The 71,493-nt window shown below is 40.5% G+C and overlaps 5 protein-coding genes across 5 annotated transcripts in view; all 5 read left to right on the top strand.

Annotated features, from left to right (window-relative positions):
• LOC147528626 (alpha-1-antiproteinase F-like) overlaps positions 1 to 2,598 on the top strand; it is an 8,532-nt gene extending 5,934 nt beyond the window's left edge. The window contains exons 3-4 of the mRNA XM_086613770.1: positions 1,074 to 1,221; positions 2,410 to 2,598. Of these exons, the coding sequence (XP_086469896.1) occupies positions 1,074 to 1,221; positions 2,410 to 2,598 (337 nt within the window). The remainder of the gene's footprint in view (positions 1 to 1,073; positions 1,222 to 2,409) is intronic.
• A 14,869-nt stretch (positions 2,599 to 17,467) lies between these two features.
• On the top strand, positions 17,468 to 21,083 carry LOC104382438 (serine protease inhibitor A3M). Its single transcript, XM_086613664.1, has 4 exons — positions 17,468 to 18,113; positions 18,997 to 19,267; positions 19,910 to 20,057; positions 20,889 to 21,083. Exons 1-4 carry the CDS (start codon positions 17,468 to 17,470, stop codon positions 21,081 to 21,083), a joined length of 1,260 nt encoding a protein of 419 aa, XP_086469790.1.
• A 14,735-nt stretch (positions 21,084 to 35,818) lies between these two features.
• LOC104382437 (alpha-1-antitrypsin-like) lies at positions 35,819 to 39,057 on the top strand. The gene is made up of 4 exons (XM_086613398.1): positions 35,819 to 36,491; positions 36,985 to 37,255; positions 37,985 to 38,132; positions 38,851 to 39,057. The coding sequence occupies exons 1-4, from the start codon at positions 35,819 to 35,821 to the stop codon at positions 39,055 to 39,057; spliced, it is 1,299 nt and encodes a 432-aa protein (XP_086469524.1).
• Positions 39,058 to 55,386: 16,329 nt separating this feature from the next.
• LOC104377765 (alpha-1-antitrypsin) lies at positions 55,387 to 59,793 on the top strand. Its single transcript, XM_009984629.2, has 4 exons — positions 55,387 to 56,041; positions 57,530 to 57,800; positions 58,467 to 58,614; positions 59,602 to 59,793. The coding sequence occupies exons 1-4, from the start codon at positions 55,387 to 55,389 to the stop codon at positions 59,791 to 59,793; spliced, it is 1,266 nt and encodes a 421-aa protein (XP_009982931.2).
• Positions 59,794 to 70,273: 10,480 nt separating this feature from the next.
• Positions 70,274 to 71,493, top strand: part of LOC104377764 (alpha-1-antitrypsin) — a 4,146-nt gene continuing 2,926 nt past the window's right edge. Inside the window, exon 1 of the mRNA XM_009984628.2 lies at positions 70,274 to 70,928. Within this exon, the coding sequence (XP_009982930.2) occupies positions 70,274 to 70,928 (655 nt within the window). The remainder of the gene's footprint in view (positions 70,929 to 71,493) is intronic.

Below are 71,493 nucleotides of genomic sequence, written 5' to 3'. Positions count from 1 at the left end.
ACTCGCATTTTTGGGTACCGGCCAGACTTGGCATTATATGCTGTGCTACACTGGAAGTATGGGCCCTTTCCTTCCCACTTATCCACTGGATGACTTGCTCTTTGGCCAGCTTCAGTAAGTGCTCCGCATATCTCTGACCTGGAACCCTGGACAGTTGTCCTGATTTCTCAGCAGAAAACAGTATCTACTGTCAGTGTTCTCACTAATCTGTGACTCATTATTTGGCTTCCAGCTATAAATGTTGGTTTTAACCTTTGAATTCTTAGATTCTTACTAAAAGAGCAAAGAAGAAATAAGTCAGAAATATGGAGCTTTGATTAATTTATGGAAAGCAGCGAACTAGTCACTTTCCAAAAAATTAATAAAATAAATAAATCAGACATCAGACTTGACATAGAAAAAGAATTATTTGTTCGCTAACTATATCCTGTCAGTGTACTTTTGTTTTTTACTTTGTCGCCCATATAATCACCACCACATATTGTCTGCTCCTTTGGTATATCTTTTTGTCTTCTCTGTCCTGATTTATATGATAAACACACAAGACCAACATTTTGTTTGGTTTTTTTTTTTTTCCAAAAGTAACTGGTGAACTTGGATGTGTTGGATTTTTTTTGTGTCCAGCCTAAGAGACAGCTAAAAGAATCACTTTTTCACAAGGTGAACCCTCTGCGTCCCTAGTAATGGGGCATGATTAAGGTGATTCCAGCAGAATGCATAAAACACTTCTAACTTCAGAAAATGTCAGATGGAGATCCTTAGGGAGGTAACTTTGTGCTATTGTGCTGAATGCTCTCTAGATTAATCTCACTGTTCATGTGCTGGCTCACTGCAGACTGTGAGCCAGCAACCTACAGCCCTAGCCTACCAAACAGCCTTCCAGCGTGGTTGTAAACCTTCTTTTCTTCTCCCCAGATTAGTGTCACTGTACATCTCCCATGTAGGCTAGAGAGAGCCTGCAAGCAAAATGTCTTTGGGGAGAAAGCAAAATCAGTTTGTCTCTCAGGAGTCTGTATTATACTGTGATATCTCATCAAAAGTTTCACCATATTCTTGCACTTCTTTTCTGGCAGCTCAGCAAATTTGTATATTCCAAAATTCACTCTTTATGGGACATACAACCTAAAAGATATATTATATAAAATGGGCATCATGGATGTATTCACTGATAAGGCTGACCTGTCTGGGATCACTGGGCAGCCGCAGCACAGAGTTTCCCAGGTAAGTCATACTACTTTTTGGTTTATAGGCCCATGATTACTGATACTCACATCACTTTCTTTACAACTATTCATGATGCGAAACTCATGTAAGAGGCTTTGCTTCACATGAAAAGACAGCTGTTGGCATACGGAGTATTTCACCCATGTTACTTGCCCTGCCAGTGCAATTGGGTTGGAGCACATTACGAGTCTGTAATTTTTTAATCTAGGAGGCCTTTTTGATCTGTGTGGAACAACCTTATAAAAAATACATGACCAAATTATTGTTTCTCCACACCTCGATACCTTCCTGTGGTGTGTTACAGTCATTACCTTGCTGCTTCTGTTTGTGTCTACCTTCTTTAGCCTGCCTATGGGCAAGTAGGGAGCTGTCGGATGTATCATTGCTTGTGTTTTATGGAGGAGAGAGGAAAAACACTGCTTGCTTTTAAACTGTTTGGGAGAAAGGAAAATGCAGTTATTAAAAACATTTGGCTTCAAGCCGATAAGCAATGAGTCTCATTAGTGCCAGGTCCAGGCAAAAGCTACAGATAAGTCATACTTCAATAAACCTAGAGTTTAAAGCTGACAATCAGTGCAAATTTCATCGTCTAATACGAACAAAACAACTGCCCCCCCGACCTCAGGTGGAAGTTGGTGAATTAGGGTCTGTGAATGTCTTGATTTTGCAAGCTAAAGCTTACATGTTTCTCTGCTCTAGCTCTCCACTTCTGTCCCTTTTCCTTTGCTCCCATTTTTTTCCAAGACATTAAGGAACATGGGAAACAGAATTTCAGGATGCTATTGGTTGTGCTAATCTGCATGTTAATTCTTCAACTATATGAACTTGTAATAGACAGTTATATATGAACTTGCTCTCTTAGCCTTTAGTCTAGCTCCAAAGATCTGCACAACTGGGTGCAAGGAATAAGGGAATAAGAAAAGAAACAAAACAAATGTTTTCACTAGCAGGAACATGCCCCTACACTGCGGATGGGCTTTTCCTCTCTGGGGCTAAGCAAGCTATACTGCATGTAGCTTGCTGATTTTTTTTTTTGACTTTGCTGTCTTTGTGCGGTGGACTCACATAGGTCCATCTGATGTTTCTTTCTTACCAATACCTTCTTCAGGCACTTTAGGCTCAAGTTCTTATTTAGGTGACTACTTTTGTAGCCTCTTGACTTGTGATGTGTCTGTTTCTTCACAGGCTATTCATAAGGCTGTGGTAAAGGTGGATGAGACTGGCACCGAAGCAGCAGCTGCTACAGGCATGGAAATAGTGCCTATGTCCGTTCCAGTTACCATTACATTCAACAGGCCCTTCCTAATGGTCATAACTATGGATAATACTATGCTCTTCATGGGAAAAATTGTCAACCCTCTGAAAAATAATTAAGTTGATGTACATATTAGGTATGCAGTGATCACCACTATTAAATCAAGTGTTTGACCTGATGAGGATGGCATGGCTACAGAGGGCTCTCCACCTCTTAATTGATGTTATTCACTGTTTTTTGTAGATGAGACTCTTCATCAGTTTAAATTGTCATAGTTGCATGTTTGTTTGGGCCTTGGTTTTTTAATATATTTTTTTTTCAAAGAAGGTTGCATTCAGGCAGAACTGTCATTAGATCTAGGACAAAACAGGCCTGTGTGATTCTGACAGCACAGATACATCTTCCAGCAGGGAAGATGAGGAGCATGTGGGTGGAGAGGGTTGTGAAAGCCTGCTTCTTCCCTCACAGCTGCCTTGTCACCTTTTTTTTTTTTTGCATTGACTGATAAATGGGCACAAGTTATGGCACTTTACTACTTGTGCCCATTTTCCTACCAACATAAAATTCCTATCTAACATAGATCTTAACATGCATGATGCTTACTACCTTGCATAGTACCATTGTTGTCCAGTGAGTCTATTACACCCTTGCCTTTCAGCTATTGTCCCAGCTAGGCTGCTGCAAAGGTTTCAGAAAGAAGGTGTGTTTTTTTCCCTGCAGATACATACTGGTCTGCATACTGTCTCTGTGAGAGTTTACAATCCAGACTCATTCCAGGGCAAATGTCAGAGGGTCTAAGAATTTGGTCTAAGAAAAGAAGAGGTAGATCAGAACTCTGCAGTTCAGTGCCCTGGAGCTGACCTTTGTGAATCAGATATACAGCTCAGAGCAGCCAGAACACTACTTCTAGCCTATGCCTGCACCTAAACCAGCTTCTACATGTCCCCAAGCAGCAGGAAACACAAGCCATCTCCTCTTGGTGCCAGTGCCTGTACCATTACCATCTGGTCCTGGGAGATTATCCTTGGTAGTAAGCACCATTCCAGTATTGTTTGTAGGATCAAGCACCCTGCTGGTAACACCTATACCCCATTGGTGACACTTACTGTGTCTCTTGACATAACCCCTTCTGTTCCCAGACTGTCCAGTAATACAACATTGGTACTCTATTTCTCATCTGCTTCACAGTTAGTATAGCCACAATATTATAAAGATCTGTTTTCACTGTTAAGATACATGATACTAAAAGTCACATTCATAATGCACATGCTTATTTATTTCTTATTTACTTTCCTATCTATTTTTTCTTCTGTTTTTCACAGCATCTATCATTATTTTATTTCTATGTTCATGGTATATATCTGATCTCTGGTTGCAGGAGGGGTAAATTATTGACTAAAATGGGTTAGTCTGTTAATAGATATTAAGCATTAACACCAGTCTTTGTACAGCCTTGAAATATGCAGACGAATGTACTACGGTAGAAGAATAACAATGAATAAACATGACATTTAAAAGTTTCTAATTTTGCAATTTTATTTCTGTAATTCAGAGTTAAGACTTAAATATTATTCAAGCAGTTTTTTTTGACCAGTGCCAACAAACAGTTATTAAAGTACTGATCATATACATTAGATCAGCATGATAATGCCAGTAATGAGCTCCAGAAAGCCCTCTGAGCAATAAATCTCTGTTCAGCACATAGTAAGTTAACTCTGTGAGGATAACTTTTTGGGAAGGTTGGACATTTCTTTGATGCAGAGATGTGTATTTCAAAGGTTATAGGCAGCATGCTGCTTCTACTCTGTATCAAGTGTGCAGCTTTGTGTGTGTGTTTCTCATCTCTATTCTAAAAAGCTCTCTCTTGACTGCCTCTAATAGCTGGGTTACCAGTCTTTGCATGTGTTTTGAGCTGTGGTTGGTGTTATTCTGTAAACAAAACATGGGCCATCTAGGTCATACGTTTTTTGATAGATTATGACAGGAAAACAAGAAAAATGCTTAGAAGTTATTAGCTTTTTGTAGAGGAACCCACTTCCCAATTAAAATCATGGTGAAGAAAATTCATCTGTGTGGCATTCAAATTGAGTAATAAGGAATAATAAATTCAGTATTTCCCAAACTGAAACCTAAATGTAATCAATTTGTTTTCATTTGTCTTTGACAACATCACTGGATCTGTAGCAAACCTTGACAGAGGGTACTTGTCTACAGGTTCTTACAGATCTTTGTAATTTGTACTGATGTGGAGGCACTGCGGATCTTGCTAGGCACAAACAGTTTTCTGACATAACAAGATCTTGCAGCTTGCTTTTCTGCAAAAATGTATAGCAATGCATTTGGATGCAAGTCCAAAAAGCCTAACTTATATAGAAAAAAATATTTGGCATGTTTACACAGCAAAGAAAATTAAAATTATGAGGAAAACTTCAGAAAATGGAAGACATGATCAAATCAAGGAATGCCCTGTGCCAAAAAGAACAACCCTACAACATTAAATCTAATAGGGTAATAAGAAAGGACAAGGACAACTTTGAGAAAAAAACTTGCAGAAGTCATAGTGTATAATAATCTTTTTCAAAGGCATAAGAATCCTGCCAGAGAGCCCAAGGGGCCAGTAGATGTTCAAAGTGTAAAAGAATTGCTCAAGGCGGATATTGGCAGAACAAAAAAGCTCAATCCATTGGGTACTTCCTTTGCAGTGGTTGAGCCTGAGCAACTATTTCAAGTTGAACTAACGATAGAAGAGTTTTCAGAAAAAAAATCAAAGAGCAAGTAACAACGAATTGCCAGGACTGCTTAGTATGCATGCAAGAGCTCTTAGCTGTCTCGAGAAGAAAAATATCAAGCTTTCCACTGTGATGCATCAGTTAGACTGGTCTCTGTACCACAGTAATAAGAAGTGACGAATGTGACATGAGTTTTTAAAAAAAGACACGAATGAGCATACAGTGAATTGCAGAACAGTTAGTCCAACTTCGGTATTTTGGAAACTGTACAATTTGTAGTTGTACGGATAAGTATGTCAAAATGTTGAAGAATTTATGTGACTTTATCAAGAGGTTCTTTGAAGGAGTTGATATGTCTGTGGATTACAATGCTTTGATTGATACATGTTACGTGGTTCAGAAAAAAAACAAGATTCCTCAACAAAGAATCTCAAAAAAAACCCAAGCTAGTAAAGTTCAGGCATGTGTTATTCAGGAAAGTCAGAGATCATGTGGGACTTCTATGAATTGTGAGGTGACACCTTTTGCTGATGGTCCATGGATAAGGATCTCACAGTACTCAGCGACTGGCTGATAAAATGGCAGAGGAAAATTACCGTCAATAAATACAAAGCAAAGAATACACAGAAAGAACCCTTGTTTTATGTATGGTGTGGTGGTCTTTTAAGTTAGGCATTGCCACTCAGGGTAGAGATTTTGCAGTGATGCTGGGTAGGCCACTGAGTATGACATCTCCATGCTCAGTGCTGGTGAAAACGAAACCAAGCAGTGGGAGATACAAAGAAAGGAAGAGAGAGCAAGGAAACATCAGTGTGCCCCTGTGCCATGGTATGCCCACACTGTGTATATGCTGAGTGCAGCACTGGATATTGAACTAGATGAACATTTAGTCTAAGCTAAGGGTGGCAATTTTATATGGCTTATAGGATAATGTTATCTGTACATATACTGTGTATCTATGGATTCAACTCAGACCCAAAGCCTAAGTGTTTATTTCCTTTTGCTATGCCCAAGAGTGTGTAAGACAACAGCACGGGGCTGGAGTTAAGAGCGTTTTTATTTCCTCAATTAACAGCAATGCTTCTATCAGCTCAGCGGTTTAGTAGGAAATAACTAAAAATCAAAGCCGACTAACATGACTCAGTAGTTTAGAAGCATTCATTATCAAAAAAGAAGTGTGGTTTTTTAGGTAGTTTACAAGTCTTTTTATCGCTTCTTTGAATGGCTGAAGTAGGTGAATTTACATCTGTATGCTTACTTTCAGTTTTGATCTTTTTACAATCACTAATCATACTTTTTGCAATCACATGAATGCCTTGCTATTTACCAGTGAACCTTCACAAAGACCCTAAGCAGATCTCTCATATCTCTTATTCAATGTATCTGGGTTTTGTTCTTTTATTTTTCTGTCAAATATATATATATATGTTTTTTAAATTAGAATACCTCATTACTAGCCTGTTTTTCTCATCAGATTCATACCAAACTTTGCTGTTCAAAATTTATTTTTTTAATGTGAATTACCTCAGTATACTAGTTCTAAACTATTTTTTCTCTACATCTATGACCTTACAATATATGACAAATATACTTTTAGTCCATGAAAAAAGGTAAATGAGAGTAAACTTGGAGTGGCAAAATAATGACTTCCTCATTGTTTAGGTCCTCTATAACTGATGCAGAAGTTTTTTCCATCCTGACTTGAAGAAATAAGTGCTTGATCTAAACTTTATTGTAAACAATTACTTTCTTTCAGTCAGTCTTTTTCTACAATAGCCTTTAGATAATGCCCATAGTTCCATATTGGTATTATCTTCACATTCAGTAAATTACTTTCGAAATGTTCAATTTTCCAAAGTTGTGACAAAAATCTAAAATCTCAACAATTTTCCTGAAAATGGTTTTGAAATTTTCTTCTGTTTTATTGGTAAATGGTAGAAAAGTTTATCACTTGATAGCATCTTATAAAACAGAAGTTTATGTGGAACATTTTTATAATTTCTGTTTTAAAATATTGACAAAGACAAAGCGTTCCTGAAAATGGTCTGACTTCTCTGACTCTTACATGGAAATTGCTCTCCCAGACAACTTCCAAGAAGTTTTTCTAAGAAAAGATTATTAAGGGGGACAATAAGGGCCACAGAAAGAATCTGGGTACTTGCACAGTCTATGAAAGTTTCTCAGATGTGGGAAAAGTTGAAGTGCACATTCGTTAAGTAGTTTGTAAGTAATACAACGCTGAAGTTGTGGCTCAGTTATAAGCCTGTTATCATCAAAGATAAGTTAGGGACTTCCAGTTCAAAGGATTTATGGACTTCGGAGCTTTGGCTGTGCATTGAGTGCCCATGGAACAGTAGTAGAAGTAACTGGTTTTACAGTAAACTAGGAAGTCAAATGCGTTTAGAAGGTGCTGGTAAAAAATGCCTCCTTTGGAGACAGTGAATCCTCTTAGGCTTAGTCCTGGCTTGCAGGATTCTGTTTCTGGTGAAGAGATCCTAGTCATTGTGCTCTACAAATTACCTCAGGAGGGATCTCAATGGTTCAGAGATCTCTGAAGAGCAGGGGATGCTAAGTGTTGTCTGTGCCGTAATATTTAGGTGTTGGGTTTGGAGTTATAGTAATTATGAGTGTGGAGGCGAATTAGAAAAACAAACGTGTTTGTTAAGAGATTAATTCAATCATCATTAGTATGAGAGCTGGAGCATTCACAAAGACTGGAGACCAGTTTAAACTGGTTTTCATAATCTCCACCCACCTAAGTTCTACCAAAGGCATTAATTTAAAAGCATTGCATCATCAAAGAAAAAAAAATACTCTCACTGGCTGATCAGTGAACCTGAGAACAGGACATTGTCACCTAGAAGTTCTTGTGACCTGATTAACCTTTTTGCTCTCTATGGCTGAGCCCCATTCTTGCTGACCCCAGCCCTATAAGTGCCATAATGCTCTGCTGCTCTATGGAAGAAGACACCTGGGTATTCTGTGAAAATCTGTCTGGGCTTTCCCTGCTCCCCAAAGGTTTACTTTTCATGAAGGATCTTGCTGTGACTCTTTTGGGAATGCCTTCCTCCATGATTCTTCAACATGCTCTATTGACCGTTGGTTTCCAAGCCTGAGGGAACAGGGGGTAGAGGCATGGTGTGCCATGGAGACAGGAGTGGACTGCGAGTCACTGTGGGTGACGGGAAGAAGGGCAGGAAAAAAATGTCAGAGTAGATAACAGTACATAGGACCCAACACTAGACAGAGTATTGACTAGTTTGGGGTAAGGAAGTTTTGATCTGTACTGAAATAGTCACAATTCCAACAGTTTTCTGTTAAAACTAACAAATTTGAGATGCTTGTTTAATAGCCGATTACATGGAAAAATGGCTTTTTTTACCTGTCTGCATCTTGATCTACAGTAGGATTTTCAAAAGTGATGTGGTATTGGCCTAAATCTTCTCCCCATACAGTTAAAAGCAGTGGCCAGAACGAAGCTTAATCTACTCTATATACATTAAAAAAAACCCTGAAACCTGCCTCCCTTCTGCGTTTGTGCGCAGGGTCTCCTGTGTTTGTACTCTCATTTTCAACAGAGCTGTTCTGTATGAGTAGAGAGACTGACAAGGAGTAGCCTCTGTGGCTTGCAAGACCACTTTCTGGGTCCTTTCTTTGAACACTAGCCAAAATCCATATTGTGTGCTTGGGCAGCTGAGCTTCTGAGTCACAGAAAAATGTCATTACTGTTTACTTCAATCCACTTTGATCAGCCTTACCTGATCAGCTGCATGATTAAAGGTAGGCACTCGATTCGGTATCACTCAGGAGTACAGAGGAGGTAAAGGAAGCAATTCAGATGAGATGGTCCCAGATAGCAGGGTCAGTGGACCAAATGGGAAGGTGAAGAAGAACTTTTTAATGAAGGCTTTCAAAATAATGTTAGTTGCTTAAGTCTTGAATTACTCATTGGGATGGTTCTTGTTAACTATATTTTCATGTTGTATTCACACACATTTATTACAATTTTAAGTACTATATTGCTGTCGGAAACCTATAATTAATTGATTAATTTCTTTCTTTCTTTAACGCAAGAACATTATTAGGAAAGAAGGATGGGCCAGTAGTTACACAGCATTGGGCTGGGACTTGGGAGTTTCTGCTTCCCTTCCCAGCTCAGTCATAGGTTCGCTTTGTATAAACTTAGCTTCCTGTCTGCTTATAGCTATCCAGCAAGGATGATCATCCTTCCTTTCTTTGTTTCAACAGTCAGAACAGGATTCAGGGGCCTTACCACAAGTAAATAGTATGATTTTTAAAAGCACAACACTAGACTGGCAGTAGATGAAGAGGTTCCTGTGAAATTATCCCTGCTGGGATGGTGTTTGGGTCAGAGTGGAACGTGAAAAAAAACTGTTTAGTGAGTACAATGATCTTATCCTCTATTTTCTTGTACAAATTCTTGTGCTGTAGGTACTGGCAATAGATATTTTCATTTTCTAGTCATGAAAGAAAAACAATCTGCTAAAAGGGTTGGCTTGGGCAGTGTCATGTGGCACAGGCAGATTACTAATACTTGCAATTTATGTGTGCTTAATCACCTCTCCCCATAGAATCATAGAATGGTTAGGGTTGGAATGTACCTAGGTACTAAACACACCAGGAAAGAAGACACTTTCTGTAAAGTCCAGAGGACTTTTTATGGAAGCTTGCAGCTGAGTAACATTTCCAGTTTCACTTTGAGGCTGTATAAAGCTGCATCCTGCAGACCACAGATTTTCAAACCTGTGTATCACTGTTACCGAGGGAGGTGCCATGACATCAAACTGATAAAAAATAATCCTGTCTTCATTAAACTCAGTAAGGAACTGAAATGATGCTCAAGGCCATTGAAAGTAACTTTTTATATTGTCGTCATCTTATCTCAATGAGGATCTTAAGACGTGTCTTTTTTATCTTACAGACAAGAAAACTGAAGCCCATCAGACAGTGTTAGCGGTGTTCCCAAAGTCAAAGCTGAGCTGCTCAACACAGCTAGCAATATATCCTGAGTTTTCAACCCAATGGTTCTCTCACCAGGTAGTCCATCCCACGCTGAAGTCATTCCAGTATCCTGAACATTATTTGGTCAATGGAAAATACTGTTGGAAATCTTTGTAGACTATAAGATTGCAACATGGTTATTTCATCAACTATTTTGAAGGTTAGAAGAAAAAAGAAACAGAATGCATACTATTCTTTCACAAGACCTCTATTGGAAATCATTCAGATATGAAAATCTCAAAAAGCTATTTTGTTACTAATATTAGTATTACAGAAACACTCAAGTCTGAGAAAAAACTCCATGGTGAAGCAGTTACATGAGGAAATGAAAAACAGACCATCTTTGAAAGATTCTGGGGTCTAAATAAAGGTTTCTAATGTTAGAGCAACCTGTCTACTCTCCTGCTTCTTTTTCAGGAGGCCTCAAGTTTATTATAGGTCCTGTGTCATATCTGCCGACTAGCACATTTCTGGAGTAGAAATAGGAGGTTTAGTTGTGGTTGGTGCACCATACATGTGACACACTTGCTCTATTTTAGTAGGTAATTTGTAACTGGCATTGGTTTCCCAAATGAAAAATGGTGATCAGTGTTAACTATTGGTCATTGCCATTGGTATGTTTTATGTTTTTGTGGTTTTTTTTTAATTCTAGTCCCTGCTTTCTGCTTAGTTCCTACATATTATTAGATATACTAATTCAAATTGAAAACAATTCTGTGACCAGAACTTCCTCCTCCTAATGAATATATATTCTCACCACAATATACAGACCGTATTTCATTCTCATTTCATGCTCGCTTTCTAAGCTAATGAATTTTGCCTTCCTGGCAGGACAGTGGAGGAGTTTCTCCAACAAGTATTGAAAGCACGACATGACCGCTGTGTGGAGATTGGGCCTTTTTTCTTCATTATATACCTCATCCAGTCTAGAAGAACCATAGTTCACCAGACATGCATGCATCTTCAATCTTAACAATTTTCTCTGCACTCTGACTGCCTGATCCTTCGCAAAGACTATTAAACAACTCAAAACTATCGAGGGGGAATGGAAGGGAAGGCAATATTCATAGAATCATAGAATCATAGAATGGTTAGGGCTGGAAGGGACCTTAAAGACCATGTAGTTCCAACCCCCTGCCATGGGCAGAGAAATCCTCCACTACACCAGGTTGCCCAAAGCCTCATCTAACCTGGCCTTGAACACTTCCAGGGATGGGCCATCTGCAACTTCTCTGGCTAATCTGTTCCACTGCCTCACCACCCTCAATGTAAAAAATTTCTTCCTTATATCTGATCGAAATCTCCCCTCTTTCAGTTTGAATCCATTGCCCCTTGTCCTATCACTACATGCCCTTTTAAAAAGTCCCTCTCCAGCTTTCCTGTAGGCCCCCTTCAGGTACTGGAAAGCTGCTATAAGATCACCCTGGAGCCTTCTCTTCTCCAGGCTGGACAGCCCCAACTCTCTCAGCCTGTCTTCATAGCAGAGGTGCTCCAGCCCTTGGATCATCTTCGTGGCCCTCCTCTGGACTTGCTCCAGTAGCTCCACGTCCTTCTTGTGTTGGGGACTCCAGAGCTGAACACAGTAAAGATGGGCGCTATGTTTCCCCTTTTCCAGTCAGTGGGAACTTCACCAGATTGCCATGACTTCTGAAATATGATGTATAGTGGCTTAGCAACTTCATCTGCCAGTTCCCTCAGGACCCGCGGATGCACCTCGTCTGGTCCCATAGACTTGTCCACCTTCAGGTTCCTAAGATGGTCTCAGACCTGATCTTCTCCTACAGTGGGCAGTTCTTCATTCTCCCAGTCCCTGCCTTTGCCTTCTGTGACTTGGGCTGTGCTGCTGGAGCTCTTGCCAGTGAAGACTGAGGCAAAGATGTCATTGAGAATCTCAGCCTTCTCCATATCCCGGGTAACCAGGTCCCCCGTTTCCTTCCGGAGAGGGCCTACATTTTCCCTAGATCTCTTTTTATCACTGACATCTCTATAGAAGTTTTTCTTGTTGCCCTTGATGTCCCTGGCCAGATTTAACTCTATCAGGGCTTTCCTAACCTGATTTCTGGTTGCTCGGACAATCACTCTGTATTCTTCCCAGGCTACCTGTCCTTGCTTCCACCTCCTATAGGCCTTCTTTTTGTGTCCAAGTTGGTCCAGGAGCTCCTTGTTCATCCATGCAGGCCTCCTGGTGTTCCTACCTGACTTTCTCTTTGTTGGGATGCACCGCTCCTGAGCTTGGAGGAGGTGATCCTTGAATATTAACCAGCTTTCTTGTGCCCCTCTTCCCTCCAGGGCCTCGTCCACTCTAGCAAGGAGATCACTGAAGAGGCCAAAGTCTGCTCTCCTGAAATTATTCATTTCCTTCATAATTCCACACTCCCTTTCCTTCATACTGTTGCTATCGAAATACACTTGTGATCTGTGTACTTTACACTTACAAATCTTTGTGTTACTTACTATATAACAGACCTATAGAGATAAAGATTTTTGATATTTGAAGTAACCAGTATGTCTGTGAGCCATAATCCTAGAACAGCTATTATTGTTGCTAAGTTGACGTGAAAACTATAATTTCCTGACCTAAGGTGTAGAAGCATAACAAAAACACCGGACAAGTTGAATGGTTCTGTTGACATCAAATATACCAGCCATTGGTTAATTAAGTTCTCTTTAAACCTCTATCAAAATGGTTTGTTCAAAATGAAGCAAACTGGCAGGAGGCTGTTTGCAAGATGTTGGTAAAGGTGTGAAATACCCTATGGATCTATTTCTTCTAAAGAAATCAAAATGAGAGTTGGAGTGTGATATAGATACTGGCCTACATGCGGTACGCAGCACTAACGTAGACTTGGGCAATGTAGACTTAGTCCTGGTTTTACTTATCAGAAGGAATAAACCACATCTGTCTGGTTATTTCAGTATTCTGGACTTTTATTCCTATTAAATAGGAAGCAAGATCTAGTTCAGTAGGTGAATAATCAGTATGGATCTGGTTAACACGGTTTCATGACATAATTTTGGAGTTGAAATTGTGGTCAGTAGAGATGTGGGACTGCAAATAACTTGTGGCAGTGCATGGTACATCTGCCGCTTGTGCATCTGTTCATCATTTTAGTTTAAAGCTGATGTAGCACCTTATTGCTGCTGCTATAATGAAATGCTAGGGAAATGCCTTGTTAAAGAGTAGCTTAACATTATTAAAACAAAACAGTAATTACAAGGCCTCACAAATGAAAAAGAAAACAAGAGGCTTAAAAGCATTTTGTAACACAAGTCAGCCTTGACCACCATGACCTGTCATTCACTGAAACTTTGATGAGTAAAATAATCTCTGTGTTTGTGACCTTTCACAGCCAGAATTAGAAGGAACAAATAGAAAGGAAAGGGGAAAAAGATACAAAGAGGGAAACAAAGAAGGGGAATGTCAAGACAAGTTTTATCTATATTCCGTCTCTGTGTTTATCTATGTTTGTAATGACAAAATTACACGTGAGTGAACAAACACAAAGTAAAAGAGTTGTCACAAGTGGGGAAACTTGTCGTGTCACTGCTCAATCACGATCTTTGCTGTTAGCGGGAAAAATTCAGTCAGCTTGATCCACTAGTATTTTGTTCCTATTGGAAAAAGTTAATACAAACAAGCAGTACTTTCTTTCATTCCAACAATTTAAATTTGTGCAAGAGGGACAAGGAGAAGAAGAAGTGGGTATATACATGCAGTGTGGTCATGTGTGGGAGTAGAGAAAACAGCTTGCTACTTGTATTCCCTCCACATGCCCAAGGCAGTAACTACCAGAACAGTAACAGACAGAACTGAGCTATATGAAGGGACCACATCAGTCAGAGTAGGAAACCCATCATGGAAACATGTCTATCTCATATTCTCTCAATGGTATGCAATTACAGACAGATTGAGAAGGTACAGGCAATTAGTTCAGCGTTCATATTCAGGCTCAGGATCAGGAGGAAGATTTGGCTCTGGTCAGACTTAGGAAGAGTGCCCAAGCTGCTGTGATGTGTGGCTGTCAGCTCCATATGTGCTTCATCACGGCACAGAAAGTCTGACTTCTGGAACCAAGAGTTCTCATCTGTTTCCAGCGGTTCCAGGCACAACCTCCTGGTTTCCAGTAGGGCCCTAATTACCCAATGTTTGCCCTAAGCTCCTCTGCATGGTCAGAGGCAACAGACAGAAAGTCACAGCTGCTATTCAAATGGATGAAGATTGTCAGCTCCATTGGCTGAATTGCAGAGATGATCCTCAGAAACCCTATTTCATCAATATTTGCTCTGTTCCCTCCTTTTTTTGTTTGATTGGCTCTAACTTCTATCAAGTCTGTTTAATGTTTAACACTGGAAATTAAGCAGATTACATAGCAGTACAAATAAGAGTGTGGACAACAGCATAGTCAACTGAATGCAGCAGGGCTTCTGATTTTGTAAGTACTGCACATGCGTTTTTCTTAGAGACTTGCAAATGATACTTTCTGTGGTCAGCGGAATTTTCATGTTAGGTTAATGTCATTTGTCTGCTTGTGACTTGGTTGTGTGCAGATGTTGCCATGAAATACTAATGAAGCACACATGCAAGGGACCAGTGGGACTTGCTGTGCTGGGGGAATATGCTTAGCCTGAAATTAGAATAAAATAATCTCTGAAGTCATGGGGACTTATTAAGTTGTTGTTAAAGCAGAATACTGATGAAATCACCATTTGGGTTGGAAATAGCTTTTACAGTGACTTGAAATTAGCATAATCCCACTAGTGACTGAAAAAACGGGTCCAATTTATAAACTCTTCTGGTGACTTAATGTATAAAACAACCACTGAACTTCTAAAGCCAGGCTCTCTAATTAGGACTGGGATGAGTGTAGGGGGTGGGTGGAAGGCCACAATTTAAATTTAATTAGTCCTTTTATTCCCATAGATAAACTAATCTGTGGTTTGGCAGAGAATTATTTTCTGAATTTCCAATTTGCATATGAAAAATACAGCCCAGATTTAATAAAGCCTTTCCAGTTTCTTCAGCTTTGAAATGGTAACATTTCAAATGTTTGTGGCTGAAATTTTCTAATTTCAAAATGTTGAAATTAATGTGTTTAACATCTCTAAAGGGAAAGGTATGTGGGGAAAATTTGATGACAATATTCAGTGTGTTCCAGCTTCTTGTAGAAGTGCTTCTTTAATATTTCTGTAGAGAGCTGTGATACTGAGATGTTTTTTAACCAATCTGTTGTAGTAGAAGTTAAAACCAGAGTCATGCCTAATAAAAGTTTGCTGCAGAAAAAAACATACTCTTTACTTCAGAAATTATTTGAAATTTAGGCTAAGCTCTGTTTGGACAGAGAAGGTGGTCATAGACAGACAAAAATTATCGTCTTTTTCACTTAAGTGTGCAATATCTCAAATAACTAGAGAAAAGCAGTCTATAAAACGTTAAACAGCGAGTACTTTTGAAACACCCTCTGTACTACAGGATTGCTTCATTTATCTGCAGTACATAAGGGTTTGGGTTTTTTCAGCTAGGAGGAAGAGGGAGAGTTCTGCTTAAAAGAGATGCAAATAGTTGAATCATATTCCCATCTAGGGCCGTACTCCATCTTTTTGTTTGAGGAAATTAAAATTTATTGTTACCACTTCTTACCATTGGTACTGCAGTGGTCACTGTCTGCTCTCAGACATACTCAGCATACTCAGATCCTAGCAAATATGAGAACACATAGCTTTGTATACATTTGCCATAAAAACAAGACCACCATACTAAAAAAAAGAATAAAGCAACTGGTTAATCACCAAGAATCTTGGAACTTAGGCTGCCCTCAGAAAATCTATCTAAATCTTGTTTAATTACTAGATAAACAGTTGTCTTTCACATCTGGGAATGAATGTGGGACCAAGAGAACTTCACCTTGGAGGAACATGGGAAAATGCATTCCTGGAAGAGAAGGATACAAACAGCCTGTGTTGGCTGGAAACCAGAAGAAGCCATGACAGTAGAAAAGTTTAGAAATGTTTTCACATAGAAGCTGCAAGGGCAAAAAGCTTATTTTCATAGATAGCTTGTTATGTTTCTGAAGAGAGTTTAAAAGAGATGCTTCTCCAGAACAGCAGGGAACTCAATACGGTAAACTAGAGACTTGCTCCAGCTCCAATGGAGGCTCATGTGCAGGAGGCACCAGGCTCAGCAGGAAGCTCATGTGAATTATATCATGTCAGCATTAGGAGAACAACCATAATGAAGAAACTTGTAATCTCCAAGGCGATTAATTTGAGTGTCCTTTGATTTCCAAATGGGATCTGTGCTCCTCTTTTCCTCTTGCACCCAGATCCTTCCTGTGTCTCTAGAGGGAGCCACACATTCCACGCAGGTTAACCCATATGATGATGGGTGAACCACCATTTAGCAAGTTACAAACACTTGTTGCAGCCCCTGAAAGTAGAGTCCCTTCATTCCAAACATGCACCTCATTATCCAGTACAAAACCTCCTGCTTCCCACATGTCTTTATGTCCACTCCTAAGTGCCTTGCTACCATAGAACAGGTTGCTCCAGGCATGCTTGAATTTTGCCTTGAAGTTTATGTAGATGACTTTCATCCATCACTTGTCAGCTGTGGCCAATGACTGGCCATGTGTGTTAAGTAACCATGAAGTAAACAGGGGTGTGAATTTAACAACCACAAAGTCGTCCATGATAGCTGTCTGGCTGTGTGCTGCTGCCCTGCTGAAAGTGAGGGAATTTATCCCACTGGCAGTGAGAGGTGACCTACCTAACATTTCCTCACATCTACCAAACTGCATTTTGGTAGGTGCTGTGGAGTATTTGATGTCTTTGAAACCTACACCCTGTCTTGCCTCATGGTAACTTGTTTGTTTAGATGTACCCTATAGGAGACAATGATCCAGGGAAGATAATGTCATTGTTAATAGAGATTATTATGGATTTTGGCTCTATAATTTCATTGCCAATGAGGAAGACAATTGCCTTTTCAGGGCAGTTACAATGGAACATTATGGTTTTATTATGTCTCACATTTTAATTTATAATTTGGTGGAATTTATTAATGACATGTGACATTATGTCCACGGACACTTTAAATATCCTATGTATGTTAGATCTTTACAGTTGCACTATATAATATTTATGCTAACAAACTCTTCGTTATTTCTTACTACGAAGTTCATCATTACCATCTGCTCATCTAATGACTGTTTATTTTGTGACAGAATAATTTGAAAAGAAGATGAAGTATCTCCTGTGCCTGTGTTTACACCTTGCTCTTCTTTATGCCGTAATCCATTCCCACCATGAAGGTGTTTGCCATGAAGTCAGTAATACCAAATTGCACGATGGAACAGAAAATTTATTAACACATCACTGTGACAAGCAAGGCTCTAACTATGCAGATTTTGTATTTAGATTTTACAAGCAGGCTGTATCAAAAGAAGCTGATAAAAATGTTTTCTTTTCTCCCATGAGCATCTCCACTGCCTTTGCCATGCTGGCTGTTGGTGCCAAGTCAACCACACTGTCTCAGATTTTTGAAGGACTGGGCTTTGACGGTCTGACTGAGACTCATATACATGATATACATGAAAGTTTTCGTAAAGTTTTAGGAGTACTGAACTGTACTGATGTTAACATCACATTAAATATAGGGAATGTCCTTTTTACAGCTATTGGGTATGAACCACAGGAGACATTTTTACAAAATACCAAACAATTTTATGATGCAGAATTTTTTTCTAGCGATTTCCATAAACCAAAAGAAGCTGAGAAGCAAATCAATAAATATGTAGAGAAGAAAACCAAGGGGAAAATTCCTGAATTAATTGGTCATCTTGATCCAAGTACTGTATTGGTTCTAGTTAACTACATTTATTTTAAAGGTAAGATATTTAACATAATATTCCAATAGATTATTTTGATGCAAATCAAAAACTTTAGGGAACTCTTGATGATTTATTAGCAGAATGACTATTTAGGAAAGAGCTAAACTGTGGAGGACCTTCAAAGTAAAGATTAGATTTGGCCAAAAGCAGGGTATCTGACTGTTTGCTTGATTTTGCCCAGTTTGCCTGAAAGCTGTAGACAGAGAAGTCCCACTCTAGGGACTGCCTCATAGACAGGGATCCACTGCACACAGTCTCGCTGGTCTGAGGGCATAATGACTAAAGATGTTTCCAAGATCTCTATACTGACTGTATGTGCCAGTCAAACAGTAGACGGATACCTTTGCGCTACCGGGATCCCTACTATTATGATAGATCTACTAGGTATGCCACATGAAAACTTGGAACAGCATTTTGAGGCCTGTGCTTCCGGAGCCCTGCTTGAATATTGGGATCCTTTATTTGCTGATGAATTCCACATCATGCTGAGTGCAGTCAGCTTGCATTGGGTATGGCCTAACAGGAAAGGCGTAACAAGATCCCGCGACTGAATGTTGAAGTGGTTGAATTCAAATGACATAAAAGGCACCGGTGATGGGAACATACAGCTACAATAGAAGCAGGACTCTCTCAATTGGTCCTCATCAACCTTTGGTTGTTTATAAGCATGATAGGACTTACTCACACTAACTATGCTGAACTTATTGCACAGCTAAAATGCTTTACTGTGTGTTATGCAGGAGGTTGAAGTGGTTTAGTGATCCTCTTATCCATAAATAGCGCTGCAGCATCCTAACATTCAAGTTGGTCTGATTTATGTCAGCCATTTTTTATGATCTTCACATGTTTGAGTGCAACATCTTCTCTTTTTCACCATTAGCTGCCTGGGAAAAGTCTTTTGATCCTTTGCGTACGTATGAGGATGATTTTTTTGTTAACAAAAATGCATCTGTTAGAGTCAACATGATGCAGCGTGACAGTAACTATGGCAGTTACTACGACAAGGATCTCTCCTGTGAGGTGATAGAGCTGCCTTACCAGGGCACTGCAAGAGCATTGCTCATTCTACCTGATGATGGAAAGATGAAGCAAGTGGAAGAGGCTCTCTCCAAGGAAACTGTTTGTAAATGGGATAACAAACTTGTGACCAGGTAACCGTAGGTAGATGGATTACTATATTTGAGGACACATAATTATTTTTATGAGAAAATGTTAATTTGAGATCACCCTCTCCTGGGTATTACATCCTGATTTCGTAAAGTGAGGTTTCAAGTGATTCTCAAGACGAGCCACAGCAAAGCGCAATCAATAAATGACTGCAGGCTCTCTGACCTGACAAAAGAGGACACAGCATTGTAACAACTGCCTCAAGACTTGGCTACCTTTTGGCAACCACACCTCTTCTCTCATGGTGCTAACGTAATTCATTTTCTTCACTGTGTCTTAGATTTTATCCTCCTTTTCCCTTCTTTTAGCCTTTCCACAGTTGGTCTGCTTACTCGCTGTAGCCCTCTAGCCACAAAACTCTGCTAGCTGTGTATGTGGCACGGGGATGAAAGAGTGGCAATGAAGAAATTTGTTTCTTTTTCCAAAATCAAAGAGAGAGTGTAGGTACAAGGAGATGGTGCATCTCTCTGGATGCCAAAATTGCTCAGGGAATACAAGTGCTACCATCAAGCAAATTAGCAATCAAAAGAATGCTTCCAAGTGCCACTGAATTGCATATGATCCAGCCTGCTAGCTGAAACAAGGCTGTAATGCTTCTCTGTTGTTTCATTTTCTTTGTTCAACAGGAGGTTAGATCTGCAGTTACCAAAGATTTCTATTAGTGCGTCTTATGATGTAAAAAAGCTGTTCAAGGAAATGGGTGTTACTGAAGTATTCTCTAGTAATGCTGATCTGTCTGGAATTAGTGGCAGTCGTAATCTTCAGGTTTCACAAGTAAGTGAACAGACAGAGCTGGTGATGGAGTGGTGGTTGGTTGCTCTGATCAGTTATATCTGGGGTTTTTAAAGACTTGATTCCCCTCTTCATCCTACTAAAGTTAGAGGTAAAACTCACACTGATATGTAGGGGATTCCTTAGTAATTGTGTTTTTCTACAGAGAGAATCTGCTGTCCCACCTTTGTATTATTTTAATATTGCTATTAAAAGGCTGGATATTAAGTACATGGAAAAGTTGGACAAGATTTTAAAATGATTTCTTGGCATTGGAATATGATTGTTTTCATGTGATTGTATCAAGTAAATTATAAATGAGTATATTATGATATTTGTGTTGATTAGTACTTAATTTTTTAATATTTTCAAAGTTTCCAGGAAACTTTCAGTCACAGTAGTAGAATTTCATCATGCCAGTTTAAATTGGGATTTAATGTGGCAAAGATGCCAAATACTGCCCCCCCATATTAACATTTAAATAGCAGTCTTCCACTAACCTTAGAATAACAGAGGAAGTGTTGCTAGTGGAAGTCCAAACCATCTAAGAAAATAAACTAGCTAGTGCATGGACTGTTACTATCCCCCTCTACTCAGCACTGATGAGGCTGGATCTACGGTGTATCCATTTTTATTTTTGTCCGTCCTCGTTAGTCTTGACATGGAAAATGCTCCTGTTGCAGGCTGTTGGAGATTTATCATATAGGAAAGCTTGGTCCACTGGGTTTTATCACTCCTTTCTTCTCCTCAACATTTCATAAGAAGAGTGTGTATCTTCACTCCCTGTTTGCTGTACCGTGCATAAACCACAGTGTTTTCTCCTTTTCGCTGCAGGCAATTCACAAGGCCCTGCTGGAGGTTGATGAGGCTGGAACTGAGGCTGCAGGAGCCACAGCCATAATCCTTACCAGGGTTCTCCGCCCTTCTGATACCATCAAATTCAACAGGCCCTTCATTATATTGATTTCTGACAAAGCAACTGGCACCACGCTTTTCATGGGGAAAATTGTTGATCCTACTAAGAAGTAATTGCTGAGTTATTGGGCATGCTGGTTTTCAGCACGAGTTATAATGGCTACAGCATTCACACATGGGGCCTAGTTAGTGCTACTAACTACTTTCTGATTGAGCAACATTCAGAAGTAAATGATGAATTTCCTTATCAAACTAATAAGCAAAAACTTGTAACAAGCCCCCAAGCAATTGACGGTTTTAAAATGTAATGTTTTCCCCAGGTAATAATTCAAGTATTAACACATTTTCCAAATTTTCCTTGGAAGACTGTTTTTTGTAAAGTCTGCTGTTGTTTTTACAAGTGTATTCTCTCTGCTAAGTGGTTTTGTCCAGACCGCTTTCAGTTCTGGCTTACTCACCAAAAACTTTATCCCAACAGGTGACAAGTTCCCTGAAACTCTAGTATGTCTTATTTGGGACTTGCTGATGATCAGTGTTCACCTGAGCCAGTCCCTATGTAGTCCTTTCTTCATTACATAGCTCTTTGCTTCCTAGGTCACTGTTGTTTACCCTCAATCAACCCATTTTTTCTCACATGCTCCAACTCTTTGCCTAGGACGTATTAATAAACACATTGACGAAAAAGAGAAAATCCCTGAGACAATAGAATTATTCTGCTGTTGCACTCACTCTAAGTGTCTTTTTGCTGTCCACAGGGTCAGCAAAAAACTTTGAAGGCAGTGACATTCGGCACAAACTGTCAAAGAATTGTCCTGCTACAATGTCATCCATAAATTATTGCTATGGCTGATGAATAAAATAAGCACTGTCATTTAAATCCATCACTTAAGGACTGACTCTTAATGTCTCTAGTTTCTTCCTATGCTGTTATAAAACTTTTAAAATCAATCAGGTCACCCACTCTTCCTGCAGTGAAGCACTAGGGCCTAATGCTCAGCCTTGCTGAAGACTACAGCGAACCGTTTATCACGCAGCTGCTGCCTGGAGGAGACACTGACTCCTGCTTTGACAGCTGCTCTGCTACTGCGCTGCTTTGACTTGTGCCATTGTACATTGACTCTGGATATTTTTTTTTGCAAATGTAGCTTAGTCCCTGTCGCTGAGAAGATGATGCTCCTGAATGTACATTGCTTGTTTCTACAGTGGTCCTGGCAATGTGCTCTGAGCACTGCGAGGGTGATGCAAGCCCCAGGTCAACAACCAAGCTCCCTACCTCGACATCTCTCTGGTCTTCTGACCTATTCTCCCAAACTTGGTCCACCCTGTACAAAGGTGCTTTAGTGACACTCATCAGTGCTTGTAGCATGGGTGTGATGTATGGGGTAGCTATGCTTCCAACTCAGGGAGGCTTGGAGACTGCTGCCTTGTCTGAGTCCCTTTGCTCCAAGCAGCAAGAACTCAGTGGAAGCCCTGAGCTATTGCTTCTGCTGGGGCAAGATACCATCACTCAGTGGACTGGGAGATACCATGCCTCTGTGAGAAGCAGCGGCTTTTAAGAAGTTGAGATCAATGATACCTTGCTGTGGTGTGAGGCAGCCTGCTCTGAGGTGTCTATATGAGCTCAACAAGAGCTGGGAGCAGCTCCAGTGAGATCCCAACCTGATAAATGAGTGCACCAGTACTGAACAGAAGGTAGGATGGTGAGATTTCTATCAGAGTGGGGTGGCAGAAAAACAGGTTCTTAGCTTATTGCTAAAGGGAAAGAGGTTAGGAAAAATCTCATGGTTGCTAGTACAGAGCAGAGGATTCAGGAAATAACACATGGAGCAACCTCCTGCCCTATCCATCTCCCAGGACTTTGCTTTTGAGAGTAGAGGCATGGAACTGCAGGAGGAGAGCTGCACTGGGAGTTTTCACGCCGGAGTGTGAGGAGTGACTGCTCCCAGCAAAAGTATCAAACAAGTCACCTTTGAGTCCTGGATGGCCTTGGGAGGTGTCTACCAGGATGTGGAGCATCACCACGATTGTCCTCCAGTTGAGGAACAAAAACTTAGTCTTGTGCCATACCTACATGGAAGGCACAAAAATGCCTATAGTTCACAGTATGGAGATCCATAAAGCAGGGGACTAAATATACCTGGCTGATGCTACTCTCAGCATAGTCCTAAAAATGTTCTTTAAGAACTGGAAAATTCTGCAAAGTTTTTGTGGAAATAGAGGGCATTCTGTCCTAATTCCAGGAAAATTGTGTTGGATTCCCTTTCATCATTTGTCTGTGTTGCTTTTGTCTTAGTGTGTGATAGGGCATGTTCCTCTTCAAGCTATCTAGTTGTATTAATGGTAGAGAGGGAAAAGAAGGATTCTGACAGATATAAGCTAAAAATTTCATTTGCATACTGTGCATTCATTTTGTATGTGGTAAACACATGTATTTTATGGTGTCTCTCATTCATCTGTAGGTGATTTTATTAACACCCTTCAATCTTCCAGTACAACAAAACCACATCTGATTAGGATAGGTTAATCCCACACATACATTTTCTCAGTCTACGGGACAGCTGGATCCAAACTAAGCCCTGAATGAGAACTAAAGCTTCTTTATATCCTGTGGAGTATTGTCCACTTGACTTCCTGCAGCAACAGTCAGCAGAAGGGGACAATACAGCTTACAGTGGTGTGTGTGACCCCCTATCATAACCATCCAAGATAAATGACCTGCTGTGGGTTTGTTAGCCCTGACCTGACATTCTTACAAGATGCTCTGAAGAAAAGGACTTACCTTAAGAGAGTGTATCTCAGCTGAGTACATCTACAAGGGAAGATGGACCCACTGGGATGAGTCTCTGAAGGGCAGCCTCGATGTGCCCCAGAAGATCTGGGTGCCAGTCTTCTCTTGGCAGCCCCTGAGCCATGTGATAGACAGTAAGTTTGTTCTGTCTGACCTTGTTTATGGTTCACTGGGACTCTGTTTGCTGATGGGATATCTTCTCTCAGTTTGCTTTGCCCCATGGCAGAGCCCATGCAGTATGTTGTCACAAATCATGAAGCAGTGGGATATCAGGGCTAATCCAGTATGTGTTCAATGCATTTTACCTTTCATCAGTAAGGAAAGGAGTTGACTCAATGCCAAAAGGCACAAAGTAATCACATAATCATGGAAACACGAGTTGCTACCAGTACTTTGGACTTTCCTTTCTTACGCCCAGCTGTGCTATTTGAGCCTCAACCCTGGTATCTGGAGAACTTGTCCTTGAATGGGCACACCAGCCGTCTCTCCACAGCTATGTAAGCCAATCCTATTCTAATTGTTTCAGTAGATTCAGCACAACAAAAGCAGCAGGCTTTTTCCCTGTACTCACACTCATTTCAAGCAGAGAATCACTAAGCTCTCAAAAAACAAGTGATTATGACAGTTCCTGGGCAGAGTGGTTTTTGAGTGTGGATTCTGAGAACCAGGAGTACCTGTACAGCAGCTACAAGGCAGTCTCAGGGCCTCACAACCCAGCTTGTCTTTGACATGACTCTAAGTAGCTTTTGGAGGTATTAAAAAAAAAAAAAAGCTTATAGCAGCTACTACTCCCTAATCCAGCATTCAAATCTTTCCCCAAAGTACAGAGGCACTAGAGTTTCCCAGCAGAAAAAAAAAAATGAGAGAAATATGACCATTTTTAAATGCAAATATTTTAATGAAAACTAAATATTCACTGCAGTGGGAGCTAGGATGAGTGCAAATCCTCAGGAGGGAAAGGACCACAATGGGTTATGTATCTCTGAGTCCTGTGACACATCCTTTTAATCATATCCATCTGTCCAACATTCCCTGCTGAGTAGTACACCTCTGCCTTTACCCACATGGAACTGCTTTCATTAGATTTGAACTGAGCACATGTATGCAATGGTGATATCACCCATTCCCTGTAAACTGTTAGTCATCGAAGTCTGATCTGGAAATATCCTTTGTGAGTTCCCAGTCTTAGGTTTAACAGAGAATCCATTTTTAAATAATTTGGTAATTATACTTTCCTCAAACTAACAGTTTTAAAGAAAACAATATCGTTCATTCATTTCATGTCAATGTCCTTGAGTATGATTAATACCCTGGTTACACAAACTCAGCTCAGCACTGATGTTGCTGGAAATGACTTTGCTGGCTTCTTGCGAAAGAGAATTTCTATGACGAAAGTAGCTTTTCAATTCAATCCTGCCCCTTGAGATGAATTTATTACAAGTGAATTAGCCTGATTTATACAAATGAGTCTTTATTTCTCTTATATTTGATTGCATTCAGTTTCTTTTCCATAAGCCATTTGGAAACAAAATACGATTTATTACTGTACTAAACAAGAATGTATCCTTTGTGGTTGGAAAAATTCTGTTAACATCAATGTGATGTTCATATGGAAGGTCTGAAGGCAGCTTTGCTTGACTTGTGCAAGTATCTTATTAAGGAAAAGTTACAACGTTGTTTACTGTGTCTCATGTGGGAAACGCAGACCACATAGAAGATGCTTTGGTGAAGGAAAATATTAGAAAGGAAAAAACAACTTAGAATAAGGTAATTCACTAAGTGTTGTAGTCGTCATAAGAACTTTGGTTGCAGCAGGAAAACCTCAGAGCAAGAGAAAACATCTGTGCACAGAGGAGATGAAAGATGCAATGAAAAGTAAGTCCTAAAGTGCAAATGAATACAAAAGAAAGCATATGCCTAGACCTCATTTAGATTTACTGTTCACACAGATGCAGATTCTTTCGCCATCAAAAAAGCCGTACTATATCTTGCATATTCAAGGAACAGGTACTGTAATGTACAACTTGAATTTATTTTCCGTTCCTGTATCTTCTGTCTTTCAAGTCTGAGCTCTATCCCTCTGGTAAATCTTACAGACGAAATTTTAAGACATCTTGGGCCCCGGTTGCACGAACCAGAGACTACTACCTCGTGCTCACGTCTGTCATTGTGCTGTGTGTCACCGTCTTGACGTATTCACAATTGTGTCAAGGGTGACTGAGAAGAGGCATAAACAGAGGCAAGTATGTGCCGACCCTTCTAGCCTCTTCTAGGTTGGCAGGGTGGGAAAGATGGTGCAGCAATCATGACAGAAAGCCTGTGTAGGTACAGCCTGAATACCAAAGTGTCTTGTGGAATTGTGTTAATGTAAGCCATTGATGGAAATGGGATTGTGTTAACCTGCCACAATGTGAGCTGCAGAGGTTAAGGGCAACCATATAGCCTCTTCTTTTGCCTCCGCTGAAACAGAGAACTGTTGCATTAAACCATCTCGGTGACCTGTCAGAATCCTCAATATTCCAAAAGCTTACAGTGTCAAAGGCTGGTTTAGAAAAGGCATATGAGCAATGGAATCATATAGTAAACTTCATTTTATTGACTATATTAATTCACTTAGCTGATCTGCCTTCTGCTTCTTCACTATAGCCAACAATATAAATCTATTAAATAATAACAAATGATAATGCTTTGCAAATTTTAGCCCTAATACTTTCTATCTGGCTCTGGGTGCAAAAAACGTCAATATAATTCCAAAATACCTACGTAAGAGATTTTCTTAGTGCATTTTTAAGGCCATATCTGCAACAGAAAGATAAATAACGTAAGGCATAAACTTAAATTCAAATAGGAATGCCAAGAGGTTTCTCTGAGTAGATAACTTCATTCCAAAACGACACCTTTTATTCTCTGGCAAACTCTTCACGCTAAAAGTTGTTTGCATAAGAAAGGTTCCTTCACACCAAGAGAAGAAGATCTGTAGGGCAAGTAGTGCTAGCGAAATGCTATCATTTCAATATACCTCTTATGAGTAGTAAGATCCTTGCGAGAAGCCAAGCTTTTAGTGTGATTCTGCTACACTGCTTTCTGCAGGTAGAACTGTAAGTATGAAGCCTTGAGTTCTGGGGACGATAGGAAAAGGAGACCTGTGCCACCATCTTCTGGTAAAATCAAGGAATGGACATGACAAATTCTGTCTGATTTAGAAACCAGAAGGAAAATAAACTTTCTGGCTTGCAATTGCTGTGTCAGTGGGGATTTTGATTTTCTTGTTATGTTTTAGCTGTAGCATCGGTGAAATGCTGTACGTGAACTAACTGCTGTCACTCAGGAGTAAGGGTTTGGTGTTATGGTAGGTAGTTCATGTACAGATCAGATCAGTAGTGCAGAATGAAGCAAATTAAATACTAGAAATTTTCAGGAAAAAAAAAAGAGAGTGAATCAGGTAGGAACATTGTGCCACTGTCTAAATCTCTGGATCACCCACACCTGGATTAGAGCATGTATTTCTGGTCCTGTAATAGTAGAAAGGATAAACTGAGCTGGAAAATCTTTGGAAAAGAATGGTAAAGTTAATTAAAGTTCTGGAAAAGACCCTATTTGAGGTGAAAGATCTTCAGCCTGGAAAAATGACCACTTAGCATAAGGAAGGCTAAAACTATTTGTGGTACAGATTGGGTTAATAAAGACTGAATGTTTACTAGCCTTCTAACACCAAAGCTACAGACCATCACTCAAAGCATGTAGGAGCCAGGTTCAAAGCCAATAAAAGGAGGTGGTTCTGCACACGGCAGATCCTGCAACCGCAAAGGTGGACCAGCCCAGTACTTGTTCCTTGTGAATCTCCTCCTAGTGCTACCCTGTACAACAGACCTGGGCTGGGAGCACTTTCTGGGGAGAGTGTTCAGCCCCAGCCCAAGGAGACTGAATAAAAGTTCTTGAGCTCTCAACCATCCTTTGCACTGCCAAACTCAGGCTTTTCTTATTGAGGGACGATGTGAGCTAATATAGTAGGAAAGGTTGGAAAAAAAACTGTGTTTACCCAAGAGCAACAGACAGAGTCCCTATTATGGGCTGCAGAAAGCAAATGTGTTGTGTCCTTCTCCAGTTATACAGGCACTAGCCCAAGATAAATCTAACCTACCAACAGGTGCTTTGTATCTTAGAAATGTATCTCTGCATGGGCAAAGTGAATGCTTAGTGTTATCTACCCATAACTATAGCTTTTGTACGGAGTGTAACGCAGTGAAAACTTAGGTCAGCTGCATTTCTTTAGTAAGCAAACCACTTTCAGTCCAAAGCATACAATGAACAGTAGGTCAAAGATACATCATTTCATCATTTTCCAGTTCTGTAATTCATTGCCCATACTTAGAAAAGCCTTTCTAAAGTGCTTCTGCAGGACTCTAGTTTAAGGCTTAAAGTGTCTCACTTAGATTCAGACAATAATTTAAGTTTGAATGACTGCTGGGCTGCTCTGGTCCAGATTGATTATATACGGAGATATAGCATGTCTGCTTTACCATGGTGGATTCTAGATTATGATGCTTCCTAGTCGCTTTTACTTTATCTAATCAAATGTGGTTTATATCTCATGCTTTTACATAGACTTGCTGGATTTGCTAACTGAATATTCACTGAAACCAATTTTATCACAGTTCCTCAGTGGGTTTTAACAGGTAACTAGAGTAAATTTTAGATTCAGGAGCGTTATGCTTTTAAGAAATTGATTTTTAAAGTTCTCTCCTGCAATGGTGCTTATTAATGGATGATATAGAATCTCGGTTGAAATATATGGTGATCTGGAATATCTAGTCTGGTTATCAAATTTTATAAAACAGTTTTAGTGTTTACTGAATCTACTCTTCATCCATCTTGTACTGTTAAAAAACTCCAAGTGTTGGACTGTCTACAGGCTCTTCCTGGAGAGGACACAAAGGAAAGCTAATGATGATAAAAATGGAATATATTGTTACTAAAAGGTAATATAGAATAAATTGAGGTCTTTTCATAAGTAAATGTAAGGATGATGAAAATATTCATGATAACTTGTGAGAAATGGAGTCACATGTACTGTGAAAACTGAGAAAGTGTGACTCATATAACCTCAAACGCAAAGAAAATAAAATAACCAGCATGGTTTCCAAAGGGAACAGCATCAAATTTTCACGTTTGTAGCCACTTGCCTTCTCTTAGCTACCCTCCATAATACTGCAGCTTATCGGCAAATTTCAGTCTGGCTTAACAGAGAGGTAGGAGATTGAAAAACCATTATCCTACTCTGTGAACATCAGTGAAATGCAGGTTTGTGCCTGCTGTGGAGAAGGAAGACAGGACTCAGCTGCTTTTAATTCTGCTGTTTGCAGCAGGCAACGAGCACGTGGCATGGAGCCCCAGCCCTAGTCCCAGACCTGCTCTTCTGCCTGACAGGAGTCGTCCTGGAGGCTGTGGAGTAAAGCTGTGGTTATTGTGGTGAGGAAAACCATAAATCTTTAGTAAACTAGGCTTTATTAACTCCACTGCTTACAGAACAGTTTGTTAAATATTCTGCTTCGTCTTGTCTCTATCAGAGCATAATGAGTGCCACCACGTTTCCTCTGAGTCAGCTTTAGGGTTTTTTTCTTTTTCTCTAGAAGTGCAGTTTGGGAAAAAAAAAAAAAAAAAAGGTCATGAATGTTCATACTATGGAAATTTCATGTTTGATATGAATCAGTACCATGCATTGACATTGTGCTCTTAATCTGCATTAGATCGAAACAGAGGGATAGGCTCAGGTTTTTAATCTCGTTAATTTCTTCAGGTCGGTTTATTAGTTGGACGCCACTGAAGTTGAGGATAGCATAGTTTGCCTGTAGAGGTGTTGGATACTAAACCATCATAATATTTCAAGGTCAGGTAAAGACAGGAGTTTCTACCTCACCACAGCTTGCTAGAAGGAATCTATATCTAACTAAAATAAAATAATAAAAGTGATAACTAATAGCATATTCTGTTCTGATGACAGATTCTCTGAAAGAGTTAATGTCTTTCAGCCTGAGTATTTACAGCTTAATCAACCAATTTCATTGCCTTATTTTTAATATACTATGGGTTTTTTTCCTTTCATTTACACTTGATAGGGGATTTCAGGTTTTTCAATAAAATCTTGGTAAATAAAACATTGTGGGAATTTCTGCATATAAAATCTAGTAAATGTGCAATTCTTCAAAGCTCTTTAACAGGGTTTTGAAGTTATTGTTATGTTATCAAAACACCACAATTAATTTGAGATAGTATTTTTTCAGGTTTGTTTTTTTTTCAATGCAAATCATAATATATTAATTATTGCCACGGGTTCTGATTTAGCAAAGATAATTATTATCTTTAGTGGAATTACTCACACACTACTCATATTACTAGAATTAATAACACTTGCACATCTTGTGCAATCAGATATCACATTCAAAAACAATTCCTAGGGCCTTTGTTTCTTCTTCTACTTGAATAACTCGTGGAGGGAATCCTAAGTTTCCTATCTCCCAGGCTTGTGCTTGCATTATTAGGTTAACACATTATCCTAGTTGATCTTTCTCCAATACTCTGAATACCTATAGGTGTGTGTGTATTTACGTACATAAATATTATATGTCTTTCACAGGCAGATGAAAACACACATAATTATCTACACATCTTACATAAGTAGGTTTTATATTTTATTTAAGCAGAAGACCCTCAGAAGTAAGGCTGAGAATTTTGTTTCTCTTCCTCATCAGCCTCTTGCAGCCTGAAGACGAGCTATTCCTCTGCCAAGCGGACGACTTGGGTCTGATTATCTCAAGTTGAACCATTTGTAAGACTTGAGGGTCTTTTATCCAGATCAAGCGATCAAGTGCTCCAGTCATTAGATCAGTAAACAAAAGATTAGTACTTCTGAGTTCAAAAAGAAAATGGTGTGCCTTGCTCTGTTTTGTTGCTTTACTATGAAGCCATTTGAGACAACCACAGGATAAGAGCCTTGGTTTGAAACTGAGGGGAAGAAGGTGCAGTTCCCTTTTCAGTATTGCCTTCATCTATACTAATGCTCTTTTCTGAGAAGATGGTGAAATTCTTCAGCAATACAATTTAAAAATAATTATCTTCATCATTTATGCTGTATTCCTTTTGAAGTTTCTATTTGATGAGAACATCTGCCAGATGACATTCTCCTGTGCATGGTTCAGCAGTAAGTAACAAAGCAAACATGTAAACAGGCCATATCTGCATGACAAAATCCTTTTGGATTACAATACACCTTGTGCTCACTTTTCCCCAACTTTTATATTTAAAAGTCAATTATCAAGATTTGTACTTGAATTAATTTCTTGAAAACAGCTGAAGCAAACCTGCATGAAGGAAGGAGTGCATTTGAGTTCCCTGATGGAGAAATGCTGGTTAAAATGGAGGATAGAGTTAATGGAAAATGAGAAGCATCTTCTAGGTCGGTCCTTGTGCTGGTTTTGGCTGGGACAGAATTTTCTTCATAGTCGTTAGTATGGGGTTATGTTTTGGATTTGTGGTGAAAACAGAGTTGATAACACAGGGATGTTTTTGTTATTGCTGAGCGAATAACAAAAGTTTTTTTCTGCTTCTCACACCACCTCGCCAGTGAGCAAGCTGGGGATACACAAGAAGTTGGGAGGGGAAACAGCTGGGACAGCTGACCCCATTGACCGAAGAGGTATTCCATACCATATGATGTCATGCTCAGCAATACAAAAATCTAGGGAAAGAAGAAGGAAGGGGAGGACATGCGGAGTCATGGCATTTGTCTTCCCAAGTAACCATTACACGTGATGGAGCCCTGCTTTCCTGGAGACGGCTGAACACCTGCCTGCTTATGGGAAGCAGTGAATGAATTCCTTGTTTTGCTTTGCTTGCATGTGTGGCTTTTGTGTTACCTATTAAACTGTCTTCATCTCAATCCATGAGTTTTCACAGTTTTACCCTTCCAGTTCTCTCCTCCATCCCACTTGGGGAGGTGTGAGTGAGCAGCTGGGTGGTGCTTAGTTGCCAGTTGGAGTTAAACCACGACAGTCCTTTAGGAGAACTTACTGTCAATATGACCAGTTAGTGTCATTCTAGGAAACTGTACACAAGTTTTCAGTATTAAAACCCCAAGGTTTAAAATTGCCAAGAAAATATGCTCCTTTTTCCCAACACATTGAAATTTTTAATCAGTGGGGGATTTTTATTTTTTTTTATTCTCTCCCTCTAATCTTGGCAAGGTAGAAAACTATAAAACAAAAGGAAATAAAATGTAAAACTATAAAAGCAAGAAACCCCAGAAAATAGAAAAGAATAAGCATTGGCTCTCTTGGAGGGTAAGGAAGGAATTACGTGCATTATCTTTTATATATCTAGTTTTTTGGCATAGTGGAACCTGGAAAAGGAAGTCCCCAGAATGGATTAGCCACTTGCTAGGTAACATGGCATCACTGAATTGCTATCCCCTGATGTAGTCAAGCTGTAATTCATAGTCCCATGATGCTTTCCAAGATATAGACCACAATAAATGTGGTTTTGCTATTGCAAGCAACATAAACATTTCCTGCTTTATGTGGTTTTAAATAGCATCAGAAGGTAGCTTGAAACAGACCCAGCTTCCAGAATATCTGAGGGTCATAAATATACCTTTGGTTAGAAAGTGAAGAAAATAGCAAGGAATAATGAGCAAAGTAGAAAGAACTTTGATTCTCAGCAGAGGTTATGTATATCTATGTTTTTCTTTGAAGGTAATACATACTACAGCATTTCATTGCAAGTGTGATGTTCCAGTAACAGACTGAGACTGAGGGCACAATATTGTCTGTTATGTCCCAAAGAAGGACATTAGTGGAGCATTGTGGTTGTAAGCCAAACATTCAGTCTTTAGGAAATACCAGAATCAATACTGTTCAGCCTTGATGTAATAAAAAAGACTATAATAATAGGAATAGGCATGACATGTTTTGCCAGCGATTTAGTGACACAGCTGTAGACACACTCAGAAGTCCTGGTCTCGTCTTACTTCTAGGACTAGATATATTCTAATGGCTCATTTGTCTGTCCTCTACTAACTCCTGCCCCCTCTTTCCTCCTCATTGCCTTCTCCAGGTACTTACTCACCAGCTCCCATCCCCACCTACCCTTCCTCCACTTTGAGAGATCATAGAATCATAGAATGGTATAGGCTGGAAGGGACCTTAGAGATCATCTAATTCAGCCTCCCTGTCGTGGGCAGGGATGCCTCTCAACTAGATCAGGCTACTCAAGAGATGGTGGCTTAATCCTCAGAGCTGCAACCGTTTCTTCCCTGCACCCTTGGTTATGGCAGGGGAGCATTTCCAGCAGGCCTTGCATCCTCCCTCTCAGCCGTGGTGCCTTGCCAATAGCTTTCCCTTTGTCGGAAATTCAGGTATGGGTAAGTGTTATCAACTACATAGGAGAGTTTATAGACCCTCCTTGAACTGCATACCAGCAACGTTCAGTAACACACATACAGGAAACAGCTTTGTTTTGGTGCTCCAAGGATGAATGGTGGGAGGAATGAATCCAAGGGGACACATGCTGGCTTGTGTTTCTTGTTTGCCTTTCAGAGTTCCCTTACAGGTCCTGAACTTGGACCACAGGTTGAAAATCTCTACGTCATTGCAGTGCCAGTATGAGCTAAGACAATCTGTATTGGTATTTGTGTCCTTGCATGGATCCCTAGTCAAAAAGGCGTCATCCTTCAGTCCACCCCTCAATTTATCTTCTTTCTGGCTCACTGCTAATAAAAAAGATGATCTCTGTTAATGAAGATTCAGGATTATTGGCATGAGTTTACAGAGCTTGCTGGACTGGAAATACTCAAGTTCCTATTTTCCATCTTGTAAATCTTATGCACTGTTTTATCAGCTGTAATAGGCCAGTGACCACATGCATTGTTCGTTATTGTTTGGCAGTTCATAATTCACTTGTGTTTCCTGGGCAATGGTTCAGTGATTTATGGTTTATGCATATTACCCTCACTTCAAAATCTGATGGTTGCCATCAACCTCTCGGGGTGTTCTGGCAATGTTGAATCAACAGGATGCAGATTGCAAATTTCACTTCTACGTTATCAGAATGACACTAGAACTGCTAAGTGAAATGATACTACCATCCTACACAATGGAGAGAAGTCCCACAGGGTCAATAAGATTTGTTAAAAAATTCATTTCCTGCCTAAGTTTGTCCTCAAGTGATCCATCCACATAGGATATTCAAGCCTGAATACCATGCAGTGTTACCAGCATGTCTTCTTTAGCACTGACTGAAAGGTGGACTGGCCGCCTGTTTTGTGTGCTGCTGGGGTCCATTTCAGTTGCATGTGATACAGAAGACTAACCTGAGGAAACAAGATATTAATTGGCCACATGTCTCTGTACAGTCAGTCTCTGGAGCTGTCCAATGTTAAGTGTTGTTTCTTAGTGGTGGTGTTTTTGTTGTGTATTTTCTAAAAAGCCAGGGGAAAACTCTTCACCAACTTAGCAAATACTCAGTCATAGGCAACAGCCAGCAGCAATGGGTAAACAGCTGTATTGACTGGAAATGTCTCGCCAGAGTCATTTGTCATATGATTTGATGTCATATGACGGTAAAGTCACATGTTATTCTCCAAAGAAATCTAGAGACCATTCAATCACATGCAGTCTTCTCCCCTTAGGAAAAGACACAAAACCATTAAATGTGGTGTCTAAAGTTGTGACTGAGGTATATACTGAGGCAGAAGGACTTTCTAAATCTGAAGGTGGCTTTCCCTATGTTGAAATCCTGACAGAGAGGATATGACTCTGGCAGCATCCTCGTCCCATTTATCAGTCCCCCAGGACCAAGCTGAGGGACAGTCTGGCAGGGAGGCTGTGCTCTGTGGCAAGCTGTACTGGTAGCTTCATCCCCCGCAGCCGGACCCAGGCAAGAGGTGGCCTTCACGTGAAGTCACAGCTTTTGGCTCCAGCCACAAAGGGTATGGCTCTCCTGCCAGGCACCTACAGCAGCAGGCTTCTCATGTCAATCCAAAATCATGGAAGCAACAGGAGACATAATCCCTGCTCTGCTCCCTCTTGTCCACACCCAGCACTGTTGTCTTGTGTCTGGGTTGGACAAACTGTCCAGAATATCTAGCGTCATTACTGCTTGCTGTGCATCCTCGCTGGCAATTTTTCTTTGAACTAATTAATGATTAACAGGAGTGCTCTGCTTAATCCTGTTCAACAGTACTGAAGAGAAGAAGAAATGCACAAGACCAGATGGTTGAAGCAGGATCCTTTGTGTAGCACTGTAAGTATCCTTTTAGTTTTCCCTTGGATCATTTTGACATTTCATTTTGGGGGATTATGTTGTTGTCTGAGAAGAGGATCTTTTTACATGTAAACCAAGTGGTATACTTGTTATGCAAAAAAATCAAAACATGCCAAGAGCCAGCAAGAATTGGCTGCTAGTGAAGAAGAAACTTTGCATAATTAAAAAAAAAATTGTTTTGGAAACAATAGAGATGCCTATAGAGACTTTGCTGCCATAGTGATGCAATATTTTATCTTAGAAGAAACTGTAAAAGTATTTTGCAATTTTGGTCCTAGACAATATGATCTGTGTTTATAAATACATTTTTGTTTAACACAGATTTAATTCTCTAATTATTTGATGAATTGAGGAAAACTAACAGAGCTGCAGTAGCCATCCTGCAATACTGAGTACAAAAACAACTTCCACCAGTTACTCTGGGGAAAAAGTAACATTTTTTTGCAAAAACCCTTCCAGTTATTTCCAACTTAAAAAAAAAAAAATCAGTCCTACCCTTTTGTTTGCAAATCAATACAATCAAAATGACCTCTTCTGAGAGAGTAGTTGGTTTATCAGGAGGCATATTCTTTCTGGAGTTCACTGACATGAATCAGAAAGTGAAATAGCGAAGTGTGGGATTTTGGAGAAGAGGTGTGTGCTTAGAGCCTCATTTTGCTTGGCTGGAGCACACAGACATGAAGAAATTAATTTCCACGCCATATTTTGTATGTTTCTCTCTTTTCAGAAACAAGTTAACAGGAAAATGAAGCCCACCTCCTCCTTGTGTTTGTTGCTGGCTTGTTTATATACTGTTGTCCAATGTCATCAGCATCCTCATTATCACAATAAGCAGAATCACCCTAAAGGGACATATTACCCAGGACACAGTTCTCACGGGGAAGGAGTTTATCCAGTTAAGAACAAAACCTTTGTCAAACTAGTTCCCAGCAATGCTGACTTTGCATTTTCACTTTACAAGCTGGTCGCATCTGAAGCGACTGATCAAAATATTTTCTTTTCACCCATAAGCATCTCTGCTTCCTTTGCAATGCTGGCACTCGGTGCCAAGTCAGAGACGCTGACTCAGATTCTGGAAGGGCTTGCCTTTAACCTGGAGAAGATTCAGGAGCAGGAAATACATGAAGGTTTTTGCCAGCTCCTCAACATGCTGAACCGTTCAGACAGTGAGCTCCAGCTGAGCCTGGGCAATGCCCTTTTTATAGAAGAGAAACTAAAACCACTACAGAAGTTCTTGGATGATGTCAAAAGCTTTTATGAATCTGAAGTTTTTTCTGCTGACTTCAACAACTCCTCTGGCGCTGAGAATCAGATCAACAGTTACATTGAAGAAAAGACAAACGGGAAGATTGTTAAACTAGTGGAAAATCTTGATCCTCTCACTGCAATGGTTCTTCTTAACTTTGTCTTCTTTAAAGGTAAGAAATATCGAAGGGTGCAAAGGTTGTAACTCAGATGGTTACTGCTTATTACAGGGAATGAACACTTAAGAGAAAGAAACAGTAGTTTAAATATTTTAAATGGAGGAAACTATGTTCACTATCTGGAAAATATTGCTATAAAATCATGTTTATTTGTAGTCATTATAAATGCTTGTGTCCTCACCTGGTTGAGTTAAAGACTGAGTTTTTTAACAAGTATCTCTGTTGAGTTTGGTAAATTCTTCAATGTGATTATAGAGTCATGCTCTAGTGAAAGATGATGTTTTCAGTATTATCAGCCTGTAATTGTCTTTAAGCAACTGAAACAAAACAAAAAAAAAGAGCTGCAATGCTGTGACACCTGAAGGTGAAGCAACTTTAAAAAGATATTTGCTCTAATCAAAGGAACGCTGTGGGACTAGATCTTGTTTCACTCACCGTGATCATTCCTTTTTGTATTTTACTGAAGTATATTTCTTTTTATTGTAAGCCCATTGGGAGAAACCCTTCAGTCCTTCCTATACAAAACAGGAGGATTTTTTTGTGGATCAGAAAACATCTGTAAAAGTTGACATGATGTATCGAAAGGGTTACTACAGACATTATTTTGACAAAGAGCTATCCTGTTGGCTGGTTCAGATACATTACAATGGAAATGCTGCAGCGTTATTTGTTCTGCCTGACAAAGGGAAGATGAAGCAGGTGGAAGATGCTCTCTTGAAAAGAACTGTGTCTAAATGGGAGAAGTTCCTCCAAGACAGGTAAGTGTTTTTGTAAGGTGAGAGGTGACCATGTTATAGATTAGTAGTGTGTATCTCACAAAACATTAGAGGTTATTTTACTGAACTCTGTTCACTTAATGTTCCCTCTCTCTGCAGGATTTCCCTTTTCTTAGTTGGAAAATGAAAAGAAGCTGTGGGTAGTGAACAAATAGGGCATTGAACTTGGAATTCATCTTGGGTTAAGTTTCTGGTTCAACCACAAGTTGCTTAGCACGATTATGAAGTTAACAGACCCTTTTTTCATATAGGTGTCGTGAAAATAGAATGGAGTAGCTATTTCTGAAGTATTGGGTGTTAGGATGTTGAGGTTCAGGTGTGATCTGCAGCATTGTATGTAAAAGAGGAAACTTTTTCCCTTTACCATTACTGCAGCTATTTCTGTGGTGGCCTAGGCCCTACTGTATATTCAAACAGCCCTAGGACAGCCAGCTATGATCATTTGAAAAAAAAAAAAGTAGCTTTGTTTGCCACAGTGTTGGTATAGTTGTGTCTTCCACCGCACTCCTTGAACCTTCCTGTGGCAGCACAGGGTAACATGGGCTCATTCTGCTCCAGCCCTCCACATTAGATAAATAATCTGGTCAGAAGTGCTATTTGAATCCTGGAATCAGACTTTTGTACTAATAAATGTGAAGTGTAACTATACTGAAGCCACTGAGGAATGTTACCTAGATGACAATTTGTCCCTGTTCATGTTATTTGTTACAGAAAAATACATCTGCACATTCCAAAATTTTCTATTTCTGGTACCTATGATGTGAAAAGGATAGTCAAACAAGTGGGTATAACTGATCTATTCACTGAACAAGCTGATCTGTCAGGAATTACTGAGGAGTCTGGACTGATGGTTTCAAAAGTAAGTCAGCACATGAAACACAACAACCACAGGTTTTGCCAAAGAATCTGACAATATCCCATGAAAACCTTGTCCCAGTTTCTCTGAAGCATAACTCAATCATCAACAGCTGCCAATATGGAGACAAAGGAAGCCCCAAAACTGAAGCCAAACATGCTTACAAGGGGTTACACATACATGGTTCCAAGATGAGGAAGAAGACGTACATATAATTAAAAGTTTTTTTGGCTACTAAACAAAATTATCCAAAGAGAGCACATTAGCTTTGGTAAAATATCCTCTAATTCCCCCTACAGAGGGCAAAAGGCTGTTATTCCTGCCCGTCTAGTGCTCTCAAAAAGTTCTTTTTTTCAGCTAGATGATAGAGTAAATTCACAATAATACATGAAGCTGCCAAAGGCAAAACTAAATCTGGGCTAAATTGCCAGGTTTATTTGCTTCTAAAGTTTCTTGCCATTAGTCATCTTGAGCGCTCTTTGGCTGTCTGCTGTTCGAGGGTTACTCTCTGCATACGCAGTGGAGGAGGCTAGCAGGAGCGGTCTGACGGCTGATCGCACTGCGGTGGGCAGGGGAGCGGCTGGTGATGACCTTCCCAAGGCTGGTGCTCTGGGGTCTGGCCCCAGGCAGGGCTCCCTTTGGCAAGAGTGAGGAGGGTGGCAGGCTGCTTTCTTTTTGCCAGGTTGTCAGCTGGAGGTTGTTCAGCTTTGTGTCATTGCAGGTGATCCACAGCGCCGTGCTGAATGTTCATGAGAACGGCACCGAAGCGGCAGGGGTCATGGTGAAGGAGGTTACCTGGAGATCTGGCGATTTTCCTCGTCCACCTCGAATCAGATTCAATAGACCCTTTCTTCTGGTGATTCTGGATAAATACACTCGCACCGTCCTCTTCATAGGGAAAATTGTAAACCCTCTGAAAAACAACTGACTGACCAGAGGACACGCACTTACATACATCATTGCCTAAATTCCTGTGATCTAGCAAAACATTTCTGTGTACATATCACTACGTACTGGTACTCGTCTTTCAACCATCATCCTTACATACATTATTAATCCCTTAAAATCCCAAAACTGTTCTTACTTGTCCAAAAGTCACCAGTATTTCCATCTCCCCCTCCCAACTGCAGCCTACAGCTAGATATAGCTTGTAGTGTTAATGAAACATAAGTTGCTTTTCACCTGTATTGTAAGAAGCCCTTCCTGACACGCTCCTATAGGGTGTTTGAGATTGTTTAAAGTCTCCGGATGAAGTAGCTATTGTACACTCACAGTGTGTATATGGGACAGCAGGAGAAGGGAAACAGAGAAAAAGAGGTGGGAAGTACAAGTCCTGTCTGTTTAATCCGCTGACCTTCAATGGCTAGACTTAAAAACAGATTCCCTTAATATTGGAGTGAATTTCTATTAATTTCTTTGGGTTTTAACCAAGTAAGGCATGAAGCTGCAGGATCAGTGACTGGGGCACTGGAGGACACACCAGCGTAAAGGGCTCATGAGTGCAGCTGTTTTAGCTTGCCTCCCTCTGTCTCCTCAGAAAAAGCTGTCCTCATGAAGACAAGAAGGTTGCTTTTGCTTTACAAATAATGTTTATTGTGCTAAGAAAGGAAGTCATACCAGCAAAAAGACTTTCTTTTTTATCTTGCTAATATAGCTATTATTGCCAATGCCCTGAGATAAAAGTGTGGTGGAAGAGTCCGTAGCATCAGTTGGTTCAGTAGCATCAGTTGGAAGAGTCCATAGCATCAGTTTGGTTTTTATGGATGTGTTGCCACTGTTTTCTCCTACTGATGCCACCTTCACTATCACACTTTTCAGACAGACTTGTCTGACTGTGGGAAGAAAGAGAAGGAATGAAAAATTGTAACACCAGACAGTTTGTGTTTCCTCAGTAGGAACAGCAGAGCTTTCCTAGGGACTGTTAACCTGCTTTAAAGTATCATAGACACGCGTACAAAATGCAGGTTATATTTGAAAAGTCACCTTTGTAGATATTAACAGTGGATTACTGTTATACAGTGAAAACATACTGTGACTTGACATTTGTACTTTTTCACTTAAGGTTTCTTGAGTCTAACTTATTGCTATTGTGTTGTTTTATAGTGACTCAATAGGATTTTAACATACCAGTTACACTAAATAGTTCTATGGTTATGAAAGGAAAGAAACACAAATCAGTAAATATTTAAATTATTTTATGATCTTTTCTTTAATTTTTCAAATCAATAAGCATATCTTATTAAAATATATAAAGCCAGTAAAAGCACTTAAATTACAGATTAATCAAATCTTTTGCTATAGAATATCTCAAACTACTAGAAAAAAAGTAAAATATAAATGGCAACTTTTCAGACTTTAGTCTTTTAAAATGTCTGTGAAAAATATAACTCAAAAATTATGGTGAATATTTCCAAAATATAATTATCTTGATTGCTTTGGGAATATTTATTTTCTTTTACATTAAACTGATGCTATCAATATTAGTAAATTGTAGCTGTAAGTATACCAATAAGGCATATAAGAACCTTCCCATGTCTATCTGCCAGTCACATACACTTGACATTCACTATTAAAGCCCTCCTCAAAATCACATGAACCAACGACAAAAATTCCTTATTCATAACAATATTTAATCTTTCCAATGTTTAGTAACAAACAGTTGGCTTCGTACGTCTAAACATATAAGGACTTGGTCTTGGTATAATACAGATAAACTGATTCTACAGAAAATCACTTAAAAGCTCTTGGCAAATCTCAGGGCTAATTCAGGACAGAATGCGAAGTCCAGCTTTGCAATGACAACTGACTTTGTAGGTTAATACCAAGAGACCTCATGTTTGTTGTTCCTCATGGACCTCAGATCAATAGTCTCTGCTAGTAGGAAAAAAATATCTAAACAATATTTTGCCAATCAAATCTCAGTTTGAGAGGTAAGCTTGTTGCTTAACTTATTTGAAAGTGGGTGGAGAAAAATCGAGCTGAATTAAGAGCTGGATAACCTCAAATATCAAGAAACCATAGTCGGTAGAGAAACATCTTCAAATGGGAGTAGGGACCGTATACGTATGTCTTGCCTTCCTCTCACTAGAAATGTGCAGCAGACAGCAAATTTGTGTGGTAAATAATGAGCACAGAAGGATTGCACACCTCCCGAACTGTCAGCCTTAAGGCTGTCACAAATCCAGTGCAGTCATGTTTTGTTCAGGAGAGTGGTTTTTCTTTCAATCTGACAGTTTTTTCCTTCTTCTTTACTGGATTTTTGTTTCTTGGTTATTTTGCTGACTGTAAATTTCATGACTAAGATCCTCAGTGCATCAGAGGAAGGACTTTACTCCTAGCTAGTGGCGTTTCTGCTGCACGTGCAAGTACTGTGGTGTGCCACTTCAATGCAGTGACGTTGCTGCAGGATGGAGCTGGCCTGATGAATCACCTGAGGGACAAAGTGCAAAGGACATCTTCTAACCCACTCTACACTGAAGCCTACACCCAAATCTGATGTGGGAGTGCATGCAGCCACGCTCGAGTAGGAGCTGCAGCCTCAGCACTGCCTATGTGGACCCTAAGAGAAATCTGTGGTAGCATGGCTGAAAGCAGTCTTCTGTAAAGGTTGTTTTAGGTTAACAGCCATATAAGAAGAATTGCCAACACAGCAGAATCATTGAAGAGCATGCACTAAGCAGCTCTCTGAAATAAGAAGAAAAGGAAAACAAGCATTGTGAGAATAGCGGTAAATTGTGTATTTGTTGTCATAACTAGGAACGAGTTATCTACAGAAGTGAAACAAAGTCTAAAAGCATAAGTAAGAAGCTCAGAAACTAGGATTAATCCATGGTGGAGATAGATTTAACCCTTACCTACAAACCACGTGAAGTTCAAAAGACCTTGGAAGAAAACTAGCAGCGATTTTGAGTAGTGCTAAAGATCATAAAAAAAAAAAAAAAAACAGGACAAACAAAAAGAAGTAAAGTGTGTACGAGTGTGAGGAAGAGAGGGAAATAGTATGCCTGAAGTAAATCAAGGAAAATAACATATTTCAAACAGCCAGTGGTTAGCACCAACGCGCAGGTCTGTCATTGTTCCCAGTGCTTCGCAGCATCTGCTATGAAGAAACTAAATGCACATAACATAAACAACAGCCTTAAAGGTCATAGGCTGAAAACCAAATTTCATATTCTGCTGAAAAGACCTACTAGCACCTTGGTAAATGTAAGCACAAATAAGAACCTATATTTTGACAATGGTAGAAGGCACAGGCTGCTTAATGAGAGAAATTCCTGAAAAAGCTGAGGCGCATGGTTATGATACCAGTGTAGCCTCATCCAATGAGAGATATCATAGAATCATACCATAATTTAGGTCCTTGTCAAAGTAATCATCTTTTAATGTGTTTTCTACTATATAACAACTAAATAGTCACATCTTAACATTTTCTTGATACTGAATATGTTCTTGTGCTGTATGATACTGTTCTTTCTGCATGTCACTCTTGGAACATAATGACAAAGAAAAATTGCAGCAAGGTCTATAAAGTTCTGGTAGGGATTGACCCTATAATACTTCAAGGATGGTGGGATAAGAGTCTCCCCTTAATGAAAGCATGCCTTTCCTGGTGCTCATCATTGATCAGCGCACCCACATCATTATCTTATTGGGAAAATAGTTATCTCTGCAAGAGTATAGTGTCATTTATGTCACAGACCCATCACCTGGGGGTGTCTGATTTCTCAAAATCAGATGTCATGTATTTCATTATGTATTCAGAGAGTCTAACAATTGTCACACCATTATTAATTAATTGTCACCCAGATATTGCTGGGCAATATTATGTTAATTTCTCAGTTCTCAAAGAACTTGGTGATTATTCAGTGCCAAAAACCTGGCTTCTATTGCCACCAGGAACTTGGCATCTATGAAGGTGCTGTGCCATCCACATAGCCAGCATCCGTCACCTGCTAATCATGCTAAAAGCTACGCTCAGAAAGCCCTTGTACAGCCCAAGAGATGTATTGCTCAAGGGAATGCTCTCCTGTAGCCTTCACAGAGCCTTGGTAATCCTAAATACCACATGCATATCCCTGGCATATGTCAGATGGAGTTACCAGCAGCATAATTATCTATGTAAGGTATGGCTGGGGCTCAGAATGGGGGGTCTGAAGGCGTCAACAGTTTCATTGTTGTAATGGACGTATAAGATGTTTTCTTGAATGGAGTGTATTTAATTGTACCACTGGCTGCTAAGAGACTGCAAAAGCCAGACCAAAACCAATGAATGCATTTCACACAAACGTTTCCAAGCCTTTTTAATGGAGAGCCATAACGTTAACTGAACAACTCTGCTATATATTAGAATCCTGGCTTGTGCTCTGTCATTTGGCCAAGAGAAAAAATATCTGTGGGGAAGAATGGAAGGTCTGTGGTTATTTGACTCCTGCAAAGGCTTGGCAAAGAGTTGTATTTCTCTTCTTCAAACACAACATGGTTTGGTCATTTTTGTCTTACATATTTGCCTGATATTTCTTTCCTATTAGGAAAATATGTATGAAGACAGTACAGCGTTATGATACTTAGATGTTGATGAATACAGGCAAGTCAATCACTGGAGGTACTGTTGCCTTTCACTCTTTTACTTACTTATTTGAAACTTCCCTCCTGTGCATGCTGAAGTTTACCTGGTACCAGGCTTTGGCTGCAGCTTTCTTCCAGATAAAGATTCACAGGATGCTTTACCTGAGCACCAGTTCGATTTCTGACAACTGCTTCCAGATTATGACCTCAGAGGCTGAAGTTACAGAGCTGTCAGAACATCTCACTAGCTCTTCCTACTTCACCTTTCCAGGAACAGTAATATGCTTCGACGTCCAGAAATCTGAGATTGCCATAAGCCAGAAACAATTTCATAACTTAGAAACAATTTCAGTTGTAAACTATTTCAGTGTGGGGAAAATGGCTGGGAAAGAAGTAGGTTCACACTGTCCATCAGAAATAGATGGCTCCATTAAGCAAAGCATGCTCTAGCTGAGGCTGTTGGCTCTGCATTCCGTTCTTCATATCTCTCATTTCCTCTGGGTAGCTGACTTTGACATTTCTTATGAGCTTTCTCCAGTTTAAATGGACCTGCAAGTGTTTGTTATGAGTTAATTGAAAAATACATCTCGGACTTTTATCACAATACCTTTAAAACCACCTAAACTACTAGATGTCCGCATTAAAATTAAAAAAAAAAAAAAAGAAAAAAAGAAGATAAAAAGGAAGACAGCTTCCTCAGATACTCCAGGATTGATTTTACCTTCTTATCCACTTGCCTTATGCTGTCTGGAGTGCAAGCAATAGATCAAAGAGCGGAAGAGCATGCCTTGGTTAAGAGGGCATCTTGTAAGTGATGTGAACATGAGATAACACTTGTATTAGAGCCCACGTTACCTGTGTTACTTATCGTATAGTTTCTTATTTCACCTGTGTAAAAGAGTGGGTTTGACAGTGGTGATAAAGGGAATCACCTCTCTGCCAAGCAAGGACCAGGAAAATAGCTGTTTTTGTGAAATTATGAGAAAATAGAAATGTTCTTAGATGTTTTGTGAAGAAACATGTCATGTCTTGAAGAGCACTGCTCTTCCCTGAAAAAAGGCAGAAGTCTATGGGGAGCAGTTGAGAGGAAGAGGGGACTCACCAAGGTGGCCAAGGTCTCCCTGTTGTGCTGCGAGAGGCAGAAGCACAAGCTACAGACCCTCATGCAGCTGCCATGAGACAGGGAAGCAGGGAATTGAGAGCAGCCTGGCAGTACACTGAGGCTAATTAGCTCATCTGTCTGGGCAAGCCACCATGCAATGTAGACTTCGAGTTTTTCTAAGGCTTGACTTTAGGAACTTAATTAGCAGATGGTAAAGCTTTCAGCATAAATAAGCCAGAAAGTGATGTCAACAGGAAGAGCATCAAAGGAAGTGATTGGAGGAGAGAAGATTTGACACTGAACTTTTCACCTCCATCAGCTAGATGTTGTTTAATTACAGGACACAGGCTCAGACTTACGAAAGTGCAACTACACCGTTGCGTCTCTGTAGCTTGGAGTCCTAAGGTTGGCTGGGGTTTGCCCCTAACGCACTGGCCACTAAAGGTCCTTAAAGCTTTAAAACTTTGAAACATTCAGAATAAACACTCTGCTCTTCTGTTAACTTTCCACTCCTGTGTCATTTTTATGTGACACTTCCATTCACATTGTCTTTTATTTGTGTACTGTATGGCATATATAAGGTTTTCATTTTAAGCTTTTGACTCTAGTTTTTCCATATCCCTGAGTCTTCAGGACAGGCTTCCTGAACTTCTTTCTCCAAGGCAAGTTCATGTGTAGGAGCTGACAGTGACATAATTCACTTCTTGTTCCTTCTTCCTTGTTTTGGAAGTACCTGCACCAAACCATGAAGCAGTTTTGGAGCACTGCAGCAAATGGAGTTTCTCTTCTGAGACGTATTTATATCTGTTCCAACTACCAGCAATTGCCACCTCAATATCTGCTCAAAGACTGCTCACTGCCAAGCTTGACGAGGTGATGGTTACCTCTCCTTGATTTTGTAGATCTGGTACAGTGGAGTTAAATCCAGTGTTTAGTTTAGACCCGTTTACATCCAACTCATTCAATAAAGTCCTATGAATCATAAACGAAACTCAGAGTTGTTCCAATCTGAGGTGACTCACTTCTTGGCCAGTTTTTGGATAGTATAACATGTGGAGAAATGTTATACTCAAAGTCTCCTCAAAGAAATAATTCACTTTCTGCACTAAAAAGAAATGAAGAAAAACAGGAGGACAAAACCACAGTTGGGTTAAACACACGTAGTTTAAATTCTTGCTTCTTTAAAAAAATAAATCCTTTCTGCAGTTGCGTTGCTGTACAAATGAAGGCATCACAAATATACATCCTCATTTAATTCAGCACAGCAAAATTAAAGAAGCGAATAAGTTCAGAGGCAGTAAGAGGGGTCTGATATCTCCCATCTTTCAATTTTTTAACAGTAAAGACTATGTTTATCTAGTGTCTTTTTACTGATATTGACCCCTAAAATGCTCTTCCCATGATCACCCAAGAAATCCAGCTCTGTTTTCTTTCCAAAAGGCTCTAGTTCGATGTGACGTGTGCTTTGGATGAAGGTGGAATTTGGGTGGGGGAAGATGGTGAAAGGTCAATAGAAGTTTAAGAGGAAAACAGCCTGTCTAAACGCTTCAGTATTCATGGAGTTTGGCAATGGTGAACTAACCACTGAGACCTAAGACTTGTATCTCATTTCTGTGGGTAAAAAAGAGGAATTATTTTTGGCACTCTATGGATTTAATGGGTGTTCTTTAGAAACTACTTCAAAGACATTAATTAAACCCCTTTTTTCTCATTGTTTTCATTCTGGTCCTTGAGTTCAGTTAGAGATCTGATCTGGCATAAAGTTAACTTCTGTAACAAATAGTGATGGCACTCTATGGAGAGATGGGTAATTTTCATGCTGCTTTCTTACTCAAATGTCAATTCCATTCCTCACTATCTTGTAAATGACAACCAGCAAACAACAAGTCCACTGTGTCATTAGGTTTCTCTCCTACATACTAACTGGTCACCCCAGTGAATATTACAGCTTGAGAGCTGTAAATTACCTAAACATCTGCTGGAAAGCAGCAATGTGGTTGAAACCTGGCTCATCTCAAGGTAGCAACCAGCAATGCTGACTTCACCTTTAGGTTTTACAAGCAGGTCATGACAGAGAAACGTGACAAGAACATTTTATTCTCTCTTTTGAGCCTTTATACTGCCTTTGCAATGCTCTCCTGGGAGGGCAAAGCATCCATGTGAAGTTGGCTACACAAACATCTCACCTGACAGAGGAGCGGAAGATCCATGGAGGTTTTCTTTCAACTACTGCTAAGCAGGGTCCAGCTGAGCAAATGCAATGCCCTGTCTGTAAATGACAGTTCAGAAGTTTTTGGAAGATGACAAAGTGATGCATGATGCTGAAGCTGGAGAAACTGAACAGAAGATCAATGAACAGTTTGAATGTAGAAAATTCTGATTGGGAACATATTTTTACCATGCAGTGGTTAAATACTGGAAGAGGTTGTCCAGAGAGGTTGTGAAATCCCTGTCCTTGGAGGCATGTTCCTGAAGAATCTGATCTAAGTAGGCATTTTGAGCAGAGGGTTGGTCTAGATGATCTCTGAAGACTCCTTCCAACCTACATTTTGGTTCTAAGATTGTGTTCCATAGGGGCAAAATCTATGGGGAAAACATACTGGCACGCTTGTTGACTTTATTTTCTTTAGAAGTAAAATATGTTGTACAGAGGGACAGATTCAAAAATACAACGTTTTAATGTCTGATTATGATCCCCAAGTTTTAACATTTTTCTGCCATATTGATTGATTATAAGATTGCTGCAAGAAACCGTTGGACAATACAGCTGGACAGAATTTGAACAAGATTTTATTACAAAGTGGATGAATATGTTTTATTAGAGAAGCACAGCACACCTCTCCCTTTCTTTTCTACTTTAGTCTTTTCCGGTGTTTCCAGTTCTCTGCTCTCCATGAGGTCTCTATCCAGCCCCTAAGCTGCGTTTCCTCAGATGCAGTTGCTCCAGGGAGTCACTGCGTCAGCAATCTTCCTTCACACTTTTGCTATTCGACCCCCGTTTTCTACAAAATTTGCCCATTTTCTTTGCAGGATGTTTGCAAAGCCTTGCTGAATTTTTGTGGGAAGCACAGGGAGGCCGCACTAGCCAGGGTTGCTGAAAACAACTTTCGTTCTTACCCTCTAGCTGTTCAGCAGCCGTCACTGATTGTGGCTGTAGGTTAAACTGTCTGCAGCAAAAAACTAGGAAACCTTGGCTTAGAGTTTTGGGTTTGGAAATCCACGTAAGGCGTCTCCTGAACGTGCATTTGTACTGTGAAAATCAACATGTGAGCAAAAGAAAAAGTCTCATTTTTAGAGTATAAATGAAGATGCTGTAAACTTAAATCTGTGACTATCTGTGCAGGCTTAAGGCTGCCATGAGAAGTCGAGCTCTGCACTGTACTCGGGGCTTTTGCACCCTGACACAATGATACATATTGAAGAAATTACAGGCTTGGGGGCTTGGCCATATACATTGTGGTTTCTTGGGTGATTCAAACTTTTGACATATCTAAACAACTAGAACATGAATTTTACACAGGCATTGCCAATGTTTAGCTTGAAAACAGCCTCTATCAAAACTCAAAATGAAGAACATGTTTATCTTATTAACTGAGACCTGTTTTTAAATTGGACAGGGGGAAGCAAAGTTTGAATGACAAGACAACTTGAAATTGCAAGAATTCAACCTCACAATACTCGAAAAGCAAAGAAGGTTTGCAAGGAGTGATCTTTATTTCACATTCATACACGCGCCACTAGCCGGCTATGCTAACAGATAGTGTGCCAGTAGTAAACCGTCAGATTAGGCTGGGCTAATTAAACCTTATTACTTTGTTAGGCATGGCTCATTGAACAGCCACTGTGTAACTGTTCGCAGAAATTCACCAATTCTTATAGCCCTAAACAAGCAAAAACATGAGGCTAGGGTATCTAAGCTAAGTATTGCTTTAGAATCGATTGCAAAAAATCAACATTGTTGTCTCCCATGAAAGTATAAACATAATGCATCAGATCAGAACAACCTTGCACACGAACTGTGTTTATATTAGAGCTAAGAGCACAACTGTGTTTCTTTAGTAAATGTGCTAAAGAGAAAATGAAGCAAGCCAGTGAGAGACATTTTAGTGCATCCAGAACCTGTGTTTGCATGTCTAATGTAAGATTTTAGGCTACTGTCTCTTTTAAGCCAATCATTACTACTCAGGAAAAAAAAATAATTAATTAAACAATGGCTGCTTAGGACCAGTAAGACTTTTCCATGGACAAACTTTCCACTAGCATAACTAGAGTTTTCAAAATTGGAGTCTTAAAATTACACTCTGTAAATCACAGCAGGGCTCCTGGATAAAAACATGACTTCACCAGCAAATATCAAGCACCTTAACATTTCTTTCAACCGTCTGCCAAATGTAAGCATGAAGTACAGATGATTATTAAGACATTTTTGGTTTGGTTCATAAACATGAATTTAGAAAATCTGTTTCCAGCCATTCTGGTGTAAGAAGTTTGCTCTCTGTATGACACAGAAAACTCTGTAAAATACATAATTCTACAGGTTTTTCTCTGAATCAATAAATACTAGACATGGACAGGAAACTTTTGAGGGTTTAATGAATGAAATAAAATGCGATCAGATCCTTTCATTAGTGAGGTTTTAGAGCTGAAATATTATCTTCAAGGCTCTGCAATGTGAAAATGGAAACAACTATTTTGCTCATCTCTGTAACTGAGTTGCGTTTCTCATTGCCTTTCTCTAGTTGGGAGTGCTTTTTACATAGGTAACCACTAAAAAAAAATTAAGAAAATCTTGAATACATTTTAAAACTTTGATATATGAAAATTTTTATACTAAAGTCATGATTTTAACGGTAGTCAAGAACCCATCTCCTGTTGTATTATGCTTGACTGACATGTGAATCCCAGTTCTATCTAGATTCAATGAGAATTATAGATCTACGTTCTTTCTGGATAATTTGACAATAGCATTCATCATCTGCAGCTTCCACAGTCATTGTTTGAAATGGATATGTTTACCTCTCAAATTATGCAAATTGCTATATTAAAGACTCATTAGAGTAACAAGCTCCTGACTTAGAGGCCTCATTAATCTCTATCTACAGTATAAATGAGCATGTAGGATCTGTCAAACAGGATAACAGAGCTAAGACAAATATTTTTGGAAAAGAAATGCAAGGAAGATTGTTTTGTGAACCACCACTAGGCTGTGTGGCTTATCTTTCATGCATCCTCTTTCCCTGCTGACTTGAGGGCCAGTGCAGGCAGATCTTCTAGTCCTGTTGTAAGAATGGAAATTCATGGGACAATCTGACTGCAATCAGTCAAGACATACTCTAGGTAGGTTCTTCAATCTAAAGGTGACTACTGCTTCAGAGTCCCCCTCTGGCTCCTCCACAGTGACTGTATGCTTTCAGATAGAGTTTGGTGCTGGGGTAAGCAATGGTGAATTTAGACAATGCATATACTGTCTTTGTGGACAGCACATGAAGACAGTCTCGGGCCAGCTGATACAGTGGTTCATGTCTATATCAGATGTGTGATTTACAATGTGGACATTATAGATCTGGAGTGGAGTGGCTGTGACTGATCTGCAAGGACTTGGTTCAAGCCTTCCCTCAGCCAAGGCTGATCTTCTGCTGCCTTGAGACTTTGCCATTTTTCGTTTTGCTTTGCTTTTCTTTCAGAGCACCCAAAATAACAGGAGAGTTATGTAACAACCCAGGAAAACGTTTGTGTAAAAGGATGCTGAGGGTGGGCATTGCATTCATCAGGGCATGGCTGGGGCTGCCGGAGGTTGTGAGGCTTGCTGAGCATTTGCTAATGAAAGGAACTAGGCAGCTCATACTAGGGACACTTGGAGCAAAATAGTATGAGTACAGTGACATGGTCAGGAATGAACTCAGGTGTAAATCACAGTGGCACTGTAGGCATATTTTGCAGGTTACTCTCTCCAGAAGCAGGCCGTGTAGTGAATCAACTGTTGTCTTGCAGAATCTCTGTTGACCTCCTTGGTAGGAAAATGGACCTCTTTTTTCAAGCCACCACCTCATGAAAAGACTAATAATTGAAGCAAAGAGGAGCAAATTTTGAAAGAGTTTCAAAATCAGTACATGTTGACTTTCGACAAGAGAATAATACAGACAAACGTCCGAACAACAAAAACATTTGCATATGTGTCTCTGCCAGTTTTCTCACTGTACTGAAGCATGCTTTGGTTCACCTCAGGAGTCATGCAGGGAATCCAGAATTACCCCCAGACCTTGCACACAGCTCTTCTTTACAGCATCAAGTCTCTGTCCTGTTACCTTCCTCTTCAGCTGGCCTTGCAGCTGCGCAGTGGACTCCACTGCCCAGGCTTCCCCTTCTGATGTGACTAAATGGAGGCTCAAAGAAAGCCTCTGAGCGTGGGACTGTTTCTGAGCTGATGCTAAGTGCGTGTTGGGGAAAAAAGTGCGTTGCACGTTAATTATTCCTTCTGCTCTGCATTTCGTAGAACAGGAAGTTAGCTTGGTTTAGCACATTGTAGCAGGGGTCTGAGCAGCACGGTCAGGCAACTAAAGCCCCAAGGCAGGCTGTAACACACCTCAGGAGATGTTTTAGCACTTGCATCATTAGCTGGCAATAAGCTAGGAAGGTATATCTGGTAGAACAGATGCTCATACTCATGGACCTCTTCTCTCCAAGATGTGTTTGCCTACAGCAATTATGTGTGTTTGGGGTCAGCAAACATTAAAGCCAGCTGGCCCTGCGATCATTGACTTCTACCTGCTCTCCATGGCTACATGTGGACAGAAAATAGTTTCATCAGAATTTATCTGCATCCTCAGATAATTTTGTTTTGATTCAGGTAATGTTTAATAGAAGCATAAATGCTTAATACTGCTCAGCTCTGTGACTGAAGAAGCAGCCCAGAACAGCCAACAGCCTGACTGTCTTGGAGCACTGTAAGCATTTCATTCTTTACTCCTGAAAGATTGCACTTCTGCAATCAAGCATTCTAGCTTATACATTCACTTAATTCAAATGCAGTTGTTTTGTGGCTGGCAAAAGATAACAGTTTACTCTGCGAAACCTTGCTTGACCTACACAAGTGCTCCAGGGGATAGCAGCAACTGATACTCTAGTAAGAAAAAATACAAATTCAAACTCAAAGTACTTAATAGCAAACTTTGGATATATCTAAAACAGGCATGCAGAGTTCAACTGTATTCTGAAAAAAAAAAAATCTTCAGGCTGTAGATAGTGTGCAGGGAACCTAGCTGCATCACTGTAATGGTTTTGACAAGGCCATGGTTCCCAGTAGATAAAGAAGTACCTCTGAAAGCAGCACAGCTAGGAACTGAGAAGAGCTGTGCTTACACTGTTTTATTTACACAGCTTCTTCAGGATCCAGGGAACTGTGCTGTCCCTTCCTGAGCAGATGGTAACAAGTCCTGCAAGGTGCAGCAGAGGCATAGAGGGTCTGAGCAGGCATTCTCCTGGCTAGCTGATAAAACCACACATCTAAACAGTTCATCCAGCCAGGAAAAGGACTTGGGAGTGCTGGTGGATGAGAAGCTCAACATGAGCTGGCAATGTGCGCTTGCAGCCCAGAAAGCCAACGGTATCCTGGGCTGCATCAAAAGAAGCATGGCCAGCAGGTCAAGAGAGGTGATTTTGTCCCTCTACTCTGCTCTTGTGAGACTTCATCTGCAGTATTGCATTCAGCTCCGGAGTCCCCAACACAAAAAGGACATGGAACTGTTGGAGCAGGCCCAGAGGAGAGCCACAAAAGTGATCAAAGGGCTGGAGCACTTTTCTTATGAAGACAGGCTGAGAGAGTTGAGGCTGTTCAGTCTGGAGAACAGAAGGTTCTGGTGTGATCTTCTATAAGTCTTCCAGTACCTAAAAAGGGTCTACAGGAAAGCTGGAGAGTGACTTTTTAGAAGGGTGTATAGTGATAGAACAATGGGCAATGGCTTTAAACTCAAAGAGGGTAGATTTCAACCAGATATAAGGAAGAAATTTTTTTAGAATGACAGTGATGAAACACTGGAACAGGTTGCCCAGAGGAGTTATGGATGTCCCATCCCTGGAAGTGTTCAAGGTCAAGCTGGATGAGGCTTTGAGTCCCCTGATCTAGTAGAAGCTGTCTCTGCCTGTGACAGGGGAGTTGAAATTAGATGATCTTTAAGATCTCTTCCAACACAAAACATTCTATGATTATATGATTAAGTACTTTCCAGATCTTGATATACTAGGTAGTCCTTAACAGACATTCAGAGAGAATTATTAGGTGGTTAGAAGGTGCTGTCTGAAAAACTGCAAGATTACCATTCAATATACAGCTAAAATTCACTCTTCTTACACAAATGAATGAGTTATCCTCTTTGTTAATGAGGTCAAGAGGACTCATTAGCTTCTGAATAGCAACCAGTGGGGTCCCTACTGTGTGGAAAAAAAAGATGAAATGTTGACGCTTAAGTGGAGTCCAGTAGGCTGAGTAGCATGGCTGAGCACAAGTGGTGCACCCTGCAGCTCCCTCGCTGTGACTCTGGCCTTCAGCACTTGGTGCTGGGCAAAATTGTGTGTCTCCAAGTGACGAGTTATCTCCATCACAGGAAGCATATAGGGCAAAGTAGCTGCCCTTGGCACAAAAATCTCATTTCCAATAAATATTTGCTTAAGAGTTGCATACCCTTTGGAATGTAACACGCCACTCTACTGATCAGGTGGGCCACATGGTCTTTGCTCTGGTCTTTTTTTGGAGTAGAGAGATGTGGACGCAAGCATACAATGTCCAAGAAAACTAGCTTCATCAGCATTCAGCTTTGTCGTTCTAGGTAATATGTATTTGAAGCAATGTAATGTTTAACAGAGGAAAACAGCAGTACCAGTAAAGCAGCAAGAAACAGCACAACCCATACAAGAGCAAGACCCTTCTGAATGTAATGTAAGTACCCAGTTATTTTACCTTAATTATTTTGATGCAGCTGTACGGCATTTAGCTAGTGAGTCATGAAGCACATCTGCTTTCAAAGGTAAAACCCGGTTTCTAAGCACTCAAATGACAGCTGAACTTAATTTCAAGAAATATTGAATAGCAAATTGTATGCATACATTATAGGAGCTCCACAGAGTATAACTCTGAATTTTTGCCCCAAATAGCTCTTTCACATCTAGAAGAAATGTGTTTCATTAATGAGGGGAAAGTACTTCAACTTCTCAACTGTCAGTCTTATTTTTTATCATTACTAAGATTCCCTAAAGCTTACAACCAGATAACTGAAACTGAGGTGAATGAGCTGTCTTATTTATACCAACATGGTCCAGACAGGATTCGCGAGTTGATTTTGCTATGCCAACCTCCCCTGTAGGTCCTGATTTACTCAGACCTCGCAGAGAAAAGCTGCAGCAAGACAAGCAGGCTCCTTTTCACCCAAATCTTACTGGTCAGAGTGCTGACAATCCCAATAAACATCTCATCTGCTCCACTGAACCTGTGTCTGTAAGTGCCTTTGCCATTGACTGGGAGGTGAGTAGGTACCTCATTTGATCTTCCCTGAAGATCTTCTGCTTCAAGTAGGACATTAGGTGAAGGCTATTTGGAGTTGCTTTTCTAGTCATTAGTACTATTTTTAATTGTAACAGCTTTTACTATTTTCTGGCAGGTTAAACATTGTAGACACTACAAATCATCCCAACATGTTCTTGGTCTAACTGGTAAAAAAAGCAAGCAATAAACAAACAAAAAATGGCCATCGTTGCCAGGAGTGAACAAGATGCCACAATCCAGGCTCTTTGCTGACCACTACTCTGGCCATGGGGCTGTTCACCTTACAAAAGGATGCTTTCCTGCTGATACAAAGTTTGAAAAGACAGGAGGTGCCAAGCCCATACCAGTGACCTCACCCTCCCTTGCCAAGGATGGAGGGGTACACACAAAGAGTAATCTCGAAGACGTGCATCACATGAGTGACTGTTTAAAATAAAGCAACATATTCTGATCTAATCAGGTATTGCAGCAGAAAGATTTTACTAGCTCTCTTGTGAGTAGTCACTTTGTATGTTAAAATGAGTCAGGAACGAGTGAAAGAATACTACTTTTGAGTGCTGCAATCTCATATTGTTTCCATTGACGTAACATTGTCATTTGACATAAGCCTCATTCAATCACTAATAACAAAATAGAGTTCTTAGAGATAAACACAAAATAATTAAGAGTTGCTCCTGATGTGCTGCCTCACCATAGAATGGATTTACACAGCGCAAAAAAACTTAAAAAAGCCTTTTCACTCATTCTCTCCCTCTGACTCTTATTTTTCTTTAATACTCACCTGCTTCTTTCTCCACATGTTTCTTTTTTCCAGTAAGAAGGGACTTTTGTAGCTGGAGTAAAGAAGAACTGAAGTATGCAGCAAAGGATAGGAATCATGGATAAACTTGGAAGCACAAGGATTTAAAAAGGAATAAAGTCAGGAGATAACAGTGATTAACAGATAGCTGTTTAAGGTAGTAGCAGATAGAAATAAAGGATAAGATGTTGACACAGCTGACCTCCAACATCCAAGACCATTTCACTCTTTGTCCACACAGTAGCTGCAAAGGATGATGAAGGCCAGCCTCCCACAGTGCTTGCTGGTAGCTATGCTTCACCTGACTGTCCACAGCTTGACTCAGAGTGACCACCACAACAACAAGCCCAAGGTGACTTACCCCCAGGAGCAGCACCCCCATGACGGAGATTCTCTTGAGTCCTGCCGACGGATAGTCCCCAGCAACATAGACTTTGCCTTCCGGTTTTACAGGCAAGCAACCACCCAAGAACCTGGCAAGAACATTTTCTTTTCCCCAGTCAGCATCTCCACTGCCTTTGCCCTCCTGGCGCTGGGCTCCAGAGCCAACAGCCAGACCCAGGTGCTGGAAGGGCTGGCCTTTAACCTCACCAACACCCGGGAGGAGGAGATACACGATGGCTTTCATCATCTTCTCCTTTTGCTGAACCGCCCTGGCAGCCAGGTGCAGCTGAGCATGGAGAACACTCTGTTCATGGACAAACACCTGAAGCCACTGAAAAAATTTCTGAGGGACATCAAAAAACTGTATAAAGGAAAAGTTTTTTCTAGTAACTTCCAGAATTCCACTGAAGCTAAAAAAGAGATCAATGATCATATAAAGAACAAAACTCATGGGAATATGAACCAAATACTTAAAGACCTCGATCCAAACACTCTGATGGTAATTGTTAACTACATTTATTTCAAAGGTAAGTTACATAGATGTTACTTACTGCAGTACCTTAGTTTCACCTGCACTAAACCAAATACCCTAGATTATTTTTGAAAGAAAGACCAGTGTTAAGATTAGGCTATTATGATAAGAAACATTGAAAATTCTCATGCTTTGAAACCTCTTCCACATTGTCTAGCATACGTTTAGGCTTCTAAGCATAAAATTTATTGATTTGCAATTTTCAAGTTTTAGGGAATTGCCAAAGCACAACAGATTCGTGCAGCTGTAAATTTTTCTGTCAGACTTTATCTACTTATGATTTTAAAAATTACTATGTTTTCACATGCTGTAGGAAGTAGAAAAAAAATCCAAAGACACAGATAAACAAAAATCACCAAACACTTCAATTTACTTACAGTCCTTGCTTATTCAATAGGTAGGTACCTCTGGAGTTGGAGTCTAAATGTTCTACAGCTTGTCATCACATTATACGTATCCCAAGAGACACTTGCGAATGCACTGCTTTGACAATGATTAACTTTCTCTTAGATTATATCCATTTGTAGCAGCATGCAGGACATACATGGCATTTGCCACCCAGAAAGATTTGTTTGGAAATATACCAGCATTCAGCAAAACAGATTTTATTTCAAATGCTTTATTAAATTTAGGTACCCTGGTTTCAGATGCCCTAGTCTGTGGCATTTCTTTATGATACCAGAGTATATATTTTTTTACTGGGGAACCAGGGAGGAAAGCTCAAACTTATAAACTTATAATGCAATCAGCATACTGTGGAGTTTACATTCCATTATTTATTTTTCAATTTTATTTTATTTCTATTCAATATTAAAAAAAAAGAGAATATACTTACAGAATGGCAAGCTATGATTCCTGCATATTTGTTCAGTGAATGACCTGATTTAATATAAAATAAAATATCATTGAAAATTCAGTTGAATAAACATTAAGAGAAAACCATTTTGAAGATTAAAGCCCTTGAAGCCCTATTCCATTTACCATAATGGAGCTATGATCAGGCCCAAAAGTTTGGGTTGTTCTTGCATGTAAGCTTTTCCTGAGTGCTACAAGATGAAGAACACATGAAAAAGCATGGAAGGAGCTTAACGTGTTACCTTTTAAAAGTCAGACATCTGCTGTGGAACTTGCTTTACAAGCAATATTCTGAAACCAGAAAGCAACTCATTGGATCCTGATCAGCTTTCATTTTCTTCTAATAAAACATAAGGTAATACAATGAAGTTACTTCATTTAGTTTATCTTAGAAAGGTGTTGTACAAGTCCATATGAAATTTAACTTGGGATATTTAGTTGTTACTGAACACAGTACAGCAAAGATGACAGGGAACAAGATCTTTGATAAACATGGAATACCTTTGATCTTCAAGTATGAATGTAAATCTTCAGATATGGGTTTATTGGTGTATATTAGTCTGGACTATATTAATATATCCTCCTTGAAATAAGCATTTGATTGGATTCTTTCTCTTTTGGTTTTAAGCTTACTGGGAAAATCCTTTCAATATTAAGGGGACTCACAAGGATTATTTCCATGTGAATGCAAAGACCTCAGTTGAAGTGAAGATGATGACTCGAGACGGATTTTATCAAACATACTCTGACAGGAAGCTGTCTTGTGAGGTGGTGCAGCTTCCTTACAAGGGAGATGTTGCAGCATTGTTTATCCTGCCCAATGAAGGAAAAATGAAACAGTTGGAAGACGCCCTGACAAAAGACACTCTGTCTAAATGGGAAAAATCACTTGAAAGACGGTAAATACAGAATTCTGATTTGATGATTCAAAGTAGTCAAACCCCAAAATCTGAGTACTATGACCAGGTTTCATAGTTACTAGCCTTTGCTGCTGATTGGAGATTTAAGCAATATAATAGGTATAAAAGGATAGACCAAATGATTTGATGATTTGATTCTTTCAGCAAATATTCAAATCAGCATTGCCTTGTGATGAGGGAAGAGATCTGTGAGCTGGGAAATTTAACTTTTTTCCCCACACATTTTCTAGTTGGTGTTAAATGTCTCCATTTCGCTTGTTTCGAGCACAAAGGGTTGAGTTGTAATAACTGTGGCATAACAATCAGACCCTTCAGAGGGAATGGGGGTGTGAATTCCAAAAGAAAGCCTTCAAGACTAGAAAGAGAATGAAAACTTAGTCCCAAAAATGCTGGCACCACCGCTGCTTGCTGTCCCATCAAGTGACTGTGTTGCGGAATCATATAAGAAAACATGACTGACGTCTTTCTCGTTACATACTTTCCCATCCTCCAGACCATCGTCTTCCTGTCTTCTTTTTGTTGCCATCTTTTTCAGATGAAAAGACTAACATTTTAGCACAGAAGAACCACTAGCAAGTTCAGAGTCTTCAGTCCAAGGCATGCTTTGATTGCAATAACTGCCATAATTTTCTTTTGAATTAACAGGAGGATAGAAGTCTATATTCCAAAACTATCAATTTCAGGCACCTATGACTTAAAGAAGATGTTCATGAATCTGGGTGTAACTGATGTGTTTTCTGACCGTGCTGACCTGTCTGGAATCACAGGAAAGCATGATATGAAGGTTTCAAAAGTAAGTTTGTCAGTAAAAACAATGGTCTGTGGTTTCCTCAATACTCAGTTGTCTCGCCCTAAGCTAAGTTGTGAAATTTTACTTATTGCTACGGCTGGCTGACACTCTGAACTAGAACATTTCGCTGATAAAGTAACTATAAACTCTCTCAGACTTCTCCAAGATAAGCATGCTGCCATCTGTCTGACAGGCAAACGTTGGGAGGGGTGGAGCATATGTCCCAGAAACTTAACACAACCCAGTTTCTGCATGTGAAAGAAGTGTCCATGGATATCTGTGTTTGGGATGTCTTGCATCAGCATATCTAGCACCAAAAGTGGCCTTTTTCTGACATGTGAATTCTATAATTTTAAAGGATTTTAAAATTTATGTTGCCATTGAAGGCCCTGATGAGTGTTAATCATGTAAGATGGACCAGATTTGATGAAAATGTTCCATTTACTGAAAATAATGTGGAGAAACAGATAAAGTGAGGAGAAAGGCTAGCATTTTTACAGCCATTCTGAAAGCAGTAATTGCAATGTTCTAACATTTTGGGGCTAGTAATACTAAAAGATTAAAAATACCCAACAATAATTTAACAAAAAAAAAAGGTATCAAGGTTGGATTTCTACTGGCTAAACAGTAATGCATGTGCTATTAGGGATACATGCAAAGCAGTTCTGAAGCCCAACTTCCTTTCCCTCTGAAATTGTCATTTCTTGTGAATCTGCTTGAATATTCGACTTTCAGTTAATTCCACAAGGTGTGCAGTCCCTAAGGTCTGTGCTGAATACACTTGTGGTGAGGAACACTGAATGTGAGAATACTTGCTTATTTAGACAACATTGCTAAGAAAACCGCCACAAGCTACAGTGCCCTTGTTCCTGGTTCCTAACCTACAAGCAATTTTTGTGAAAAGTAGTAGCTGAATTAACGTAGTGCTGATTGTAATAATTTCACACCCCATCCTCCACATACATTAATTCTTGCTGTATTTCATTGCAGGCTGTTCACAAGGCCCTGTTGAAGATACATGAGAATGGCACAGAGGCTGCAGCAGTCACCAGTACAGATTTTCTTCCTCATTCTGTCCCTCCTGTTGTTAAATTCAACCATCCGTTCTTGCTGTTGATTGTTGATCAATATACTCAGAGCATCCTCTTCATGGGAAAAATTGTAAACCCAACTGAAAAATGACTGGTCAGTGCATGGTCTTATTGATTTGAATTGCATTCTTCATGCAATTATAGTTCAATGTGATTAAAATTATATCAAAACAGTTACTAATGGTTTTTTTTCCAAAGAAATGAGCAAGAGTGTAGTCATTCTTAAAAACACTGTTCTTGCTTCCTCCTCCAGTAGAAAGTAATCACTGAGATACTCTTACTAGTGAATTGTGAAGAATTTTATAAATTAGCCTTTTAATGACCAATGCATGCCATATTTGAAAAACAAGGTAAATATGCAGCTGAGAGAATCAGTTTAAAACATTTTAAGTAAATAAAGATTGAACAAAGACGCCATTCCTGAGTTTTGGGTAGGAAGGAAAGAAAATGCTGGGGTTTGCTCCAGCTGCTGCCAGCTCTCACCAGGTCTTGATGCTGGAGGGCTGACATGTGGAAGTATAACATACAAATGCAGTCCACTCAGGGATATCTTAGTTCTTCTCTTCCACATGAATGTCATTGACGGAGAAAGATCATGTTGAATTTCCATAAGAGGGTGATTACTTGCCTGTGTGCCAATTTGACATCTCCCTCCCAGCACAGCCTTACGGATCAAAGACAGTGTCAAAATCCAGAGCCAAGGCTTGGCACTTGGGAGGATCTGGAGCACCAAGAAAAGGGATGTGTGCTGACAGCAACACTACCAGTCTGGTGTGGTGTCAGCCTGACTCCCTCCCTGTTCCATCATCTGGAAACAACAGCAGATGGATGCCCCCTCCCTGGAGGTGTTCAAGGCCAGGTTGGACGGAGCCTTGAGTAGCCTAATCCAGTTAAGAGGCATCTCTGCCCATGACAGGGAGGTTGGATTAGATGATCTCTAAGGTCCCTTCCAGCCTATGCCATTCTATGATTTCATGATTCTATGATGTTTAACAGTGATAAATGTATTTAACATTGCTCAGGGGTACAGCAGCATAGACTCAGGTTAAAAAACCCGAGACTCTTCTCAGTGCGTTTAATCTCATGCAATTTCTTTAAATATGAGAGGTCTATTTGATAACAGTGTGTCGTGGATTAGGACGATCTGGCAACTAAACCCCACGCAGCTCTCCCACTCGAGTAAAATGGAGAGGAGAAAAATGTAATAAAAGAGCTGAGGGTCGAGACAGGAACAGAGGACCACCCACCAACCACAGTCCCAGGCAAAAGAGGCTGTTTTCTTAAAGCAAAACTATTTATTAACAGCTACCTACAAAGAGAAAAGCAAACAAAATGGTTACTTGAGAGGATAACAAGAAAACAAGGCCAGATCTTACAGACAACATCACTCCCCCCTCCTTTGCCTCTTCCCGGCTCTACCTCCTCCCCCCAGCGGCGCAGGGGGGCAGGGAATGGGGGAGTGCAGGTCAGTTCATTCCATGTTGTTACTGCCGCTTCTCTTAAAGGAGAAGGAGTCCTTACACCATTGTCCCTTGATCCAGTGGATCCCCTACTCACGGGAAAGCGTGAGGTCCTACCCGCTGGGAGGCAATCCTTCCCCAACAGATTGCCCCAAGTGTGGGCTTTACCACAGTCTCGGGTTCTTAGGGAGTCGTAGCCACTCGCTCTGGCGTGGGTCGTCATATCGACCTTAAATGCGTCTCCCTCCATACAGACTTAGATGCGTAAATGTGCAAATGCGTCTCGCCCTGTGCCCATGATTCACAACAGTCTCAGGCTCAGACATCTCCTTTATCAAAGCACCTCCCCATCGGCAGGGGTTGTCCCACGGACTCTAGATGCGTACCGTGCTCAGGCTCAGGCATCTCTTCTCGACGTGAATCCTCCACAGGCTGCGAGTGGGTCTCTGCTTGCTCCACCGAGGACTGGTTGCAAAGGGGCCGCTTGCAAGGGGGACTCAACCACGGCACACGTTGTTCCGTTCCATCTTCACTGACCTGGATGATCTGTGTGGCTGTTTGTCTCAGATCTCAGTCTTTTCTGGGTGAACTCGGCCCGGTGGGCACTCCGGGAGCGGAGCTCTCCCCGAGTTCCCCAAGCGGCTCCGTCGGGGCCATCCTCGACCGAGCGGGCAGCGGCCCGGCCAGGCGCCGGGACCAGGGGCCGTGCCCCCCTCCCTTCTCCTTGCTTCTGGGCAAAGGCACACCTTTCTGGTTCCTTTGTCCGACGTAAATAGGGCAATTCGCAGAGGCGCCGATCGGCTCAAGCTCCGAGGGGGATGGGAGTCCGGTCTGATGGTCTGATGGGCAGCTTCTGCCACCCGGACCTCCCCCGCCACATCAAGCCATGACACAGAGCAATTAGTACCTGAGAAGGAGCTACTCTGTAAAGTACATCCTCTCCAAGGCAACTGTTACCTGACCTCATCAGTTTGTGCAGTTAGAGCATTTGCCTTGTGTACAGGGCATTCAGGAATATTCATGTTCAGACCTATCTCTTTCCTGAAGGCAGACAATCCTATACCTCTAACATCCTAAACTGGTCAGGCGGACACCTGCAAAAGGAGAGCTAGCATTGGACCTGGAGTGCTGGTGAGGGTATTTGCTTGGAAGCTGGAAATTCAGGTCTGCCCTTCCCTAGATCGAGAATGAGTTTGGCGGATAAATCTTAATGAATTCTCTGCAAACTACACCGTTGAGTGGATGGTGGCTGAGGCAATGATATCTTGTGACATTGGCAGGGCTTCTAAGAAAAGGAAGACATGTATCTTCAAATCACGTTGAGGGACTCAGTCACTTTGACATCATTTCCAGGCACTTCCTTTGAAGGTCAAGTCTTTTGCCATACTCTCCGTTACAACATTCACATCTGATGGCATTCACCCACATTGTGTTGCCTTCTTTGAGTCCACCTTTAAGGTAACAAACTCTCCACAAGCATCCTATGTGGAAACAGTGGCTAAATCAGAGCTGGGGAATATTTTAGTTGGCTAGACACCCAAAAGCTGCTACTGACATTGCTTTATAGTTTTAATCTTGCAGTTCATCAACAAATGAAAGTTCAGAAGGGATAGGGTATGAATACTTGGAAGAGGTAAAGCAAACATTGAGATTAATTATATCCCCAGAGTTTGCATCTGTGATAGTAAATAAAGTGCTCCAAGGTCAGTTCTCTAGCCATGAGGTCAACTGGCTCACCACAGCTCGTATCCATGTTGTTTAACTCTGACCCTGCAAGGCATCTGAGCTGCTTATCGGAAATACCCCTGGCCTGTGCCAACTCCAAAAACATGCTTAGCATTGTTTGGAAGAATCACAGATGCCATAAGCGATACCTGTCAGAAACTGTTCTAAAAATGTAAGAATGTGAATGACTATAGGTTGATGGCCATGCCTGTGGCCCAGCACTGCTCAATGTACCGGTACAAATGGAGCCAGAGTGACCAACTGAGGGGTGGAAAACTGTCTCTCTGTCATTCAGCCCTATAAGCTCCCCCTCTGCTGGTGATCTGCCTTTTTTGAATGGCACCAAGTTCCAGGTCATGCTGACAGACCTTCACCAGCTACTTCCCAAAAATGAGGGAACTGGCGGCCCTTTGCCCTGCTGTGGAACAAGATTAGGCAGTTCAGGAAACACCCTTCAAAACTACTGCAAGTAACAAACTGTGAGACTCCCATGTACTTCCCGTGGATGTGTTTTGGTGGTTTCTTCTGATCAGTCCTGTGCATCTGCTGTCACAGTAACTGTGCATGCTTATTTTCAAAAGGCTGCTCCTCATTCAGGATTTGTGCCGGTCCTCAGATGATACAGCAATGCTTTGATGATGCAGATACCAGAAACACTTCACAGCTAAGCACGTAGAAACTATCATGAAGCTTAAAATATGCAAGTTTAATTCTATTACATTGTAATATAAATGAACTTAAATACAGTTTAAAATGTGATACAACTTACTGTGGAGACACAGCCATGGTCCATTGTCCATGTCCCCCACCTCCGTAAAAATATAGAAACCAAGTTTTGTTATGAACTAGAAAGTCTGTCACTAGTTCAGGGACCTGATAGTTTTTTGATAGTTGTGCAAGCTGTTTGCTAGGTGCTGCCCTGACTCTGCAAACTGAAATGAACTGGCAGAAAAAGGCCACTGGAGAGTCTCCCTTGGCAGCTGGATCCCATCGTTGAGAAAGGTTCAGCATCCAAGGCCAACATCATGCAGCTCTCCTTCCAACCACTGTGCAGAGGCAGAGAGATGGAAGTGATGAAGTGCACATCTCCCTGCTCCTCAAATCTGACAGTGATATTAAACAAAGCAGACCATGACTGCAGTAATACCACTGCCAAACTAGTGCTGAATCAGAGAGATGTAACCAGATCCTCTGTGAACGATTCATTCTCATCAGCAGCACCAGACCAAAGGGAAACTAGTATTTTTTGATTGCTAAAAATTTTTAGAAAAGGTTTTACTGATAGATCAGAAAGACAAACATTGCTATAACCTGATAAAGTAATAACTATAGAAATTCTCAATGGGCCAGATGGATTAATTTAGGATTTGTTTCTGGCATAGTACTCAGAAATGAAATCTATTTACAATTAGATCAAGAAACCTTGAACTGGCTTTCTCCATGGCTGTATGCAATGCTCCTTTGCTGCACTTGAGCCCGTTGTCCTGGTGGTGTAGTTTAGCCCAGCTGGCAGCTGAGCTGCTATTCAGCTGCTCGCTCACTCCTCCTCTGGGGTGGGGTGAAGGAGAAGAATGTAACAAACGACGAGGGTCAAGGCAGGAACAGGGAGGGATCACCCGCCAGCCATGGCCCCAGGCAAAACAGACTGGGCTTGGGGACAAATCAATTCAATTCATTACGAGTTCATTCAGACAGTATAGTGAGAAACAAAGCTAGATCTTACAAACACCTTCCCTCCATCCCTCCCTTCTTCCTAGCTCTACCTCCTCGCCCCCCCAGCAGAGGCACAGGGGGACGGGGAATGGAGGGGTTGCAGGCCAGTTCATCACATGTCGTTTCTGTCACTCTTCCTTAACGGAGAGGTCTCCTTATACTCTTCCAGTGTGGGGTCCCTCCTCATGGGTGACAGTCCTCCACAAACTTCTCCAACATAAGTCCTTCCCACATCATGCAATCCTTACCCATCAGATTTCTCCAGCAACAGGCTTTTCTTACAGAGTCACAGCTTCTTAGGGTGCAGCCACCCGCTCCAGCATGGAGTTCCTTCCCATGAACTGCAGATCCATCTCTGCTCCACTGTCAGCCTCCAGCAGCGTGGGGTCTTTTCCCTCGGAGACAGTCCTCTACAAACTCCTTTGGGCATAGGCTTCTCTGTTCCAGTGTGGGGTCTTCTGCAGGCTGCAGGTGGATCTCTGCTCCACTGTTTCGCTCATGGGCTGCAGTGGGGCCACCTGCTGTCTCACCGCAGACTGCAGGGGAATCTCAGCTCCGGCGCATCTCCTGCTCCATCTTCGCTGACCTTGGTGTCTGCATAGTTGTTTCTCTCATATCTCACTTCTCTCTCCACTGCAGCCAAAGCAGAAAACTTACAATACTGTTTTCTGCAAACTAATGTGATTATCTGAGGTGAAATATCTGTTACAAGAAATGGAATCACACCCTGGAAATAAAAGAACTTTATTTCTTTCTGAGCTATAACACAGAAGAAAATAATAAGATCATCTGATTCTGTTTATACAGCTTTCATCTAGAAAACTGTGAGTTTATACGAAATTTTAGTTTAGAGATTCCTATTGCATTGGTGAAAGAAGCTGAAAACAAAGCAGAAAAGATCTAGTTTCTAGTCTCAGTTCTGTGATAGACTTTTTGCTTAGCCTTCAGCTTTTTTCTTTCTCAGTCGTGCTGTTCTGGAAATGGAGCCACTTTCCTTATTCAAGGAGGAAAGGGTGAGTATTTGCAAGACATGGAGATCATAGTTGGGATGCCCTTCACAGAAACAGATAAAAAGACAGACAGGACTTGATTTTTGTTCTAGTGACGGCAATTTTGCAATGATGCCAATCTCCTGATTTTAATGGTGTTATTTATGTCAAGAATTTTATTTTTATGAACTTTGGCAGACAGACCTTGAGTGCTGCATCTTTATAAGGCAACAAGAAATGACTGCATGAGGATTTATCATGCAAAGAGCACATCTCTTGCTCCATCTTTATCATCTTGCTGATGTTTTGTTTCCGCAGCCAGAAATTCTTTGCCCTGGAAAACCCAGAAATATAACTTGCAAAGATAGCGTATAATAATATGATGACCAAGCAGCAACAGGAGTAAGCTAGTGATATGGAATGAAACTGCTCCTCTAAGGAGGAACTGAGACTTATTGCATAACTTAGCAAAGCCACTGGCAGACAGTAGGGAAAGAGATAATGAAATTATTCCTTAATTACTTCTATGTAGACCATTATCAGGCCAATGGGAAAAGCAGATCTGTCAGTCCTTTATATGACTTCCCTGGCTCCTGGAGCAAGAGTTTCTCTGTCCCAGCCACTGCTTATCTAGAAGCATCTGGGACCTCCGTACCCTCCTCTCTGAAATTCCCCTGTATGGATCTCCTTCCTGCAAAATTCTGCACAAACTTTCCAGTTTAGCCTCACATTTCACAGTGACATCTGCTCTGGGAGCATACCCGTTTGCACCAGCAGGAATGTGCAGAGAAATAACAAACTATTTTCCCCTCCCTGGGTTCTTACAGATGCTGCCATCTGGCAGGTATGCCAGTGATACCCATGTGTGGTGATCCACCCTCATTTTCCATTACGTTCAACAGGAGAGACTCATGTTTTCCAAGAGTCTTTATTTCTGGCACCTATGACCTAAGTGAGATTTTCAAAGGACTAGGTGTGACTGGTGCATTCATTAACCATGCTGATCTATCTAGAATTGCTGAGAAGCTGATTGCTTAGAAGTTTGTGGACAAAAACGGTCATTTATGGGTCTGATGTAACTGCTGGTCTTAACCTTGCCTAGGAATAGACTTGGGCCAGGGTCAGAGGAGCTGGTGCGCAGGAGTGGTGCACAGGGACAACAGCAACTTTCCGCTTTCTCTCTGACCTGCTGAGTGCTGCTGCATGTCCTGGGAGAAAATAAAGAAATCACTGCAGAAGCTCTGCTGTTCCCAGCAGTTCCTCCCTGAAAACAGTAGCATCCTTCAGATGGTTAGCCAAGCATTAGGGCTGGGCTGAAAGATTCATGCAGGCCTAGACTTGAGAAAAATAGCTAGTCTTTGCTAGAGTTAAGCAACAGCATACTTGCTCTTGCTTGGTCATTTTGCGTAACATTGCAATAAACTTTCTGGGTACTTGCACATATCATGATAAAATACCTCTCTGCAGAAATATGTCCTGACCATAGAATCATAGAATGGTTAGGGTTGGAAGGGACCTCAAAGATCATCTAGTTCCAACTCCCCTGCCATGGGCAGGGAAACCCTCCACTACACCAGGTTGTCCAAAGCCTCATCCAACCTGGCCTTGAACACTTTAAGGGATGGGGCATCTGCAACTTCTCTGGGCAACCTGTTCCAGTGCCTCACCACACTCTGAGTGAAAAATTTTTTCCTTATATCTGATCTAAATCTGCCCTCTTTCAGTTTAAAGCCATTGGCTCCTTGTCCTATCACTACATGCCCTTGTAAAAAGTCCCTCCCCAAGTCTGTCTCTATCTTGTAAGAGATAGTAGTTACATCGCAGTAACTATGGTGGGTAGATTCCTATGTGTAGATAAATTGTAGATTTACCTGGGGTGAAAGCACGTACATTCAATGGAAGTAGTTAGTCATTGCTAATTAGGAAGAGTGCCATGCATCTCATCCTTAAATAACCTTCGAAATAGCTAAATTATACCTGTTTCTTTCAGCTCCCTCTGACAGGGATCCCAGTGTAAGTCACATATAGTATGTATATAAATCATGCCTATCATGTGTATGTAGGAAGGGGTTAAGAAGGTCTCCTTTCTCCTCCCCAGCTAATGCTTTGCTAGGCTAAAGATTGTCCATTTCATTCTACCATTTGTTCTCTTATTTTGGCTATTTTTCAAGCAATGCTAATATTTTGCTTTTCACTTTAGTAATTTCTAAAATATTGATCAAAGACCTCTCAAAATACTAACCTGTGCCCCTGACTGTTCTTTGTCTAATAATTTAATGAGCCCTTGAAATAATATCAGTTGAGGCTCACTTGCAGTGCGCACTGCGGGGCAGCATAGAGGTACTGAGCTATTCCTCAGCAAACTTGCTTCTGCCTTGAGTACTCAATTAGATGGCTATGGCACCAATCATTCTTACCCAGCTGGACTGAGTTGAAGATAATGAACTAATTAACTACTCAACTCAAGGTACCTATCCTGCCTACAAGAGGCAGGCCATTTCCTCCTGGCTGTGGAGGATGCAACAGTGTCCTTGGTGCTGCAGCAGCCCAGGCTGGTGAGTGACAGATGGCATCCTTGCATTAGGATCCCATGCAGAGAGTTCAGGGGGACACAGCATCCTTTTTTATAAACAGACACTGTTTTGGCCCTATCTTAGGTTTCCAGTTCTTCTAATGTTCTGTTTTCTAAAGCTCATTTACCACAGTTATGCCAGACTACCTTCCCCAGCTCTTTGGCTCACAGTTTAGTTCAAGCCCAAGAGTAGCAAGGTCCCAGCTCTTTCTCTGCCCTCAGAGCCCTAGGTGCTGGCATCGTTCTGCCTGGATGACGGGAAAATATGCTCGCAATATTTGATGTCCAGAAAAAAATAGCTTACTCAATCTTTTCTTTGCAAACAAATCTTATTTGCTCTGTTTAATATTTACCAGTAGACATTAACTTAATGCTACCCAGCAAAATGAAGAAAAGGGAAGAAACGCAGTGAAGGAGAGGTCCGGCACTGTAAGTATCATATCATACTTTCTTAGAAGTCTTTGAATTCATATTGTCTGTGATCTCTGCCATTTATTGCACAATACTTAATTCTGAGATGAATTTATTTTGTACAGTAATTGGAAATTATTTTAGCTTTTGGAAGCATGTTCTAAATATTAGAAGCAGGATACAGTCAGTGATTCAGCTCCTAGCTATAGTGGCAGGATGACTGGGGAACAAGATCCAAAATGTGTACTCACAGTCAATACCAAGATGAAGAACAAAACCTTGTCTCTGTTCCCAGAGGAGTAAATTTATTTGCAATCTTGATGTCCAGACTACTCCAGGCTGATGCGGGGCTAATGAAAGTAGCATCCCTGTACCTCCAGCATGCTTAAATACCAGGCTGCTTGCAGCCAAGTGGCCTGGAAGAGAAATTAATCTCTCTCAAAAGTGGATTTGGGGAATTATGAAAAGAGTGCTTACCAGACCAGTGTGAATTACCTCCATTTAGAATGTCTTATTTTTTCAGAGTCAGTGTTTCTACCTAGCATTTTAGACATGCTGAGCACACCTCCCGTACTCAGCACTTCCACCGCTTATATCTCCAGTGTTTCATACTGGGCAGCCAGAAAAGGGGGAACTCAGAATTAACAACTTCCTATGAAAAGTTCGATGTAAGAGCTAAACCTGGCATTAGACACACAGTCTCAGGCAGAATCCCATGCTCCAGAATAAGTGTACAGCTGCTATGAACAACATTCAGACTGTCTCTATTTTCCTGCAGGCTGCTGCCTCCTTCGCGTTTTTGAGTTTCTGTCATTTGAGATAATTTAGGTGAGGCACCCTATGGAGAACATTCTTCTCCAGTACATTTCATGGTTCTTCCCTTGAAAAGGGCAGAAGAGAGACTACAGGATTATGTAGAATTTTCTTATATCCATTAAAAGAAGAGAAAAGACCATTGAATCGCACATATATGGCAAAGCAAAATCCACTATAGCTTGTCCTAAGCTCTTGAGTCTTAAGCTTTGAAACCTTGCCGATAATTTATGTGCAATACAAAGAGTTAATAAACTTTCTTGGTTTATTCTCAATTTGCTGAAACATTTAAGGTAATGTTTTGAAAAGATGCAGTTCTTGAGTTCATATCTGCTACACAAAAGGCAGAAAGATAAGAACAGTTTAAGAGGTGACCATTTAGACGGATTTTATTCACAGCTATAACTGTACCACTGCAGTGCTTGAAAACTCAAGTTGTAACAAGACCACAATTACTACAGAAACCTATCAGCAAAAGCGAGTCCCTCTGTCAAAGTGCCTACCAAACACATGGGTCCCATGAGTAGGTGAGCTCAGCCATGCACCCAAAGGCACTTAGGAGTGCAATGAGGCCATTCTGGTCAAAGGCAAGAACTACTTCAGGCATAATACCTCACAAAAGCCTACACAACATTGATTCTTCCCCAGTGATGTCACATTGATATCTTTATACCTTTGCTCATTGGTCAGAAACTGAGAGAACTGACTAGAAATAGACTATCCAGGAGGCCAAATAGAAGAGTATTTCTAAGCAGAGCGGTAATCCTAAAGACTGACATCTGAAAATCAGTATCTAGAATACAAAAACTGTTTTTATGCAAGAAATATGGAATTCTCTAGATCTAAAAGTTGCTCTATTCTTTCCTAACAGAACTGTTCAGAAGGTAAATGAAGCGTGCGTTGTATTTGTGTTTGTTGCTTCTTGGACTTCAAGTCCAGGGTGAACAGAAGTCCAACCTCGATAATGAACAACAGCAACAAAAAATACCCCATTCCCCAGAAGATCATTCCCACACTGAAGGTGAAAACTCGGCTCATGTCAAGATAGCCCCCAGCAATGTTGACTTCGCATTTAGGTTTTACAAGCAGGTCAGAGAGGAGGCGGGCAACAAAAACATTTTCTTCTCTCCTTTGAGCATCTCCACTGCCTTTGCAATGCTCTCCCTGGGGGCCAGGTCAAACACGCTCAGTCAGCTGCACAAAGGCCTCGCCTTCAACCTGACAGAGATGGAAGAGCAGGAGATCCATGAGGGATTTCAGCGTGTCCTTCAGCTGCTGAACGACCCTCACAGAGAAGTCCAGTTGAGCATGGGTAATGCCCTGTTTGTAGATGACCGACTGAAAGTTCTCCAAAAATTTTCTGATGATGTCACAAATTTTTATTATTCTGAAGCTATTTCTAGTAACTTTCAGAATTCTTCAAAGGCTACAAAGGAAATCAATAACTACATAGAAACAAAAACCCATGGAAAAATTGTTGATTTACTTCAAAGTCTTGGTCCAGGCACTGTGATGGTTCTGGTTAACTACATTTTCTTTAAAGGTGAGTGACAAACGTGGGTAGCAGTTATACACGTAAGCTCTGGAAGTCTTATCCAGATCTAAGAAACATAACTTTTTTCACACTGTGAACCTATTCTATCATCTAATTTAAAATATATCTTTCTACTTTTAAACAATATAAAGAAATATTTGAAAGCCAGGTGCTGATCAATGTCATATCAATTTTAAGTCAGGTTCAGAACTGAAAATATTCAGAAGGGATGAGCTTGGGAACTTACAGTCATTTGTTGAAAGGCATGGGTGTTTGGCAGTGCAGGACATGGTCAAACACAGATGACACTTGTATGAGAGGAATAAACCTGGAGCCTGGATAGTGGGAGTCTGTGGAAGTTTTACCATTGCCTTAGCAGGCAAAGGCTCAGATCTTTTCCACAGCAACTCTCAGACTATATTTATTTATTTTGCATTATTAGAACCATTGAAGTGATGTAAAGCTTCTTTTCATGGCAAGGGAACAAGCATCCTTAAACTGAGATAGGCTTGTTGTTGCCTTTACAGTTCAAATACAGGATTTTAAGCATCAACTACTATGACATGCTTTTATT

Source organism: Tauraco erythrolophus, chromosome 6 (assembly GCF_009769465.1).
Source record: "Tauraco erythrolophus isolate bTauEry1 chromosome 6, bTauEry1.pri, whole genome shotgun sequence".
Taxonomy (NCBI): Eukaryota; Metazoa; Chordata; class Aves; order Musophagiformes; family Musophagidae; genus Tauraco; species Tauraco erythrolophus.
The sequence above is the reverse complement of the archived record's forward strand: the minus strand, read 5'-3'. Positions and strand labels throughout refer to the sequence as shown.

Excerpts from the sequence above, each read along its gene's own strand:
- LOC104382438 (XM_086613664.1), top strand. The coding sequence starts at position 17,468 with ATGAAGTATCTCCTGTGCCTGTGTTTACACCTTGCTCTTCTTTATGCC. Across the intron at positions 19,268-19,909 it reads GATAACAAACTTGTGACCAG|GAGGTTAGATCTGCAGTTAC; the intron begins GTAACCGTAGGT and ends TTTGTTCAACAG. Across the intron at positions 20,058-20,888 it reads GTAATCTTCAGGTTTCACAA|GCAATTCACAAGGCCCTGCT; the intron begins GTAAGTGAACAG and ends TTTTCGCTGCAG.
- LOC104377765 (XM_009984629.2), top strand. The coding sequence starts at position 55,387 with ATGAAGGCCAGCCTCCCACAGTGCTTGCTGGTAGCTATGCTTCACCTG. Across the intron at positions 56,042-57,529 it reads TAACTACATTTATTTCAAAG|CTTACTGGGAAAATCCTTTC; the intron begins GTAAGTTACATA and ends TTTGGTTTTAAG. Across the intron at positions 57,801-58,466 it reads GAAAAATCACTTGAAAGACG|GAGGATAGAAGTCTATATTC; the intron begins GTAAATACAGAA and ends TTGAATTAACAG.
- LOC104382437 (XM_086613398.1), top strand. The coding sequence starts at position 35,819 with ATGAAGCCCACCTCCTCCTTGTGTTTGTTGCTGGCTTGTTTATATACT. Across the intron at positions 36,492-36,984 it reads TAACTTTGTCTTCTTTAAAG|CCCATTGGGAGAAACCCTTC; the intron begins GTAAGAAATATC and ends TTTTATTGTAAG. Across the intron at positions 38,133-38,850 it reads CTGGACTGATGGTTTCAAAA|GTGATCCACAGCGCCGTGCT; the intron begins GTAAGTCAGCAC and ends GTGTCATTGCAG.